Here is a 72,089-nt window from a genome sequence, read left to right on the forward strand (position 1 = left end):
CTAACATATTTTTTATTACTAAAATTGGTTATTTTCTTGTAGTGGTACTTTTAGGATGACAATGATTTATATTTTTTATGTTGACAACTTTAGTATATATAGTTTTAATTTGGATTCACAAATTATATATTTATTATGTTTTTAAGAATTATTATACATTTTTCAATATTTACATATCACGTATCGTATCCTACTATTTTCATAAATAAACATATTGACATATTAGATACGTGCCGTATCCGATACACGTATTTAAGACGCAAAGTTGAATTCTATTTAAAATCTACACTATATATATATATATATATATATATATATATATATATATATATATATATATATATATATATATATATATATTAACATTATTTACGTGTCTCCGAAATGACATTTCTTATAGCATTCGGTGTATCATACGTTGTTGAATTGATATATATTTAAGTTCTCTCTTCATATTTATGTCTTTTTTCACACATCAAATTATTTTCTTATAATTATTTTTACAATTAATTCTTCAGTTTTAAAAGTGTATCACTTTAATTGATTTAAAATACTTAATGGTAATATTTTATCATATTTCATTAATTGTTTGACAATAATATTAATATATTTTTCTTTATGTGTAATGAACAAGAGAAAACGAAGCAATAGATATTAAATAATATGATAGCACAGAATTTTGTTTTAATTTTAAATTTATCTCGAGTACTTTAAGTATATACAGTTTAAATTAAATACAATTCAGAAATTAAAGGAATATAGTATCTAAAGTCAACATAATATTTAATATTAATTTATATATGATAATTGGAATTAAAAGTCATCTTTCAATTGCCAAAACAATATAAATAATAATTGAAATTGTGAATCATTTTTCAAATTGCATCAGAAGGCGAGGATATATTTTGTTCAATGAGATATGAATTAAATCATACGAAAACGTAATATAAAACCAAAAAGACTAAGTAACGTGTTAAACTCATCGATGAGAACTCAACTTATAACTAAATTCCGAATTAGGTTTTGTCACTAACATGCATGTGGCCAGAATTTCATATTCTAGATGGTGCCCATTATACTTATTCCATACAATGTGCTGGAAGAATTCCAAAAGAACTTCTGAACTTATGACGTAGAGAATCAAACTTACTTTAACTTTTTAGTTATTCCCTCGAATAATTGTATATTGGTAAAATCTTGAACAGAGAAATCCTATTATAAAATTCTCAGTGCATAATGTGAAAAATTCAAGTAATATTTTTACACCTACCTAAAAGATTGTTAAATATCGATTACTATTTTAAGTATTTTTAATTGTTAAGTAAACTTTAAGTCTAACCTAATACTATAAAACTAGCTCGTAAAATTAAATTTGTACTTATTTTATACATTGTAAAATCATATTATTTCTAATTTATATGTGATTTTTAACACACTCTGACATGTCATGCCAAAACATGTACATATTTAGCATGCATAATAAGTTTAACAAATAACAAATCTCACTAGAATAAGTTTTGCATGACTCCGATATCATCTTAAGAAGTAAATTTTAAACCTTATTCAATCCTACAAAACTTATTTGTAAAATTAAGCCAACAGACAACAAATCTTGCTAAAATATGTTTTGTATGACTCTGATATCATCTTAAGAAGTATACTTTAAACGTTATTTAATTCTATGAAATTGGTTTGTAAGATAAAATTTGTACATATTTTATATATTGTAAAATCGTCTTACTTCTGGTTGATAAATAATCTATAAACATGTTCCTTGAGACTTAATCACCACCATTTTTCAAAAAACTAGGTGCGAGTGTGAATCATTGGGCTCATAACTTAAAAAGAACGATGAACTTAGGACGAATCTATTGTTTTGGATTTGACAGAAGAACTAGGAATTAGATTCCACTTTTGTGACTTTGAATATTGAGAATAAATTATAGATGCATATGCATTTGTCTTTCCTATATATAGTTATCAATTCTGAGCTACAAAATTTCAACCTTGTGGCATTTACTTGTGAGTGTATCCGAAAACACATAGAGAAAAAAAATGATGAGATCAGGGGAATACTACACCCATGTTTCAGAAGTTGAGAGGGAATCTAGGACTGTTGAATACCCTAATGATGGTGCTCTTTCCTTCAAGAAGGTTGTTTACGAGGAAAATAAGGTTGAGGAACCCCACCACCACCACCACCTCTTCCATAGGCACCACCACCAGCCGGAGACTCGTGAGACGGTGAAAGTTGTTGAGTATGAGCAAGTTCCTGAAAGGCGTGTTGGTGAAGTTGTCTACGAAGAGAATAGGACAGTGTGGCCTTGAATTGCATTCTAGGGTTCAACTTCAACTTCTTATTACCATGTGCCTATTTTGCTAAGGAGACTATTTCTAGTATAAAAATCACCACTGTGTGATTAATTTAAATAAATTGCTCCTTAGTTACCACTTACGTTTATAAATCTTGTATAATTTCAATAAAATTATGTTACTATATCTTTGGTGTGTACAAAGTACGTGTGATAGCATGCATGCATGATGATTTGTTGTTTTTTTCTAACTTTTCTGTGAGGAACGGGTTCTTAAAATAACTGAATAAACCAATCATGGTTCAAGTGTAACCTAATTAATGGGTATATATACCCACATAAACTGCATTAATCATTTCTTAAAAACTTCTAAACAGCACGTTTTGGAAGATATCACACGATCACGTTGTTTTGATATTCATAAAATTTTTACATTTATTTGAGATTGACTATTTTACTCTTTAAATCCTTTTGTTTCTAAATAAAAAAAAAAAAGTATTTTTTTAATGATTATTTTACTCCTAAAAATAGATTGTCAATGACTTTTTAAATTGTTAAATAAACTTTTATATTTGTAAAAGAATTGAAAAATAATATAGTAAATATAAATAAGTGTCAAATATTTATAGATATCAAAGTAACATGCTCACATATAATCATCGATTTGCCTTATGAGCCTAAATAAGTTTTTTTTTTCATATTCAATAAAATATCTCCCAAAATCTTTCATAAGATGAGTTGGGGTTACAGACAAAATGTGTTTGATCCATAAAAGTATTAAATTATTTTTCGTTATATATATATATATATATATATATATATATATATATATATATATATATATATATATATATATATATATATATATATGTGTGTGTGTGTGTGTTTTTTTATAAGTATGACTAGTGTAATCTAACTAATCTTTCTTACATACCCTTTGTTCCATTATATAATAATTATCAAGTATTCAAATTGTTAGTAATTGAAATAAAGTTAATTTTAGAAGATGACAATATGTATATAAAGATTACAAGAAAATGTCTTATTAGTAACCAATTTTAGTGACTAAAAGTTGTTAGTCACTATAGTGACCAATTTATATACCAATTTACAAAATTAAAATTTATTGCTTACTAAAATAGTCACTAATATAAATAAAAAATTATAATTGGTCACTAAATTTGTCACTAATTAATTAGAGAGTAATTTAGTAACTAAGTTATTTTAGTAGCCAAAACTTAGGTAGCTAATTTTTAGTGACTAGTTTTCTTTGGTAGCCAAAACTATAGTAGCTAATTTAAAAATCAATTTAGTGACCAATTATATTTTTTTATTCATAATAGTAACTATTTTAGTAACCAATGATTTTTTTACTTTGTAAACTTGTATCTAAATTAGTAATTATAGTAACTAACAACTTTTGGTCACTAAAATTGGTTACTAATGAAGCATTTTCTTGTAGTATAAAACCGCTAGGCAAATTTGATGGCATAAAAATTCCACTTGGTGAGAAGTTGTAATGGTTGTTAATGTCAGAAAGTTGAACAATTTTATTGATAGAACTTCCACAGCTTTGCATGTGATTTTCAATAACTGCATTTGCATTGAATTGACGGTTGAAAATTATAATCAAATTGCATATGTATTTGTGAAAAACAAACAAAGAACACTTACCATGACTTATTCCACATATTCCATTTACATCGTCAAAGTTATTGGCTTCATTGTCGACATTTGCAAATAATTTTCAATAACTTGTGACAATAAATAAGACAACTTATTTACATAACAAATTTTGTTTAAGAAAAATAATTACTTACTCAAAACCAACTTAGTTAATGGTTTTGTCTATAGAATCTTCTTCACGAATCTGCCAAAAAATATAAAACATATATTATTATGGATATTGAGGTTCACTCTTGTAAAACGAACAACTACTTAAAAGATAAGATAAATGTTGCATAGCAACATTTTTAAAGAATACTAGTTCATCATTTGCACTATGTAATTTCAATAACACCATGAGAACCATTAGTATAACTTATAATAAAACATTTCATATATATTTTAATAGGTATTTACGCTATGTATAATCAATGTTGCATACTATAACCTACATTTCAAGAAGCTCATCATTGTCACTCTATAATTTCAAGAAGGAAATGAGACGTGACCTGCATTTATTATAACTTCAGTTAATGAACACCATTACCATTGAACAATTGAATAAATTAGGAGAAGAGTGTGAAATAAATACTGACATACCTATAGTTTGGTCTTTGTTAAAGAGTTTCGAAAAATTTCTTGTACACAATATTTTTAGTTGTGTTTGTGATATTTCCATCTTCGTCTAGAATAAGTATTTTGAGTCCTTTCTTTTTTTTTTACTCTAGAGATAGGAACATATAGCTTCCATGTGTGAAAAATGGACGTGGAAGATAAATTCCAACTCTAGAAAGAGATTGACCTTGACTTTTGTTGATTGTCATTGCAAAGCAAAGTGATATTGGAAATTGTCTTCTCTGGAATTTAAATGGCAAACCTGAATCTGAAGGAACTAAATCCATTCTTGGGATAAAAATTTTGTCACCAACGTTTTTCCCTATAATAATAGTTGTTGAGATGACATTTTTTCCTAAATGATTGACTTGCAATCTTGTTCCATTGCATAGACCTTTTTGCTTGATCTATACTTCTAACAAGCATGATTGGTACCCCTATTTTCAACTTCAATCTGTGATTTGGAATACCTAAACATTTGATTTCATTCAAAAATTCGGATGTAAACCATTCAGATTGCATTTCTTCATCTTAATCAGATTGGCAAGTTGTATCTAAACTTAGATACGTAATTTCCTCACCACTTAATAAAGACAACATGAAATCATTAACTTTCTCTACACAATCATTTGTTGGGCAAAGTATTGCTCCATCATCAAAATAACCAGGATTCCTCATATGTAAAACAAAATCAGGGTACACAAATTGAACCGAAGACATTAAAGGTGATTTTGTATTTAGAATCAATAATTGTTGTAGAATTTCAACCATGCTTTCCCCATTTTCATTTAAATCCATCTCTCCATCTCCAATTTTAAAGATCCAATCAGCAAATTCTTTTATCTTCTCTATTGTCTGCCTATTTTGGGTTGTATTTAATCTCATATTTTTTGTTAGCTTTAACACTTTACAATACTGCCATAAGTCAGAATAATGTATTGAAGATTTAATAATATCATACCTAGATGCTTTCTTTATGATGGGTAGAATTTGTCTAAAGTCACCTCCCAAGACAACCACTTTACCACCAAATAGTTTGCCATTGTTGCACTCATCAACATTTTTCATTATAACTCTTAAAGTTCTATCAAATGCTTCAAAACACATTATGTTCATCATAGGTGTTTCATCCCATATAATCAAACTGGTTGTCGTTAAAAGCTTAGCACGTAGACTACCTTGAGCAATGTTGATTCCTTATTAATTAGTAGTGGGATGCAAAAAGTTGAGTGTGCAGTTTTTCCACCAGGAAGAAGTAACAAAGCAATGTCACTTGATGATACATTTAAAACAACCATCCCCTTGCTTCTTATTGCAGCTAACAATGTCTTCCACATAAAAGTTTTTCACGTACCATCGTAACCATACAAAAATCCTCCTTGTTTTGAAAGTATTGCATTCGGCTTAATTACCATTTTGGTCCCCTAATTTGTTGTTTGGTTCATTTTGGTCCCTTTATTATTTTTTGGTTCAATTTAGTCCTCTAATTATTTAAAAAGGTTCAATTTGGTTGCTTCTTTAATAGCATCAATAAATTCTTTGTCATCAGCCAATAGTTCTAAATAATGGCAAGCCTCCTGGAATGTTTTAAACATTTGTCCATCAATTGTCCTTATGCTCTCATAATCAACACACCCTTTTTGAATAGTCAATAATATTCTCATATAATAGATTTCTCTATAGCCAAGAGGAATATAAGTAAGCCTACCAATGTTGTAGCCTTTCTTTCATAGTTTTCATTCTTTTTCTTTTGTCATCCACACAAATTTGCTTAGGAATTTCCTATAAGTCAAATCTTTTCCTTTTGTATAATTACGATTAGCCTCAAACCAACCTAGAAACATTGTGTTACTGTTTTCGCATCTGTTGAATACAACATTAATATCATCATCATCATCATCTTTAAACAAAGTTCATTGCACGCTTGGAAGATGGAATGTTAATCTTTGAACAGCAGGCCATCTATGGTGAATATCAAAAACAAATGTTCTTCAAACTGCTTCGCATGGTAAGAGGTATTTATAGTCATAATACCTTTTTATTTCATCAATAATTGTTTATTTGTTCAAATCTATAGCAACATTAGTTATTTTAAATGTACCTCTATCCGGACCCTTGTTGACATACTTGAACAAATACTTGATTGCATTTGTCTAGTTACAATACTCTATATTGACATGAGATTGATACCTCATTAAAAGAGGTGGATTGTAAGGAACCACACTGGAATTATCAAGCTAAATTCCATTTTTTTAGCAAAACTATCATCATCACGTCTTTTATATGACAAATATCCTTCTTCATCAATGTTAGAACAACTTGTAAAATTCTTTGGATAATATTTTAAACATCTACCTTCTTTCATGCAAGGATAATTGAATTGTACAGGTCCACACAGCTCATGTATCATGTAATTGGAAACAACTCTATGCAATTTTGGGTACAAATATTGATTAGGCAATTGAACTGAAATTACCTTATCAATATTTGTTGGAGTCTTCAGTTTGTTTTCTCCATCTAACCATAAAAGTATATGAGTGTGCGGTAATCTCTTTTTTGAAATTCTACTGTGTACATACCTGATTGTGTAAAAAGAACAAATATAGTGACACACAGTTTTTTTAATTTAATAATTAAATATATAATATAAAATTGCATACAAAACATACCTATAATAGTCTTTCTGAAAAAGTCATTTTTTTAAATATCTGTCATCATTTGATCAAGTTTCATTTTGAAGACTCTATACACAATGTCAGGTATGTCTGATGCAAATAAACCACTTGGAAAAACAAAATCACATATTTCACTCCAATTTCATTGCATGTTATAGTTATGAACAAATCAGGATATCCAAATTTCTTACAAATTGCCATAACATCTTGACAATTGTTAAACATATACCTTGTATCATCGGTGAATGAAGCAAGCAAGACTATACGTCTTCCAATTGAAAATGGATTTGTCTCTCCTCTATTAACAGCCTCTTGTAATCCATTAAGAATATCACAACGTATTAACTTCTTATTTGCTCTAATGAAAGACAAACGTTGTGCTTCAATCATTGTGTAGCAGTCGACCAAGAATTGTTGGAATAATCGACACGCATTAATAATGTTACCAAACTCCCAAGAACTTTGTTGGATTCTAAAGGCTATAAATTCACTCAAAGAAATACGAACTCTTACCCTTGCTTTACCTTTTGAATGAGTTTCTCTAATTGGAATATCTTCTTGATAACCATCTTTGCCAAAAGGAAACATTAGAGGATATTGCAACGGAATAAAGGCAGTGTGAGTTTCATGCAATCTTGTCAATTCACCATAACATTTCTTCACAATGATATCTCTTCCTACATCCAGATTACCAAAATCACCAACTATTAGTGCAGTTATCTTGTCACATGAAGGTGTGTTGTAGACTCTTTGATCTTTTGATCTGCCTCTAAATAATCTTAGTGTGGAGTCAGATTTCGAATTGTCTATTGACAAATCTCTAACTCTTCTAAATGATTTTGCAAGAACATAGTGATCACCAATCATTTTCATCAAGTCAGCAACCAATGATTGATCTACCAAAGATTGATCTGAATTTGACCTAAAACACATTTGAACAAACTTAAGTTAATAAACAATTTGGAAGACTTTTTATAAAAGCATAAAACATATGTGGCAACAAACTTCCAAAGCGGTGGTAGTTTTGTCCATTAAGAATGAATTGAGGTGGTGTAGAACCATTATTCATCGAAGTATCTATCTTACCTCCAATTGAAGTGAATGAGAACATATTGTTGTATATTTTTATATTTTGTAAAAAAAATTGCTTTTATTGTCATAACCATTTAGCAAATTTTGAAGCAAGGAGGTGGTTGTTGTAAGAGTGGAAGTTGAACTTTTCCCTTTTGGCAACACAATGAGAAATCAACTTAGTTTGATGTTTTAGTTTTTTTTGCTCTTTCTTCATACCATAATTCAACTTGACAGTATTCGCATTCCAAGCAAGGTTGTCCAAAGTGGACTATTTCTGAACCAAATAAAATGGTATTAGATAAATCAAAATAGATCCATGTATGAACATATAAAGTTCTATACTTACCCTAGATCTCTGCTCTAGAATAAAGCTTTGTTGTAAATGTGTAGTTTGTTAACAGTGACATAAAAATAATTAAATTCATGGTTCAAATTTTGGACCAAGTCCACATCAAATGGTCTAAGTGAGTCTCAAATTATCATCATTCGGTTTTGTTCCTCTTGAATGATTTATTGTTTCTAAACTTCTTCAGTTTGTTCTTCTTCGATCATCATAATTGAATTTCTTTTGAAGTGATTGAATCACTTTAAAATGATTGAATTTAAACGTTCAGAACTTCCACCTTGCAAAGTAGGTTTTAGTATAACCTTATAATAGATATATAATAATTATAAAACAATAAATAATATAGGTTTGTTAAACTTGACTAACTTGCATAATATGTTATTATTTGGTTAGTATCACGCTTACCATTGTCATTAGAACTTTCATTACTTTGTAGTATAGTACTCTAGACAATTGTATTTCAATACACAAAATGTTAGTAATTGAAAATAAGTTAACTTTCATAAATTAAAATATGTAAATAAACATACAACTGGTTGGCATAATTGATGGATTAAAAATTGAACTTTGTGAGTAGTTGCATTGGTTGTTGCTCTAAAAAATATTAACATTGTTAGTTACAGCAATTCCACAACTTTCTATGTGATTTTTAACAACTGCATTTGCATTCAAGTCAAGTGGTCATTTTATAAATCAAATTTGATGTCTATTCTTGAAGAAAAGAAAAAACACTTACAATCACTTGTTCCACATATTGCATTTATTTTTCTCAAAGTTGTTTACTTGATTATCCATATCTACAAATTAGTTTCCATAATGTATGACAATAAATAAAACAACTTCATTTACATAACAAAAAATGTTTAAGAAAAATAATAACTTACTCAAATCCAACTCAGTTTATGGCTTCCTCCGTAGAATATTATTCATGAATTGGTGGTTGTGAATGGTTTTTTCTACCAAAAAAGATAAAACTTATATTAATATGAATATTTAGGTTCAATCTTTCAGTTTATTAAAATTTAAATAACAATGTATACATATATCAAACCTGATTTGTTGCTACATTGATCATCATTGTCTGTAGATTTCCTTTTTCTTATTGTCTTCTCTTTTGGGTTGTCTGAAAGCAAACTCACATTTGAGCAAGTGAAAAATTAAAACTTCATAGTTGAACTATTATGCAAAACTATGTATGTTAACGAAGAATGCAAATCTCAAGTAATCTTACCTGAATGTTTCTTGTTCATTGCATTCAAACTTACATCTAGAAACATCTTCGTTGGACTTTGTCTTTTGGTTTCCTTCATTTCAGCCTTTCCTTACTATTATGTTTAACCTAGTGCTACAAAATATTAGTTGTTGACTATTGTGAAGCTTTTACTGATTATTGCTATATCCATGAATGTATTTGTTTACCTTTTGTGTTGACATGCTTTGTTGTACAGAGTGGACCTATTGTGGAAATAGATACATTTCATAGTTGATATTTTCTGCACAATGTTTCTTTTAGAAATATATCCTGCAAATAGAAAGCACAAAAATTGTACATAGATAATATGTAAGAAAATATAACATAAATATAAAATGTTTCATAGTTATTTCCTTTTTGCACTAAGAGAATAACAAAACTTTTTTTCATGCAAGTAGTACACATACTATATAAGATATGCAAATATTAACTATTTTTTTGTGGATTGTAGTATATGTTGTTGAAACATGCTAATATGACTTGTTTCTTTATTTCACAACATAGTGCTCTATTAAAAAAAAAAGTTACAATATCTTCTCCACTCGACATTACAACTTTAGTAAGTGAAATAATTTTCTTAAAAATATTTAAATCAAATGTTCTTTCCTAAACTAACCTCAAACTCAAACCTAATTCAAGCATTAAAATTGAAATTTTCATGTACATATTATAGAAAATTAAAACCACTAACATTTTCACTAAACAAATTAGATAACAATAACAACGGATGTATTGAAAGGTGTAACAGTTATAAAATAAATGTAATGTATTCATTTAAATTTGAAGTATGTTAAAAATAGTCAAATAGAATGGACACCAACAATTATTATTCAACATATATATATATATAGGCATTGATGTCAATATTAAAAGTAGAAGTTCCAAAAGTACATATATAGTAGCATATAATTCAAAAATTATTATTGCTACATTTTGAAGTTCAAAAACAAAAAAACAAAAACTAACATCTGATTAATAATTAGAATAAGTCAACACTTTGACATGTTGATTGCACTTCATCTCGTCAACTTCAAAGACCAGGTCCAGAGTTTCATCAAGTCCATGAATAGTACAAAATTGATTTCAACCACTTCCAATTTTGTTGGACTTCTTTGGAGTATTCCTCAAAAGAAGTTTGCATTTCACAGTCTTTTGAAGTCCATGAAGCACAATATTCTTGAAGTTTCCTTGTTGCAGATAATCACCAAAATCAGCAGACAAATCCTAAAAAAAAATTGTTAGATGACTATATGTAAAATTTAAGATTAAATATTAAAAATAAAAATAAAAAATATCATTACAAATTGAAATACTTGATTAAATATAAATATGTAAATATAAATATAAATATAAAAAAAAACTAATAATAATCACTAGATGGCTAGCGCAAACTTGCAATGGGGTTAGACCTATGGTAAAATGCATCTTTGAACCTCTAGAAAGAGGTTCATCTTTCACAATTTTGCTATAAAATCTACCAATAGACAAAGTTTCGCACTTCCTTGGAAAAACAGGGATCTAGAAGCACGAATTTCCCACATATCCAAAATAGATACAAGATCATGTTGTATTTTGTAAAAACTCCTTAAATCATACCACCCTTCAATTAGTAATGGTTTCTCTAATTTTTTTTTTTTTGTAAATGACAACATGCGTGTTGTTGTCAACATCAGTTAGACTTCACTGGTTTTCAAGATTTTCATCATGAAGAATTGCGAAAGCACGATCAACAAAACCAACAGCCTTGAAGAACCAACAATTAGTTCAAAATAATATTTTTTTAACAAAGATGTACTTACATAAAAAAAAGGACTTGAAATAACGTACCTCATCTTTCAAATCAATAATGGAAACATGGTACCTAGTCATTGTGTTATAGATGTAACAATGTCATCAACATCACTGAAGTTGTTCTCCATTTTTTTATGAAGATCGACAACAAAGAAACACAAAGAAGAAGAAAACGGGTTAGAAAGGTCAAGGTTTGGGTGCAAAATGAACTTATGTCATTTTATCTGATCGAATCACATTTTTATAGGAAAAGATATATCACGTGAAAAAATTGTCCAAGATATATGTTCAGAATACTCAAACTAGTGACATTATTACTTTCTTGGAAAAGGAAAAGTTAAAAAAAACAAAATAAAAACATATGTCCAATTATATATGTAATATTTAACCAAAATATAATAAAATATATTATATATAATATATAATATGTAATATACAATAGATATTATATAATATATATATATATATATATGATATAATGTATAATATTAATAAATAAACTACGTAAATCAATTATATCACAAATTTATTATTAAAATGACCTAAATAACCAATATAAGTGAATAAAAATATTTATCAAAGTTCAAAATGAGAAATGAGAAATCGAATTGAATAATTTAAAACGACTTTACAAATTCCAAGTTAAAAAACATAGTAACAGAAATTAAGTTACTTATGTTAACAAATAATTTTTTTACAATTAAACATCAATCTTTATTGTAGTTATATTAACGGTGTCTTAAATTTCACGAGAGAAGAATATGAAAAATAATAACTTATATGTTAAACATAATTTAGTCCAAAATATTTGCTATTGCATACACTGAAATAAAACAATATACTAATGATTACAAATAATTGAATTATTCTAAATATAATATAAAAAAAACAAAAAATAAAGCAGTACAATTACATATAAAAATTCTTTAAATATAAGTATAAATTTAAAATTGAACCAATTATTTTGATAAAAAAATTGATGAAAAAATATTAATTTTAAAATTACATTTATAATAAATGGTAACCACATATAAAGGTTACGAAAAAATAACCTCAAAATAGTTTTATTGTAGTTGGAACCATTTCTGTTTAGACAATAATCATTTTTATTGTCAACAATATTTTGGTTACTTAGCAAACGAAGAAATTTGACAATCATTTAAATATAATAATGTATAATAAATAAGACGTCATAAATAATTCATTAAAACAATTAAGTTATCTGAAATGAAAAACGCATAAAATAATTAAATAAAAGTTGCATATTATCTAGAATTTAAAGCAAAGGAAGTCTTAAAACATTACAATACCAAAGTCTCTAGTCGGAAAGAGTAAATAAATTTAATAAAGACAAACATATATCTTGATATTATCATTTTTGTTCACTTTTCCCTTTTAATATTTCGCTTTAGAACCTTCAATGAAATATGGTCTTCTTCAATATAGACCACACGATTATATGCAAATTCTATATGGAGAAGATACTCATCCTAAGATTTATGATTCCCTCTAAGCACAACCCTTAACAAAGTGGACAGGGAACTATTGACTACTTCCGTTTGTCCATCAGTTTGTGGGTGACAAGTAGTAGAAAAAGATAACTTGGTTCCTAGCCTAGACCACAAGGTCCTCCAAAAATGGCTAAGGAATTTAGTATCCCTATCAGACACAATTGTTTTGGGTAAGCCATGAAGACGAACCACTTCTTTGAAGAATAGTTTTGCTATATTTCTAGCACCATCCACTTTGCGACATGGTATAAAATGTGCCATTTTTGAAAAACTATCCACTACCACAAAGATGGAATCAACACCCCTAGAAGTCCTTGGAAGCCTTAGGACAAAGTCCATGCTTATGTCCTCCCAAGGGGTGGTAGCAATTGGCAGAGGAGTATATAAACCCGCTAGACTTAGCATGTAAACAAGTAAGACAACTAGCACAATATTTTTGGATTTCCTTCCTCATATTAGGCCAGAAAAAAATTTCTTTAAGCATTGCTAATGTTTTGGCAACCCCTTCATGCATTTCCTTGACTAGGAGTTTCCTATGTGAACCAAGAGGGATACAAAGACGCCCTTCTTTAAAAAGATACCCACTTGACACATAAAGACTTCCTTGGGACTTGGTTTGACAAGCATCATAAATAGAAGCAAAGTATGGATCTTGAAGATACAATTCATAAATGTTTTAAAATCAAAGAATTTGAGAACCCAAGGTGGCTAGAAGAGTGTATCTTCTTGAAAGTGCATCAACCGCTACATTGGATTTTTCTTTCTTGTACTTAATTACATATGGGAATTGTTCTAAAAACTTCATCCATTTGGCATGCCTCTTATTGAGTTTATGCTGCCTCTTCAAATACTTGAGAGATTCATGATCATTGTGAATAATGAACTCTTTGGAAACAAGATAATGCTCCCAAGTATGAAGTGCACGCACAAAGGCATATAACTCTTTGTCATAAGTAGGGTAATTACAAGAAAGTCCATTGAGTTTTTCATTAAAATATGCAATTGGATTACCTTCTTGTAATAAAATCGCGCCTATGCCAACTCCCGAGGCATCACACTCAAGCTCAAAAGTTTTGTCAAAATTTGGTAGAGCAAGAATGGGTGCTTGGGTGAGTTTTGCCTTAATCTCATCAAAGGCAGCTTGTTGCTTTTCACCTCACACAAAAGGTATATCTTTTTTAACAAGTTCATTTAAGGGTGAGGCTAAAGTAGAGAAGTTGGGTACAAACCTTCTATAAAAGCTAGCAAGCCCATGAAAACTACAGATGTCCCTAACACTCTTTGGAATGGGCCATTCTTGGATGGCTTTGATTTTCTCAAGGTCAACATGGACCCCATTTTTATTGACTACAAATCCTAAGAAAAAAACATTATCTACACAAAAAGTACACTTATCTATGTTGGCATACAATTGATTAGTCCTAAGAAGAGAAAGAACTACCCTAAGGTGAGTTATATGACCACTAAGACTAGTACTATAAACCAAAATATCATCAAAATAAACAACAACAAATCTACCTATACAATCACGCAAGACATGATTCATTAAGTGCATGAATGTACTTGGAGCATTGGTTAAGCCAAAAGGCATGAATAACCATTCATAAAGACCAAATTTGGTTTTGAAGGCGGTTTTCCATTCATCTCCTTTTTGAATTCGGATTTGATGGTAACCACACTTGAGGTCTATTTTAGAAAAGATTTGGGCTCAATGTAACTCATCTAGCATATCATCAAGAATTGGGATTGGGTGCCTATAATTGATGGTTATGTTGTTGATGGCCCTACAATCACAACATATGCGCCATTTACCATCTTTTTTGGGCACCAACAACACAGGTACAACACAAGGACTCAAGCTTTTTTGTACCCACCCTTTTTTTAGAAGCTCGTTCACTTGGGATTCATCTTCTTTTTTCAATTGGATTTGTCATATAGGCAGGTCTATTGGGAAGACTAGCGCCTAAGACAAAATCAATTTGATGCTTAATCCCTCTAAAAGGAGGAAGTCCATTTGGGAAGACTAGCGCCTAAGACAAAATCAATTTGATGCTTAATCCCTCTAAAAGGAGGAAGTCCATGAGGACCATCTTTTGGAAAAAGATCTTCAAATTCTTGAAGGAGAGCAACAATAGGAGAAGGAAGATTCTTAAGTGAAGAGCTAGAGAGACAAGTGAGAATAACTTGACACAAAAGAAGGTAGGAAGGTTGTTCCTCGTGAAGAGTATGGAAAAGAGATTTTTTAGTGAGAAGCACTTCATGATAAATGACCTTAGGATTAGAATCCTCTACCTTAGGCTTTGACACCTCTTTAGAGTTTTTAGAACTCTCTTCCTCTATCCTAGCTCGCATTTGAGCTTAATCACTAGCAACTTGGCTAGGAGTGAGAGGGTGAAGGACAAAAGTCTTAGAATGATGGAGGAGAGAGATCTCATTGGTATGGCTATTGTGTATGGTTTTGCGATCAAATTGCCACGGCCTTCCCAGGAGAATATGGCAAGCTTCCATTGGTATCACATCACACAAAACTTTGACTTTAAATTTGCCAATGGAAAACTTGATTTCAACTTGATGCCTAACATTGATATCCCCATCTTCATTAAGTCAATGAAGTTTGTAAGGTGTAAGATGGGATAGCAAAGCTAGGTTCAACTTCGCAACCAACCTAGTGCTACAACAATTGTAGCACGACCCACTATTAATGATAAGAGAACAAGTGTTATTTAAAACATCACACCTTGGGTGGAAAAAGTTTTCTCTTTGATCATTGAGAGGAAGGCTAGGTTGATTGTTAAGTAACCTCCTAATCATAAGAAGATTGCCTTCTTTGGCAAAAGAATATTCTTTGGAAGCACTGGAATGAGAACTCTCAGAGTCACTTGAAGAAGGAGACTCCTCTTGACTGTTATAGAGGTCATTGCCCTTTAGCACAATGGTGCGCTTTGTAGGACATTGGGTAGCTACATGACCTCTACCTAGACATTTGAAACATTTGATTTCACTAGCCTTTTTGGTGGAGGACTCACTTTTTTCACTAACCTTTGCAGGGGTTTTATGAATGGTTTCTTTTTCCTTTGAAAAATCTTTCTTAGACTCTTTGGAAAACACATTTGGAGGAAACAAGATAGAAGAATCCTTGCGAGAAGGTCTTCTTGAAAGTTGACGCTCCACCTTGATGCACATTTGTAGTAGGTCATTCAAACCTTGGTAAGGGAGCAATTCAACTCTATCTCTTATATTGAAATTGAGACCATTTAAGAACCTAGCAACAATTAATTCCTCTTCTTCTTCAATTCTCGCCCTTAGAATATACAATTCTATCCTTTGCCTATATTCCTCTATTATCATTGATCTTTGTTGGAGCCTTTGGAGTTTATCCATAAGCCCCCTTTTGTAATATGAAGGAACATGGCGACCATGTAGGGCTGCTTTGAGATCAAACCAATAGGTAATCTCGAGTTACCCATTTCTTTTCTTTAGAAGGACTAAGGAAGTCCACCAATTAAGGGCATGGCCTTGAAAGCTAAAGATAGCCAAAGAAACACGTCTATCTTCTTCTATCATGTGGCTATCAAAAAGTTTATCAACCTTTGCCACCCAATTAAGATATGTTTCAACATTATCTTTGCCATGAAAGTGAGGCAAGTCTATCCTAACTTCCTTGGGAGGAAGAGGGTGCCTTTGCCTTCTTTGATGAGGCGATTGTCTCTCATGAGGGCACTCAAAATCCTTCTCATAATCAACATGTTCATGCTCATGCCTTGAGGGAGGACGAGAAGGTCTAGGAGAACCATGTTGATTATTTGTGGATGCCTTAAATTGCTCAGTTAAGAAATGTAGATTGACTTGTATCGCATCTATTTGAGATTTGAGGTCATGAACCTCTTTGGAGAGTGTACGAAGTGCACAAGGGTTAACTTCACCCTTATCATCAGCACTAGTGTGAGGACTAGGGGGTTTTGTTGTTGTTGTTGATGGAGCACACTAGCACGAGTGGCTCTTCTAGTGCTCATGATTGAAAGAACTTAGAAACTTTGACAAAGTGTGTGAAAAGGATATAAACACAAGTGAACCCCCAAGTAGGCGAGGTGAGTCTATGAATACCACTTAAAAACCAAGGCCAATCCTTGCAAGGTACACTTGTGAGTATTTTTGAAAGAATTTCACACTATGTCCAAGTGCTAAGTAGTTAAAACCACTAGACACTAGGTGCAAAACAAACAAGACTCAAAAGGAAACACTAACACACTAAATGCGGACCCCTAAATGGCAAAAATATGAGAGACTTTGGTCTCACAACTTAAGCCTCTAAAACGTATTGCAAGAAAACATGAATATAAGCTATGCGGCCTAATGTAGGGTGAGAAAGCACTTACAACTTTCAACACTTACAACTAAAGCGACTCACTATGTAGTATGCAAAGGTTCTACTTAGGAGATGAGATTGAACACCTTGTGATTCCCTAAGACACCTAAGTAGGCAAAGAATTACAAATAAAAGCAACCAAATTTGGAACACAAAATTTGGCACTTTGAGGAGCAACCGAGAGCACTCTGATTTTAGTGAACTTTGGGTAAAAATTAGGCAACTGAGGAAGCTCCAAATATACCAAAAGAAGTGACCAAATTATAGAGAAAGAAGTAAACTATGAAGATGCAACCATTACAAGCCACAATGGCCAAACAAAAGTCTTCAAAATGACGGTTCAATGAGCTCTCGTGACCACTAAGCCTTGTGCCAAAATTGTGGACAGCAAAAGAACAAGTTCTTGAGAACGTCAAGAAGGAAAGAAAGCCTTAGTTGATGGCTAATGTGCACACACCAAATTGGACACCTTTGGGCACTTTGTGGATGTGAAAATTGCAGCACCAAATACCCAAACAGCAGCAAGAAACTGCACCAAAATCAGCAAATAAAAACCAAAGAAAACTTTGCCAAATTCAAATGGTTAGTACTCAACACTCTCAAAAAATTTGTACCTCAAATCGGACTAGGTGTGGGAGGAAAAGGAATTGCCAATTGAAAGCATTAGGCTAAAGCATTGAATCACATCCACCACCTAAAATGCTACCACTATCTATCAATAAGAAGAAAGCATTGCATCACCAAATCAAACCACAAAACTCGAGAGCATTGCAATTGGAAGGAAACAACAAATAAAGCAAGAAAGGCCAATTAGAAATGCTAAACCAAAGTGGAATTCATGAAACAAGACTTAAATGAAAAGCCAAAAAGGACAATCAAAAAATTAAGGCTTGAAAGACAGGAAAGCACATCAAATAGAATCCTAGAATGGAACTAGAATGGATTAAAAAAACGAAAAGCAGAAAATGCAGTGCTCATAAGATGCTTATGGTATTCATTGCATTTGTGCCAATATGAGGGAATTAATCCACTACAAATGAAAGCAAATGATGGCAATATGGAATACACACATAAACAAGCAAATGTATAGAGCAAGAGCACTGAAATTCTGAAGCAAAACACACAAAAAATGCACTAAACAATGATTTTCCCAAAAACATAGCACCAGTAAACGTTAACATATGCCTTAACTTTGAAGATTTATCATATTTTTTATACTGGACATATTTGAATTATTATTTTTGCTAATTTTTCATCCGGATGTTAAGAAAATTAGGCAAAAATCATAAGGTGATTCAGTGCTATGAATCGTTCCAGTTAAATCAAATAAGAAAAGTGTATGTCAGGACACAAGTGAAAACAGCAGCAGATTTGCACTGAAAAACGTAGAAAGTTGCCTTTACTTCAAAAATTTGTCTAAAATTTAATTGTCAACATAATTGAATGATTCTTGTTGGAGAATTTTTGTCTAAGAATTAGCTTTTCGAAGCAACAATTAGATTAAAAAGTCGTGCACTGAGTCACTCATGACACTTCTGAAACAGAAGGTGTGCAATAGAAAAAAATTGAAAATTGAAGCAAAAGCATATTAAAAGTGGAAGATGTTCAATGGACAAATCAAATCGCTTTGGAGCTTGATTATGATCTAAAATCAAGCATAGATCAAGATGAAAATCTAGGACACTCTAAAGCCCAAACTAATCGGTGAAATAACATTAAAACGGTGAGGAAAACTGCCTCAAACATCCACACGCATAACATGAAGCTTCATTGCATTTTGGAGTGGAGTTTGGCACGGTTTCACTCAAGCAAGTGCAGAAATTGATTTTAAACAGTGGAAAATGGAAGAAACATGTAAAATAAAGCATTAACAAGACTTAGAACACAACTTGAATGGTGGAAATGTAAAATGAAGAAGAATCACCAAATGAAAATGAGAGAAACTCAAAGAAAAGCAAGTAAAGGTTGCTAAAAATGAAATGGAAAGCTAGTAAACATATGAACCAAAACAAATACTGAAATCTACAATTAGAGTGCAAAGCATTCTTGTAGTCTCATTGTTGTTTGGTCACAATGAAGGAAACAAGATGAAGAACACAAAATGGCAAGCATAATGGAAGAACTCACATTAAACACAAAACAAACGGTAGAAGGAGAAGAAAATGGAAGAACAAGACGAAAATAGAAAGGAAAACAAGAAAAACTATGGAAAGAAACCATTACCAAATCGACACAAGATGCAACTCCACGGTTTGATGGCTCTAGATACCATTATGGTGGAACCCTTGGATGAAGGTGAAGAAGAGAGCTCCATGGATGGGTGAGGATTGGCGGAAGCAAGGTGAAGGATGAAGGTTGTTCTCGGAATTGGAGTGAAAGGTGAGTAATGAATTCTATCTTAGAGAAGATAGACGAAGGTGGCTAGAGGAGATGATTCAATCCTCTAGCTCAAGTGACTCTCAAAAGGCAATAGGAGTGGAATACTCTCAACACTAGGCATCTATTACTTAAAATTCAAGAGTGATTACAATAGCCTAAACTTTAGGCTTTTATATGAAAGCAAATACACATAAGCACTCTTAGCCCTTGGATGAAAATGACCTTCAATCTTGGCCGTGGAAGATGGCTTGGAGAAGGAGTAAAGCTCACAACCATTGGATGATGTCTTGGAAAAGATGGAAGCATTCCTAACCCTTGGATGCATTGGATCTGTGAGATATAAGAAGGAGTGTTGACTTCCACTTAGTCCACCTTGGACCCTTGATAGCTCACGGCCAAACCTCCCATTGACTCAGGCAAGCCCAATTTTAGCAATTCAACTACACATTGTTTTACTTATTATTCTAGAAAGCAAGGCCTAAACAATGAGCCAATCTTATTGCTATTTTATTGCTCTTTGATACAGCTCTTCAAATCTCCACATCTTCTTTGGCCCATGTGAAGAGTGTGAGAAGCCCATGTGGGTTTGGACCATCTTGGATGAAGCCCAATAGGATCTTTTTTAGCATGCCCCTTGTTATTGGGCCTCTTAATGGACTTGGGCTTGAAGGTATACCTTGGCTTGATGTTGGGCTTGTTGGGGTCACATCAACATTTGAAGCTGAGCATCAAAGGAAAACCTTCATGGCAGGTAAAACCACTATTGTTGATCACCAAGGTGGTTGCCTAAGCTTGGAAGAAAACTCATTCATGAAGGAAACCTTAATGTAAGGGTTCCTCCACCTCCATGGGGACATCCTACGCCTGACACTCTTAGGTTCTAACTCTCAAACATGAGGTTATATCTACAAGTGAAGCGTACTTCCAAGAACACTAAAATAAAGAACACAATTTATAGATAATTAAGGTCAATACAGTTGATTTAAGAAGCCAAGTTCAATCTCAACACCTTAATAAGCATCACCTTTTTCAAACGTAGTTTTAATATACTTTTAACAATACCAAACCAAACCTTTGATACTATTTTATTGCCAAACTTGGGTTAGATTATAGATTACTAATTTAGTTACTAAATCCTTGTAGATACAACCTTGTTGTACTACAACTGACCCAATGCACTTGCCGGATAAAAGCTAGACCATCAACTAGGCCACAACAAGTTTTTGGAGTTGTTATCATGAATTTGCGCTAAGTTAGATTAATAGTTTGTAATCACCTTGAATTTTGTTGTATATTTGTGTAAATTTGTGCAGTAGTAGTTATTTAATTCTGTTTGAAAATCCATTTTTTTCTACTCATTTGATCTTGAGTTGTTATGCATGCCAGGAGGAGAAAAAGGAACTTTGTTGTATGATCCAGAAATTGAGAAAATTATAAGGAGAAATAATAGCATAAATAGGAAAAATAGGTTGTAGGCACGACTCAACTACAATGGAACCAGATTGGAGAAAACTCAACTTTTAAAAGCTCAAATCTGCAAACATGCCCTATTGTCACTCATAACCTTCTATTAATCCCACAAACCAACTTGTGGGATTAGACAATGAAGACCCCTACAATCATCCAACAACCTTCTATTAATTGTGTGGCACCATGGGATTATCATGAGAGGATAAGGAGGAAGCTTATCTAGATTGTTTCCTTTTTCCTTAATTGGAAAAGCAAAAATTTGGCTGCAATCTCAACCAAATCAAAGTTTGGTGAATTAGGAGGATGTGGAAAGAAAGTTCTTGACTAGATTTTTCCCACCTAGGTGCTAAGTCAACAATTGTAAATTTTGCACAAGGAATAGATGAGCTTGTATGTGAAGCATGGGAGAGATACAAATCTCTTCTAAAAAAATGTCCAAACCATAGATTTGATGACTAAAGATGTGGCTAAATCAACTACAATCATAGAGTCCTTGTCAGCTAGTGACCACCAAGTGCAGCATGATAGCAGCCAACCAAATAGAAGAGGAATTTTGGAATTAGATACACAATGTGCAATCTTAGCCCAAAACAAGCTAATTTCACAGTAGATCGAGGAAATTAAAAAGCAAATGACTAAAATGCAAGTTTGAGCAACAATAATTGACACATCTTAACAAGTTCTGAGGTGTTATTTCAACCCTAACGTCAATGTTCAACAATAGAATTGATCCAAGAAGAGCAGGCCAATTTCATGAGTGGCTTAAGAAATCTAGAGAATTTCAACTTCCATTAGAATTCAAATTGGAGGAATAATCAATACCACAGTTCTAGATGGAGGCAAGAGGCTAGAAATCCACAAAGGCATAATCACCTAGCACCTTATCAATTCCAACAACCATTCCAGCAGAAAAAAGTAAACAAATTAGAGGATGCTCTAGCTCAATTCATTCAAGTTTTAGCAACCAATCAAAAGAACACAAAGGCCTCCATCAGAAATCTAGAAGTGCAACTTGGACAAATAGCTAAGCAACTTTGTGACCAACAAGAAAGTTAATTTTCAGCCAACACTCAAGTAAATCCTGAGGAATATTGCAAATCTATCATAACCAGACAAGTGATAGGGAAGGGAATTTGAGATCACTTGAATGGAGAAAATGAAAAAGAAATAAGGGAAAGAATAAGTCTGGATGAAAGAAAATGAGGAAATATAGTTTAGTGAAAAAAGATAGTTGAGTAATGAATATGAAGAAAAAAATATAAAAAAAGAAAAAAAGGGGAAAGAAAAGAAAGAAGAAAGAAAGACATTGAGATGAAAAACTCCCCTGTAACAAGTTTTCCTTATCCTTATGGACCAACTAGAAAAGATAAAGAAAGGCAAATCACTATATTTCTGGATATGATCAAAAGGTTGTAGATCAATATACCTTTCACAGAGGCAATGGAGTAAATGCCTACCTATGCCAAATTCATGAAGGATATGCTCACAAAGAAAAGGAGAATCTAAGAGGAGGAGATTGTGGAATTGAAAACTGACTGTAGTGCCATTATTCAAAAGTCCCAACCTCTAAAATCTAGTGGTCCAGGAAGTTCCACATTGCCAGTAATTATTGGTAGCTTAATAGTGGACAAAGCATTACTAGACCTTGGAGTAAGTATCAATTTAATGCCTTTGTCCATGTTAAAAAGAATTGTAGATGTAGAGGTTCAGTCAACCAAAATGGCACTTCAATTGGTTGATAGATCCATCAAGTATCCATATGAAATTGTAGAAGACTTGTTGGTCAAGGTAGATAGATTCTACTTTGCAGCAAATTTTGTAGTCATGGATATAGAGGAAGATTCAAAAGTGTCTCTCATCTTAGGAAGGCCCTTCATGAAAATAGCTAAGGCCATCATTGATGTTGACAATGGCAAATTAAAAGTGAGAATGCAGGATGAGGAGGTCATATTCAATGTGTTTGAAGTCGTAAAGCATCCTAATAACAAAAATGATTGCTTTAGAATGGATGCACTTTATGATGTATGCTTAGAATTCAAAGAGACAATTGTAGTAACATACCCTCGAGAAGGTTTTGACAAATCAACTACAAGAGTGGAGTGCTAAGCAGGAGGAGGAAGTTCAAAAGTGATTGGAGGATCTGAGTCAAACCAAAGAAGTTTCCTCTTTTGCAGCCCCAATATTGGAGTTCAAGCCTAAAAATGAAGAACAAGAGCAACAACCAAAATTGAAGCTGAAGCAACTTCCAGGCCATCTTAAATATGTTTTCCTTGGAAAAATGATGTTCAACTAGTGATTCTGAGTAATTGACAACGTCCATTTTTACCTCTTTTTATATGTGTATTGTCATGAATAAATCAACTTTTTTCTAGCTTTTAACTTGTTATATTCTCAAGTTTTGGGTTTTAGTTAGTTTATGCTTGTTTTACCTCTAATCTCTATTTTGAGTGTGTTAAATAAGTCAATAGGAAGCATGTGTGGTGGAGGAAAACAAACAAGAACTCAAGGGAGCGTGATTGGATAAGAAAAGATTGATTTTAAGGTAAATACCTGCGTCAAACCCCACTAGAATCGTGTTCAGCGCCACAAAGACATAAAGTAACAAGTATTGTTGGAGAGTCTAGGGTCGAGCACCAGTAAACAAGGTTAGGCTAAATAGCGTCCAAGAGGCTAAGGTTAGGCGCCAAATTGTCTAGAAAGCCAGGGTCGAGTGCCAGTACACAAGGTCGAGCACCATCTACAGAAAAAAGTTGTTTCACATTTTTACTGATAACGTCGGGTGGTGGAACCTGGGGTCGAGCGACAACGGCACTGGTGTGTCAAAAATTGGTATCTAAACATATTTCTCATGAGGGTAAAGGGGATTCCTCTTTTTTCACGATAGAGAAAAACTTTTTGGTGCTTGGAGAGCCTATTGGTGGTTGTTAGGGGTGTTGGGAAGCTCTCCCACTCCTTATTGGGTCTTTCCTCCATTCATGGTGGTTTTCCCCCTATTAGGGTTGGAGAGGAAGATGGGTTGAGAATTGGAGATGGAGACATGAATTGGAGGCGCAATTGGAGCATGGAGCAGTTGCCAAGAACATTGGGAGAGGGCTTGCATCTTCTCTCTAGTTTCCATCTCTTGCATATCTCTTCTATTTCCTAGGTTCTCCACCATGGAGAGGTAGACCTTTTGTTGAGATTAAATGTAATGAACTAAATTCAAGTTAGTGTTTGATTTATGTGTTTAATGCTTGTTGTGGCTTGATCACCCATGACTTGTTTACGGTTCTTGAGGTGTTGGAAAATGTGTTTTGAACTTATAACTGAAACTGAATACCTAATGGAGTTTGTATATAGGGATAAAACATGTGATTTTACGTTATCTGGTAATACAAATAAGTTGGATATATTGATTGGAACGTATCTTGTTAGATAAAGAATGTCATTTGAGTGAGTTTGGTACTTTTTTGTGTTTCTGCATAATTTCCCAGAATATCAGTTGATTGATTTTATCTTTTAATCTATTGAATCATATTACATGAACATATTAATTTGTAGTTTTTGTTTTTAATCGACTGAAAAATGTTACTCTACAACAATACATCTCTAATTTACTAGTCAATTGAATTCATTTTAAAAGGGTTTTCATAAGTTTTAATTGGACACATTTTTTAATACTGAGCCAATTCAACCCCACTTCTTGGCTTAGAAAAATCTTTTAAACCTACAAAATCTACATAGCATATCAATCATATGAGTTCAAGAGTTTTTAATTTTAATTGAGAATGTGCTTTGATAAAATTTAGAAATTTTCATGTGATTGAATGAGTTTTTGCCAATGATTGAGAATGTACTTTGATTAAAGGTAAAAACTTTAATAAGAATTAATCAATAATGTACTTTGGTTAATTAGCTTTTTACTTAATATAAGAGGGAAAAGGATAGACATGATTAAACATAGTAATATTTAATTGAGAATGCACTTTGGTTAAATTTACGATGATTTATCTACAAAGTTTTTTTTTTCTTTTAATTGAGAATATACTTTGGTTAAAGTGAGAATGTCAACAAATTAATTGAGAATTTACATTAATTAATTTGAAAATCTAAGACAATAATTAATTGAATCATAATCCTAATGAAGAATCTATTTTGAAAGCAGTGGAATAAATTTATTTTCTTTATCATTATTTTACATCTTTTTATCTTTTTCCAAATTTATTCTTTATTTCTTACATTCGCGCACAAATACCTCAATATGAATAAAAGAGACTCTTGCTGATCCATCTCCTCTAATAGTATTTCTCTCCATGTGAACAAAGTGTAAATGATATTATTTTTACCCAAATTGAAGTAGTGCTATTTTAATATCATTCTAAAATGAAGTGTTGTTATAATTTAGATACCTTGTTCAATACATACATGCATTATTGATAGCTTGAAGTGAGTAAATTTGAATAAAAAAGACTTAGTTAGTGATTTAGTCATTTAATTTGTTGGTTTGGTTCATTTTTCTTCTTCTTATTATTCTTGGATTCAATTTAGTCCTCAATTTTTTAAAAAAAGTTCAATTTGGTCATTCAATTGTTTAAAACGGTTCAATTTGGTCCTCCAATTATTTAAAAAGGTTCAATTTTTTTTCAATTTAGTCTCTCTATTTAAAATTTTGATTCAATTTAATCATACTATTTCTTAAAATGATCCAATTTTGTTCTCTTTAGTTTGAGACCAAATTAGTAATTAAGCTTAATTACAACTTATATATACATGTTAAAATAATTTTTTATAATTTATACCTCAAATCACTCCACCTAAATACTTATTTTTTTTACTCCATTTAAATACTCATTTTTTTTTTACATTTAGATGAAGTGATTGGATGTATAAATTCTAAAGAAAAAATAAATTTAACATGTATGTATTAGTTGTAATTGAGCTTAATTATTAATTTGGTCTCAAATTGAAAAGGACAAAATTGGATCATTTTAAAGAATAGGGGACTAAATTGAATCAAAATTTTAAATAAAGACTAAATTGAATTAAAATTTCAAAGAGAGGAACTAAATTATTTTTTTCTTAAAAAATAACCTTTTTAAACAATTGAAGGATCAAATTGAACATTTTTAAAATATTGGAGAACTAAATTGAACCCAAAAATAATAAGGAATACAAAGTAAACCAAACTAGTAAATTAGAAAACTAAATCACCGATTAAACCACTAAAAAAAGATAATAGTTTCAAAAACCGAAATTATATTTTTAACTTCAACATATTTATGATTTTTACCTAAATTATTCTTAAACACCGATTTTAGTGTAAGAAACAAAATTTAAAGGTTTAAATACTATTTTGGTCCATGTTTTGGTCTAGTTTGTTCAATTTGGTCCCTTTTGTTTCTTGCATCCAATTTGGTCCCTGAATTGCTAAATTATGTTCAATTTCGTCCATTTCGTTGACGTTGTTTAAATTGATAATGATAGAGTGTACACGTTGGTATTGTTGACATGATGTGGCACTGTTCACGTTATGATTGGTTGTGTTTTGTTCAAATAAGTCCCTCTTTTAGTCACCACCACCACCACCACGTCAAGGTTTTTGGACTATAATTGCAATCACAACAATCGTATTTCTGCATAATATTTAACAAAAATAGAGACTAAATTGAACAAATTTAACTAAAATAAGAATTTATTTGAACAAAATATAACCAGCCATAACGTGAATAATACTACGTCACGTCACGTCACGTCACTAGTGTCAACGTGTACACTCTGTTATTATCAATTTAAACCACAACAATAAAAAGACAAAATTAAACATAATTTAACAAATCAGAAACCAAATTGAACATGAAAAAAAAAAAACCAAATTCAACAAATTGAATGCAGGACCAAAATAATATTTAAACCAAATTTAAATGAAACACAACCATGGATAATTTGAAACCGATTTGTGAAGTTGATTTTGGAAAAGTGTGCTAGAGCTCATATTGGGCTTTTCCCGCTCATTTTTGAAAGAAAACCCTTGTCTTCATCCTTCACAACTTCAGATTGGAGCGACAACATGAGTGCTCCCATGGACACAGAGCTCACAACCTACGAAAATGGCGCTGGTTCCCAACACTTACTTCCCGAGGACAAAGTTCTTGTCCCTGGTACTTCCCCTCTCACTCTCTCTACTTTACAAATTCTTATATCTTTTCTTGCTCTTTCTATAATCACTCTTACTTTGCTCCTAGTCGAGGTAACCCTAAAACCTTCCAGCACCGCTAAAATCGAAGATGTTCGTTCCGCGGTTGAAGGGTAACCCCTTTCCCTTCTTTGCCAAATTGCAAATTAAAGTTTTTTTTTTCCAAATTGTGATTATTGCTCTCCTCGATTTAGCAGGATGCTTGAAAAGAGGAGTTTGAGCTATATCGATGGACCCATTCCGGTGCCTCTTGATGAGGCGTTTCTCGCAGATAACGTGCAAAGAATTTGCGTCTGCGGATGTGATTCTGGTGTGCGATTTTTGTTTTGTTTTAGTGTTTAGAAACAATCAGAAATGATTGGACCTTTATTGATTTTATTTCTCTTACTTTTTTTAAATCAGAAATTGCATAAAAGGACTTCTGGTTCCTTCGTCAGTTGGATTGAGTGTTTTAGCAATTAGCACAATAACATAGCAAATTATGTTGAATAATTCCCTGAATGGAGAGTGAGGGACACTTTCATTCTGCGGCTGCTTTTCTGATTCTGATTCTGTAAAATGTAACTCTTTTGTAGATGAAGGGAGGCATAATGATAATGTTCTTTTGTTCTGGCAAGTCAAGCCTATTGTACATGTTTTTCAGGTGATACTGCTGACTTTATTTCATTACCTATGTGTTGATCTCAGTCTCTTTTCCTTGGTTGTCATGTCCTTATGAGTATGAAGAGGGATAGATATAGCTCCTCTAAAGCGAGAAGGGTTCACTTTGAAATTTAAAGCACAGTTATACTATTCTTTTGGAAGTGCCTTTTGAAGTCAGTAGTTCTTGGTCTGAATTTTGCATTGTCAGCTTAGCGAGGAAGGTCCATGTGAAGATATAAGCTCTGATGGCCAGTCTTCCAGCTTCAATGAATGGATTCTTCCTGCAAAAGAATTTGATGGCATGTGGGAAAGGTTATTACTTTTTAGTAGTTTATGCATTTCTTGTTGTAATTGTATACTGTTATTTTTTTATGATTGACAAGTTCTAAATCAGTTACCTTGCAATGTCAACCATTGTGTTTGCAGCTTAATATACGAATCTGGTCTAAAGCAACGGTTATTACGTTATGCAGCAAGTGCTTTGCTCTTTACTGAAAAAGGGGTTGACCCATTCCTTGTTTCATGGAACCGGTAAGAAATGGAAATATTTATTTAGTTACGATCTTCAATTCTGAAACTTTGGTTTACGATCCCATGCATGACCTTATATCTTCATGTCCGGTGTCTTCCCTGGCTGACAGTAAGCAGCATAATGGTGCTTCATGATATACTGAGGAAACTCTGATTTCTGAACACCTGAAAAGCAACTCAGTAGAACTGCTGATTGAGCTTGACATTTGTTGAGAAAAAGTTTGCAGCATACGCAACTATGATAAACAAAACCTTTTTGTCATAATATTGATTGAATTCTTTGCAAATATAAGAAACTATCAAATGGACTGAAAAATTACAACAAAGGAAGATGAACAAGAACATTGTGATGGCGGGCCTATAATTTGTCTTGATCTTTTTTTAGACTCTGACTGCTGAAAGTGAACTATTTAGAACTAAATAATATCATGTAGGCTATTTTCCTTGAAGAAAAATTGAAGAAAAACCTTTTCCTTTTTTATTTAATTTTGATGCTATTTAAGTAAAACTGTTCTTTGTAGCAATAATGGGAAGTTGAACTGTAATATGTACATATCTTAATATTTTAGAGACTTTTATATATTTGCAGCATAATTCTGTTACATGGACCTCCTGGGACAGGAAAGACATCTTTATGTAAAGCATTAGCTCAGAAATTAGCAATTCGATTCAATTCAAGGTGCACTGATCTAATATCAGTACTTTTTTTGAATATTCTACCAATATTTCCCAATGAAAACAAGTAAATAAGGGGAACATAAATTAACTTGCCTGTTTTTTCCCAACACAGATACCCTCAGTCGCAGCTTATTGAAGTGAATGCACATTCTTTGTTCAGTAAATGGTTCTCTGAAAGTGGCAAGCTGGTATGCATTTCTAGAACTTGCTGTCTGTCATAGATTTGCGTATTGTCTTCTCTATAACTCATATTTCATACTCTTATTACATAATACATATTGACCGCAATTTTTGTTGGAGGGTTTAACAGTCAAGATTTCTTCCTACTAAATAACATGCTCAAGGCATAAAACTTCACGTATTTATTGTTATTGCCTTCAAGTTGATATCAAGTAAGATCAAAGCATTTAGTTGACTCAAGCTAGGAACACCCCACTATTTGGTAGCAGAGAATTGCATTAGGGAAAAGGGAACGAGAGTCTTGAATATTTTTCTGAGTATGTGTAGTGTTCAAGATCTTTTCCTATATCGCTGGACATAATTATTTGTATATCATTATACCTTCACATGATGGATATGGATTTTGTACTTGATAAATTGGCTGGAAGAGTATGAATCTGGGAACAAAACTTCATCAGAAGTATCTTTTTCTCATTTTTCACCTGGACTTCGTAGTTTTGTTTGTGTTATAATGAGTAATAGTTCTGTTTTGGAGGGTATCTAGCATAAATTAATTCATTTTAGGATCACCTCAGGACAAAGTGGAGTTCTTAGTTATAGTGCAGTAGGAGAAGAAAAGTAAAATGGTACTATTATGTCTAGCAAAAACGGAAAGACTTGCAACCATCATCTTTTTGTTGTTTTGTCTCTTTGGAATTGAAGCATGTAATTGCAGTTATGGAGCACAAATCTGGATAATAGTATTGGGTAGGTGTGCAAAATTTTTACAGATCAGGGTACAAGTATGATAAGAAACAAATAAATAAAAATATAGACCAATAAGTAATTAAAGCCGAATGTAACATGCGATGCCTAACCTAGAGCAACCAAATGTATACAACAAATTTAAAAAGTTAAAAGAAGTCTGTCCAATGCTTACCTATATTGGAATAAATAGTGGTCCTGCAACCATTTAGAAATAGATGGTTTGCAGTTATGATGGAACCTCAGAGTATGGAAGGGTGATCTTCTGCATAAGTGACTCCTAACCTACAATTCATCAAATGCAGTTGGCAATGAAAGTGAATCAATTAGCTCGATGCTCACAAATAAAAGATTTGAATCTCCTCTGCCTTTACATGAGAATGCTCTTGCTTTGCTTCAAATTATGGATTCAGAACATAAGAACATAGTATCTAAAGCAATGCCAAAATTAAAAGAAACAAGTGAAAAGATGGAATAGGAGAAGAAATGTAGAAACATAATCACAGTTTCTCGAAGAAATTTTAATTCATAGCGTGAAACAATGATACAAGAGGGCTATGTATAGCCGTAAATTTTGTCCAAGCTTGGCACCAATAGGAGGCAAGTTCAATATTTGAAAATGGTTCTAGAATATTTATGGAATGAGAGTACCATATACACACTATCCTCGTCATCTTGGTGCTTTCCTTGTGTGTGGAGGATGCCTTATGCATGCTATCAAGGTGTGCTTCTCTTGATTGTCTTAGAATCCTCACTACAACTACAATTAAAAAGAAATACAATTAAAAAAGTAAACGATACCTAAAATCCGAGTCCATGAACTACTAAAGAAAGTAAACAGAGCAGTATTTTTGTAATTAAAAAGGTTATTGTTTCTTATCCTGTTTCTTGTAATTCTCCTAAACCCTTGCTACTTGTTAATTTATGCACTAATCAAGTTGACTAGTCTCTGTTTTAAAAGCAGAGAAGAAAAACTACTAGTTGCTCTTTAACGGAACTGAATGATGTTGTCTAATCTATGTTGTCAACCTCATCAAGTGGGATAATACTTTGCTGTTGTATGTAGATAAACTGAGAAACTATTGTGCAATATTAAGCCACTTAGACTGTCTATGTCCTTTTGGTTTGATAATGCTTAAGTGAGTTTATAAACTAAAGAAGTTCTTCCCTTAACTATAATCCAAGAGTCTTACATATTGAGTATCACTATAATCCAAGAGATTGATAAGTCCAATTGTGAAATTGCCAAATTTAACGATGCTGTATTCTTACCAAGTTACTACACATGAACTATTTTTGTATGGTTATCGAGTGTGTAATTATGTTTCTTTGTTTCCTACAAGGTAGCAAAACTTTTCCAGAAGATTCAAGAAATGGTAGAGGAAGAAAGCAATCTCGTATTTGTATTGATTGGTGAGACATAAGATAACAGGAAAAATTCCAGCTAACTGCTCTTGTATTTTTCTCCAATGTCTGCTGAAGTATGTGCTTATGATCCTGCAGATGAAGTCGAAAGCCTTGCTGCTGCTAGAAAAGCTGCCCTATCGGGTTCTGAACCTTCTGATTCTATTCGGGTAAAATCCTCCACCCCATCCTATCAATAGGAATAAACTCACTCCCCCGTCTCCACTATTTTGTGAAACTGTCTTAGATTGTTTAAAAATGTAATTCAGAGGTGTTGGCTTTTATTCTTGGGTATTTGTGTCTAACGTAAGTTCAATCTGAATACGGAATTTCAGGTTGTCAATGCATTACTAACTCAGATGGACAAGTTAAAATCATCTCCTAATGTGATAATTCTTACAACTTCCAACATAACTGCAGCTATTGGTAAGCCTTAGTTTCTCATTTATTCAATTTTATGGCTTTTTTCCTTGTGAGTTACAGTCGGCTCTCCCATAAATTTGAATATTCAGATCTGATTAGCTTATAATGTCAGTCTACTTACAAGTGAAGTGTAGAGTAGCTTTACAATATCTGGAGTTAGTGCATTTCTTTATTTTATCATGATTCACGGTGGGAATTGGTATCCAGTACCGTGTATAAAACTTTTTCCTCACCAAGCACCTTTTTGGGGCACCCGGGTCAAGTTTTTATAAAATAAAACACTGACTTTCGTTACCACCACAGTAAAAAAAATACTATTTCTAGATCTGAAATTAGCATCACCCCAATGTAACACATCACAACAGCATCCTTTTCCCCCTTGGTGGGAGCATCAATCCTCAAATTTCTTGTTAAGTAGTTTATTCAGTATGCACTTCCTCCATAGACTTCATGAAAAGGCATTTCACATGTCGTAAATCATTCAGATTTATGAATTTTATTGCAGACATTGCTTTTGTTGATCGAGCTGATATCAAAGCATACGTTGGTCCCCCAACTCTTCAAGCTCGGTATGAAATATTAAGGTCCTGCTTGCAGGAACTGATACGTACAGGGATCTTGACTACTTTCCAGGTGCAGAGAGTGCTCAATCTTTTCCAGCTATCTTTACAAACGAGTCATTAATATTGGAATCATTAATCCGATCCAGACAAAAAAATAATCTTACTCAGATTCCCTCATTTTGGCATCTTAGTCTTTTGGCTAATCATACTGACTTTTAGGATTGCAAGAATATCATGCTTCCAAATTACGCTTGTGCAAAGGAGAGGTTGAACGCTCCAGATTTGCGCGAGGGTGCTGCATTCATGCAACTGTGCAAGCACCTGTTGGAAACCGCAGAGGCATGTGAGGTAGGGAAAAATATTTCTTGTGGGTGTTGAACAACATTAATCTTTTGTTTGACCTTTAATCATAATTGATGAGTTTGATCTGTTTACAGGGAATGAGTGGAAGGTCTTTGAGAAAGCTTCCATTTTTGGCACATGCTGCACTCTCAAATCCTTTTGATTGCAACGCTATTAAGTTCTTATGTACAATGGTAGAAACAGCAAAGAGGGAGCGTTCTGAGCTTCCTGATTAAAATAACTAAAATTTCAATTCAAAATGTGTAAATCAAAAGTGTAACTATTGCATCTATGCATTTTAGTTCGATAAATGTTTGATGCATCAGCTATGCTTATTTATTATTACAAGCAATTATAAGGGCTTAGTATATAATGGCTAATCCATGAAAGCGTAACTTCAAAGTATCATTGGCTAAGGGAACGGAGGACGTTTGGGTATCTCCAATTAGATTTACTTTCATTCTTACGGTTCATAAAGTACGATGAGTGTTTGAAATATTCTTCCTTCTGTTATTGAATAACCATGAGTTCAATATTAGGCTTTTTGATATAAGTAAATCTTATTAGTTGTTAACGATTATAAACTAATGTGTCTTTCAACAAATATTGTTAGTGTAATATCAACCATTATAAACATTAGAAATAAAAATATGAAATAGTTATGGATGTTCTTAGATATTACTTTTCATTTATTACCCGATTCACTCATAATTAATTGGATAGTAAAACAAAGCAAAACAGTTTCAAATTAGAATGAAGTGAGTCTTGCGAGTATTAAAAAGGTTAGTCTATAAATCAATGAGAAATTATGGTATTTTTCTTGCATATTACTAGTAATTCTATTTTAAAGTTATCGAAACAAGTAGATTTTAGACAAATTGCTAAGAATGGATAAACCATACATTAAATATTCGCATAACTTTTTATTAAGAATTTGTATTTTAAAATACTATTTTGATTCTTTTTAAATATAAAAACTTAGTTTTATTTGAATGGATGACTTATTTATATTCTTTAACTTATTTCAAACTTATATATTTCACTATATTTTAGAAGAAATAACCTTCAAGGAAAATATTCTAATTTTAGTATTTTTGTAAGAGAAATAACCTCCAAGGAAAATATTCTAATTTGAATGCAGTGTACAGATGTTTTGAAGGATAAACTATTCTCTCTTTTTATAAATATATTTATTTTTTTCGTACAAATATTAAACAAATGATTAAAAATATTCAACAAATGATTAAGTTCTCAAACTTGTATACTCTATACTTGTCTTCTTGATATTAATAATCTAATTATATAACATTCATGTTGGAGAAAAAACGAACTGTTAAAAATCAAAAAAAAAATAAAGAAATAAAATCAATAATACGTAAAAAAAAAGTTATGAATTTATTATCTTAAAATTTTGAATTGATGATAGTATTTTAATATTATATGTAAACTTGATTATGCATTATTAGTATCTAATTTTCTTAACACGTGGCTGACTTGGCTTCTTGTGTGTGAATTTGTATGTACATATTGAGCCTGGAACTAAAATTGTCTTTCACGCCAAGTTTTTATATAATAACCATTCCCAAGAAACAAACGGACACTTAGTTGTGGTAACTAGGACCGTACTAACCCTAGTTTTACTGAAATTAATATTTGGTAAGTAAATACAATGAAAACATTCTCTTTTACAAGTATACATGTCAAAGAAAGGGAATCTAACCTTTAGAAAAGATTATAGATGAATACAAACAACTTAGTCACAATTAACCCAAAACCTTGATGAGTGCATACTTCTTTTCTGAAACCTTCTTTCAGTACAAAAACACAACCACCTCAATAAGTAGGTCCTTAAAGAGAGTTTTTACATATCAATTTGCCACTTGCTAATAGCTTCCAACACCATAAAAAAATCTGATAAATTCATGTCCCCAAGGAAGTAGAACACAACTTTATCTGAATCTTGAATAATACATATGTCATCATATGAACCTTGTAGATAAATACTAATAATTGGATCCCACACATACTGCAAAGTAATCATTGTGGCACATGAAGATCCATGTTATTGATACAGTATTTTATATGCTTTCACCTTCATTCTTAATTCAAAAAGAACATTCTTTGGTTTGATGAATCAAGCTGAATTAATCTACGTGCAGATACGTGCTTAAATATAATTGGAATTTGGCCACCTTAAGTTGTAAAGAGTTGAAAACAAAGAATATGGTTGGCACAGATCACTAAACCAGAATTATTTAACTGCAAGAGTATGCTTAAAAAATGATCTGGTTATTAATTATGAAGTTGATCCATGTGCGGGTATTTCCCTTTTCCAGTCGTTGGTGTGTTTTTTTTTTTTACAATTGCAGAAGAGGGCTATCACTGACATGTGCAGAGACATCATTCTCCCCCACAAAGTATTCACCAATTCCATATACAGGAGCAGGTAGGTGAAGATCACTATGCGCAAAAATCTCTTTAAAAAGTTTTCAGACAAGCCCCACATGGTGCAGGAAGCACTTATAAGCAAAGAGGTTTGAAAAATTATAATACTTTTTTGGACAGTTCCGACCAAAAGAAAAAGGAAAGAAAAGCCAAAACTTGAAGCACCATAGACAAAGACCCATTCGGGGAGGGGTGCAGGCTTTGACACAACTTGTTAACTTTGCCAACAAAAAGAATGCTTGAATCTTGAACACCCTTCACTGTCTAACACCCCTTTCTGCTTTCCTTTTTCTCCCTTGTGGAAACGTGCCCCCACTGTACATTAAAGAGAGAAACGTTTGCATGCGGGAATATAACATAGGCTCTCTCTACACTATGCGTGCATCACAATGTTTCAGTACACTGCTTCACACAGCCGCTTTTCTGCATCTACATATACACAAACATGTTATCTCCTGTCTTCTTATATATTCACACTTTCACACAGATCAAACATGTCTCTCTATTCTATTTCTTTCTACCACATCACTCTTTCTCTTCTCCTCTCTTTTCTTAACCATTTTGTTTGGTTAAAGTTCAACAATGTCTTCTATCTACTCCCTCAACATCTTCACCTTCACCTTCATTTTCACCTCTCTCATCATGGGAAGAATCCCCAGCAGAGGTTTCTTTAACCTAGGTCTCTGTTAGCTATCAGCAACCATCAATGGGGAATTATGCACTCCTGGTCCGAATGGTTATTGCTTCTTTTTTCCCTTTTTATAGTGTTTTGAAGACTGTGCAATCATGCACACAACTGCTAGATGCCATGCATGTTGTGAAGTTCATTCAGAATTTTTTTTCTCTCTCTACCTAATAGCTTAGCTTGCAGATGAGTGAATAGATTACTACTTCTGAATAATGAGTGTGTTGAGTTGAAGTGTCACAGTACCTTGAGTAAGGTATGAGAATGTAAAAGCATGCTTGCTACTGATTTTTCTTTAATAAAATCTTCATATTTGCTGTATTTCTTCTTTTTCTCTTGCTTTTGATCTTGTACGTGTTCAATTATTCCACAATGTGTGAATATTTCGATGGGTTTTCACTAAATTACAACTGCAACCATCATGCAGTTATGTAGGAATAAAATACTCATACACGACTGAGCAAAATGACATGGCTGTGATTATCCTTTCCTTTAGTAGCAATAAAGAAAGTTTGTACACATTATATCCATATCGATGACAACAAAATGATATGTTACAAATTAAAATGAAAAGTTCAATTTTCTTTTGTGATGCAGTTACTGTATCCAGGAGAGGAGAATATGATTTCAACTAAAAGAGCTATATATTTTTCACCTTTTGGTGTGTTTGTTTTAACTGAAAATTAATATGCATGGGAAGTGAGACAATGATCAATCCTCTTTCAGTGTTTATTGGGTAAAGAAACGAAATGGATATGTTTACAATTTTCTCCACATGTAGTGAGAAAAAAAGATCTTTAAATTAATATGCTAAGCTTGAGGAAAAAAAGCAGAGAAAAACAGTAAGTTGCAGCAGTGTGAAAGCAGTTTGACATAGAAGTGAGGGACTGTGCCAGATTCCTAGCTGCTTAATTTCCCTTAGGTATTGATCCCAATATTAGACATGCATGATGATCTGTGTTGACTCTGGCGTTCTAATAGACTTAGAAACAGTTAATTTGAACATGGCTTTTCAGTGTTGATCTGTGGCAATCACACATATAATGAGTTCAAAGGAACATTCACTTTCCTTTTGCTTTTTCTTTAATCATGAAACGTTTTGGTTGACTATATGGTTATGTGTGTGGAATGTGCCTACTGAATCCTGGGCAGGCTCCACCTACAAGATGATGCATAATATCCTATACTCAAAACATGATAAAGCTCATTTTTAACATCGTAATCATTTGTGTCTTTGGTTTTTCTTTCTTTATGCTTTTCTATTACCTTAATCATAACTAGAAACTATAAAGTGTCAATTTCGACACGCTGTTCAAAATAAATGGGAGATCTGTCTCTATATTTGTCAATATATCGTCAATGCTTTTGAGAAATGGAATTTGTATGAAAGAACTAAGCTCATAGGAATGCTTACCTTATTAAGTTGCACTTTGTCAAGATGTTGCATGCCATGATCAATTTGAATAGTGTTGGATACTTGACCAAGATAACCCATATAGATCTTAAAATTAATTAATAATCTTAATTAACACCAACAATTAGATTTATAACATCATTATCCCAACTCTTCATAATCACTTTGTTGATTAAAACTTCATTTATGTATAATATATAATTTAAAATTAATTCTTGCAATTTTTCATAATTATCAGTTTATATGAATACAATAGTATATTCAAATCTAAATTTGTTAAAAGCATATATCAAGATCATCATATTGATATCTCTGTAACCTATAAGTTCCTGGATTGGAAATATGTTCTAATATTTATAACCCATAGGCCTATGTGAGAATTTAGATATGATATCAATTGTTATATAAATATTTTCTTGATGATATATGTTCTTTTATCAAGTCTTTTGTTTTTGTTGTAAAAAGATAAATTTTCTTCACAAAAAATCATAAATCTTATGAAGAATGTAACTTCTTGGTAACTCCCTCAAATGTGCTTAACAAATTTATTAAAAGATCATGATACTTTAATGAAGTGAAAAGATAGAAAATTAATTTTAATATTTCTAAAATAATTCTCATAATTTTAATATATTTATATAGTCCAATAAATATTTATGAGTCAATAGTAAATCAAAATAATCTAACACATGTTTCATCATTCTCATGCATTGGGATCTTTTCATGTTGATTCTCCGCAATCTCATTATTGATCAACTTCACTTTGTTTGATGCTTCCTCTAAGGAGTTATAGTTTGCACATTCAATATTGATGGAGTAGAAAGGACTTGATAGATTCTGTGATGGATCATGCTGTTGTTCTTGTAAGAAAAATTTTAACTAAGAAAAAAAAGAATACCGTAAAGGAAGAAAAAAAAAATCAGGAAGTGTAGTAGAACATAATTTTAAAATATGGTATAATATGAAAACTACCGTCACAAAGAAAAGAAAAAACACAAATAGATGATAAACAATGTAATAAGTATAAAATGAACAAGGTAATATCTTTTTTTTTTTTCACACACTCCTACTTAATGTGTAAAACTTACAATATAAAAAACTAAAACCAACATAAAGAAGGAATGATCCAAAGAAAACATAACCCAATAACAAAATCTCAAAATAAAACATTCAAAATATATACTATCTTTTTTAAAAAAGAAATTAAAAATTAAAACAAATGGACTAAGAGACTACTTTCAAATTCAAAATCTTATAAATGGTTTATATATATATATATATATATATATATATATATATATATATATATATATATATATATATATATATATATATATTATCTTACTTATTTCTATGTAAAGTTAATTTTTTTTATTAGTTATAAATCTCTTACATGCTAATAGATTCATATATAGAATAGAAACATTTCGGGAATACTGTCACTAACCCTTACTTTTCAAAATCACTCTTATTTTTTAAAAGTTTATATAAACAGTCTTGAAACATGCTGAAATAACAATTAATTATTTTTATTTTGAATAGTAAAAGCAGACGTGTGGGCATGTTCAATAGTTTATAATAAAATATAATTTTATTTTACAATTTTATTTTATTATAGTTGGTTTCTTTAATTTTGTAGATAATTAATTTATTATAGATAATTATTCTAATTTAAAAAAAAATAATTAAATAAAATAGAAAATAAAATATGAATAAAAATAATCTTCTTTATATGATAATAATAACTAATGAAAACATCACATATCACATTCATTACATAAACCTGTGTTTAATTTTTGTTATAATAATAAAAAATTATAAAAATATAATTATAAAAATATATAAATAATTTTTATAATTTCATTATAAATCATTTTTATTTATTTAATTTAAAAAACATAAAAATTAAATAAAAAATAGTTAAATTTAGAAAATGTCATTTGAAATAAAATATATATAAATAAAAAAATAATCTCTTAATATAAGATTATAGAAATATGGATTATACTTCTAAAATTATATTTTTGTTCACTTTATTGTCACCCGTCTACCAACAAGGATGTTGCTGGGTTGTTTCATGCCGCTTCCCTTCCCTTCCTTCATCCGGAAGTCGAGAACGATGTCAGTTGCGCGTAATCTTCCCTCTGCATTTTTGTGTTGGCAGTTCCACTTCAATTACTTGAAACACACCACTAAACTCAGAAGTTCTTTTTAGAATTCAGTTTTCCGCCATTTTTCTTTCTAAGCGTAGATCTGAATTTTAATCTTAATCTTTTACTTTTTTTTTTTTTTTAAATGCTAATTAGGTTGTGATCTGTTTCTTAGTGTTGTGGTGCGCTCCTTGCAAATTCCCAGAAGAAGAGATTCACGCTTAGCCTGAAAAAGCATACCGTTGTGGTTTTTAATTAGTTGCTGACTCCAAAGATTCTCTGCTCAATTGAATCCAATTGTTCTTTTGGCCAATGATTCTGATCTTTTTGTTTTATGTTTTGGATTTTTAGGTTGTAGCGTAGGAGTTTCAGGTTGCACTTAGACCGTCTCACTCAAGGTTGTCGTATTAGCAGGGTCACCATCGCCCTCCAAAGCTCCGCTCCGTTCTCACACTAAATCTTTTTCACCTTCCAATAGTTTTTTTTTTCTTTCATCACATTGCCTTTGGTGTTTCTGGAGGTTTTTGAGCAACATCACAATTTGCTTTTTCCTACCTCTCTGTTTTTTCTCCTGTACGATTATACCTCTTAAATTATCTTTCATTAAAAATATTTAATAAAAAATTTTACACCTATTTTTAATGTTTTTATTAGATATTCCAAAATTTATTTCAGAATTCAAAAAATACCCTGGAACATTTAATCCAGAATATAAGAAAGAAAATTTCAAAATAAATGTTGTTGAATATATTTTCGGATACAAAAATGACTTTCCAGAACACCGGACATATTTTTATATTTTGAAATAGTCAATTAAAAAATATAAAAGAAATATTTCGAAATGGGTTTTCCAAAAGTTTTCTTTTATATTATGAATGACTATTTCAGAAGTTATTTTAAAAATATCTTTTAGAACAGTTTTTCAGAATAAAAAAATTTCTAAAATAGGTGTTTCTAAAGATATTTTCAGATTTGAAAATAACATCCTATACATTTATTCTAAAACATTTTTTTTTCATTTTGAAATATATTTTCGAGATTTAGAATGTATTTTTGAATCTGAAAATACTTTTGGAACACCTGTCCAAAATATAAATAATATCTAAAACAAGCATTCAGTAAGACATATTTCATTATTCAGAAATATTTTTTGGAACACTTGTTCCATTTTTATTTACATTTTAAATCTGAAAATACCATCCAAAACACCTAATCCAAAATATAAAAGTGAAATGTTTGTTTGAAAGAAATGGAAGTGTCTTTGCGTGGAGGTATCTCCAATGGTTATGTTAAAGGAGAAAGGTTGTGAGGTGTGGCATGTGACATGTCGTTTGGGACTCCTTCATTACCTCTTGCATAGGTTGAAGAGGAGTTGCTACAAAACATGGTAAGGTGTTTACAAAAAGAAGATGGACATCTTCTTTTAATAAGGAGTTTTAATGATGCTGATGACTTATGAAGAAGTATGGAAGACTTAATGATGATGCATGAAAAAAATGTTTAAGACTTAGGAGTTTAGTTGTTTAGGTCTTGTAATCTGTATATGTTGTTTAAAATAGTTAAATTAGTATGTCAAGAGTTCAAAGGCAAAACCCAAGCATTAGAGCATTAAGAAAATTTTATTTATTAGCAAAACTTACTAGAATAATCAATTATTCTTAATGATAATCGATCATCTAAGTTAAAAGTGATTTTTGAGAAAAACTCTGTGATAATCAATTATCACTGCTATAATCAATTATCACTGCTATAATCGATTATCACCTGCTAATAATAGATTATCCTGGCTGATAATAGATTATCACAGCGAGAAAAATGTTTTCAGAAAAGTTGCAGGATAATTGATTATCTATGACAGTTGTGACTTAAATTTTCGTATTCTTAACCTAATCTCTAGATATACTTCTATAAATAAAGTGGTAGACTTTCATTTGGAAAATAGAGAAGTTTGAGTACTTCAAAACTCTCTATGAGAAGACTTTGAAAAACCTAGTATTGGTAGAGCAATAACTTTCACAAGTGGGATCTTGAGTGATTGAGTGTTGTTGTTGTTAGGAAAAGTTGACCATCCTTTGTGTGATTCAAAAGAGGTGTTCATTCCTTGTGTGATTCAAGGAAGGTGTTTCTTCATCTCTTGTTGATTCAAGATAGGTGTTCATCCCTTGTGGATTTCAACGGAGGTGTCTTCATTTCTTGTGACTTCAAGAAAGGTGTTTTATAAACCAAAAGCTTTCTTATCTATGATTGTATTTGTGGTTTACGGTAGTGATTAAGTTAATCTCATTTTTTAGAGATTAATAACTTGATATAAGGTCTTTTGATCTGAACTAATATAAATACATTGAATTTTGATATTAAAAGAAAAAAATTTAAAAGCATAATTTTCATTAAGAACTCAATTCACATTCCTCTTTATTTTTTGTCCATTAACAAATTATTCCACTACTTAATTACAACATAAGGGAGAAGGATAATGAAGTGTTAGGTATGATGGAGGTGCAACACTGTTGATGGTAGGTGCAGGGATGGAGAGGGTGAGGGGGGGAGCTACAACACAAAGTTGGGGGAGGAAAAAAATAGAATTCACTTTACAATTGACTCATGGGTAAAATGTGTATTGTATAAGTTAGGAGGTGCAAGAAGAGAAAAAGAAGTGCAGGAAGTAACAGCCTCATGGCAGACCCGCCTATGGAAAATAACGCACCAATCTTTCGTGGACCAGTCAACCTGTTTTTTTTACGGACAACATGTGGGCCGAGAAAAACAACACAAACCAGTCCACATTGTATTCAAGTATCCCAAACATGTATTACACAAAGAAATGACAACGTGCGGATTGAACTTTTACTAAATAGAAGCCCAAATACCTTGTAGAAAATGGCAAAAGAGCAGCCTCAAGGTCTTGCTTTAAGGAGGAACCTGGAGAGTCTGCGGTTGGAGTTAAGCACCAGGGAATTAATGCAAATTGGGGGGTTCCTAGATATGGTGTTGGAGAGGAACTTCATCATCAAACACAAGAAGATGGAACAGTTTTTGATAAAGCTGATCTTTTTTCTTCCATTGGTATCCATCATGGTGAAGGTTGCTCCAGCAATGCCTCAGACATTTCCATGGCAAAAGGGTACGATCCTCTTCTTTCCATGACACTCATTAATATGTTCTCCTGAGAACCGAATCTATCTTACTCTTCTTGTTGAATTTGGTTAGTTAATATTTGTCATTAATAGCAATATTTGAAGTAAATACTATCATTTTTCCATTAATACATTCCAAAAATTTACGAATTAAAATTATTTAATGCGATTAACTGTGAGAACTTTTTCACATCATAAAATCCTGCATAAACTTTGCAGCTTAGGAACAGATACGGGTGATGAGAAGGACATTGAAAACAAAAGTGTGAGAGCATCTTTCGTTGAAGAGGTGGTATTATCAACTTTAATTTATGAAATTTTCATCTTAGAATTCATAGAAACAGTCATGCATTGCTTTCTGCAGGCTTGTAATATTCAACATTTGTGCTTATTTATGGTATATTTACATCGATATAGGATTGAACGGCCTATGGGGTGGAAGCGGGTGAAAGAAGAAGATAATCAGATGAATTTTCATATTTTTTCTGTGTAAAAGTACAAATACATGTCTCGATTTTATTTAAAGAATGTATTATCACAATTGTCTTCTGTACGCTTGTCTGATCTAAAACAGGCGACCAAAACTTTTTAAGAAAATTCCTTTATTTTAATCTTTTATAGAACTATTTGAAATCCCCGTATCAAAAGTTGATGAACAATCTGTTAATACTTTATGCTTGGTTTTAGAACTATCAATCAATCAAGACAAATCAAAAAAGATATAAAAACTAAATAAAATGATTTTGAAAGATAAAAGTCGAGGACAATTTCACTACAAAAAAACATAATTTTACTTAGGGTTTTTTAGTTAGGGGTATAACAACCTCCGATAAAAAATGATATACTTGAGGTTTTAAAAACCCTTGATAAGTGCTAGAGGTTTTTAAACAACCTCCGTTGAGTACTCGGGGTTTTTCCAAAAAACCCCCCGTAGAGTTTAAATCTTAATTTTAATGTTTATCATTTTAATAGACAAACCTCTTCCTTTTTTTTCTTTCGCGTTGCATATTAATCCAGAAGAAATCGAAACAGAGTAATACATTTGCCACCACCGTTTGTCTCCACCATTATCTTCTCCACTGTTCGTCTCCACCGTTCGTCTCCACCATTATCTTCTCCACCGTTCTTAAGGTAACAAATATCAATCTTCGTCCTTCCAATATCGTCTCCCTATTTCGTCTCCATCAATCTCCCTATTTCGATTTCGATTTCATCTTCATATTTCTTCAATTTCGATTTCGATTTCAGTTTCGTTTCGATTTTGTTTTCCTTCGTCACTAATTGCGATTCTCTTTTCCTAACTCTGTGGAAAGTGAAGTTATAACCACTTGGATATGATTATTATGAGCAAGAACAAGTGAATTTGGGGTTCAGAGCTGTTAGAAATTTTGGCAATAGAAATTAAATGAGCTTTGCTTTAGTGTTCTTTTTAGGTATAGCTTTTCATTCTTCTTAATTATGGTAACCCAAATATCATGAGGTTTAAAGTTATAGTACTGATTAGCATCATGATTAAAAACTAAATTTTGCTAATAAAGATTGTAGTTTATTATTGTTCCTAATTATTACGTACCCCGATGGCAATAAATAGATCCGAAAATAGTTTAGTTTCATTGAATTGAACATCGAAGTGGAGTTGGTGATATGTGGTGAGGCTACTGCACAACAAACTCCTTGATTTGAGGTTTTAGAAATTAAGATTAGGATAAAAAAACACTTGATTGTTTGTTCGTTAGGAATAATAATGATTTTGCATATGTTATTCCTACGACAGAAAGGAAGTATACATTGCAATATCAATGAACTTACTAAAAAACTACGACCAAACAAACTCTGGTATGGTTTTAACAGATAGAAACTTCCAAGTTCCAATGTTATATCTAGCACTAAATGGAAATTACTTAATTTGATAGGTCACAACTAGCATCAACTAACGTATCATTGAGAAAAAAAGTAATATAAAGAGAATGAAAAATAGAATCTTGCTACATATGCTTTTGGCTTGAAGAATTATGTTTCTTCAGAACTAGAAGTATTTCGTTTTCTGGATGCGATGACCCAATTTTCAAAGTCTTCTTGATTTTGTTTCACTATACAATTCCCACATTTATTGTTTGACGTGATGATTGCTTCAGTCTTTTTCTCCAAGTTCTTTTAACTTACATAAAATTATTATATAGAATCATGTTCACATAAAATAGTATAAACATAATTTACACTCTTGGATTGAGTTTCTTGGTTGATTGGTTGAGCTTGATACTTGTAATATTTTTTAAGAGTTGTTTTTCTGCTTTTCCCTTTTGAAATGAGAACAAAAGGTGATTAGTCCTCTGAAGCAAAATTATGAATGCATAAGTTCAGTAGTTTCAATCACCTTATAAATTGGTCTGAAACCTCCCTGTTAAATATTGGCTTAGTTATGGAAACAAATTACTTGATGGCTTCAATTTCTGGGATTTAGACATGGAAGGAAAATATTTATATTATTTGAGAGATTTATATATACAAGAGGTTGTACTTATTTATAATTCTAATGATGTTGATAACTCTAAATATGTAACTGCATTAATTATCATTAAAATAAACATAATATCTATTTGTTGACAAATATTTGTAGACAACATTTTCACCCTGAGGCAATGGTGTTCGAACAATTTCCCCGAGGCTAAGGAACAACTTGAAAATTTGTACAAGGAGGTTAGTCATTTCAGTTAAATGCCTCAATAATCAACTAAAGTGTCATTTGCCAGGACTGCTTTTAGCTATGAAATAGATACACGAAAGGAATGAATGTAACTTGGAAAACATGGCCTTAATTTAGGTCATTAAATTTGACTATCCTCGTCTCTTTGTTTCTTTGTTTCATATATGGCTTGCTCCTTTTGTCTCCGTGCAGGTTGGTCTAAAAGATGAATTTGACTATTTGGAGTTAGTACCACATGTCCCACTCAAAGTAGTTGCTGAATAATTACTTAGCCTATCAATGGCCAATTGCTTGTTGTCGTGCTGCTCTCAAATACTAACAATAAAATGCAAAGTTGAGCATTATCAATGACATCCTCTAAGATGGTAGGTTATTTTCTATTCCTCTCTTTCTGTATTGATCATGAAGTTTGAGAAGCACTTTGCTTCCTGTGGCAAAATATATTGCATTACAGATTATGTATTCTGCCTCTATCCAAGTATTTTGGTCCCCATTTTGAGTTAGGTTGGCGTTACTTGCCTTAAGGAGGCTACAATCCTCAGTATGATAGATATATAGATCCTTTCATTTTTTATGTTTGTTTTTATGGATAGAGGAAAAAGAGGTTGGTGTATGACATAAACTAAGAACTGCTTTATTTATTAGGGAACCATTTTAAATCCTCGAGCCACAAGAACTTCGTTGCTTGATATTATTCTTTTTTAATCCTCTCAGTTCACTTATATTATCATGGAACAGAGTTCTTTTAGCCTTTAAAGGTCAAATACTAAAAAAGCTTAATCCCTTGAAGTGACCTATCAAAATATATAAGTAAAGGGTTGAGTTTTGTTCCTAAATGTAACTTAACAATTACATTTTATGATGGCTCTGTGAAACCAAGTAAATGTAGTAGCTATGGGGACCACATCATGAATGGCATTTCTTTCCTTCTCTTCTCTTTTGTCAAAGTACATCTTGCTTAAGTCCTCTTTTGTCAGGTGTTGAAGAACTGGAGCAGCAAGGGGACCCTGCTACAAAAGAAATATTGGTTATTTGTAAATTTTTAAGTGAAGAATAGTTCACTAATTCAAAACACTGACATAAAACAGACTAAGATTTTCTTAGACTAGATAACATGTATAATCTATAGTTTTTCTGTCAAACATTGTAGAAGAAAATTGAGGGTATTTATATGTGTGTGTGGTGTATGATGAAATAAAAGAAATGATTGATTTTATGATTTGTTGATACGAAGGAAATGATTCTGCTATAATTGATAGATAGAAGTCAACTATAATTGGTATTGTAAGAAGCATTATAAAATGTAGAATATATGTGTATGTATGACTAGAAATGAGAACAAAATGCAGACATTATATGCAGATAATAAGGTAATTATTAAAAGAGATAGCAACTTTGTCTTTCGGCATATTATTATCACTCAGTAGCTTGCTTCGTTTCAAGTTGCATTTTATATTAGCAAAAAATATGTATTTTAGGAGATTTTCTATCATTACTAGAAATAATTTTGCACTAATTGTCTTACATCATATTCTAATGCATTCATTGTAAATTCTTAGTAGCTATGGCAGCAAGCTCTATGTAATAATAGCACCAACGAAACAAAGTTCTGCATACAAACATTTTGGATATTTAGCTTCTCAAAAAGTCATTTGCCACCATGCTGTGATTTAGTTCATGATACTTAAAATAACTTTTTGCAACATGATCAACATTTGTGATAGAGTTAAGAGAGCTAAACATTGTCCAATATTGCAACAGAGCTTATCCATACAAATAAGCCATGCCCGAATGCAGAAAAATCTACTTTTCATCTTTTGCATTCATTACAACTACTCTTGTTTATTAATGAGTTTACTATTCATGTATACTTTTCTTTGAGTCATTTTATTTAATCATAAACAAAATCTATGTAATTTCATTCTTCAAATACCGATTTTTGAGTTGTGAAAGAGAGATCACATTTAGTAATTTTGGAACCCCGGCCATTAACGGGGTTTTTGAAACCCAGGCATTACCGGGGGTTTTTGGAACCTCAGGCATTACCGGGGGTTTTCGAAACCCCATGCATTACTGGGGGTTTTCAGAACCCCATGCATTACTGGGGGTTTTCAGAACCCCAGGCATTAACGGGGGTTTTCAGAACCCCAAGCATTAACGGGGGTTTTCGAAACCTCCGGTAAGTTGCGCTACTTCCAGGGGTTGCTAAAAACCCCCAGTAATCCGTTAGCCACGCTTGCTTTTCTGGGGGAATTTCAAACCCCTGGTAAAACCATTAGTGGGGGTTAAAACCCCCAGAAACGCCAAATATAACCCCTATTAAAAACAATTATTTTTGTAGTGTTTGTATTATTAGTTCTATGCTACTTCAATTATATTATGTGATTTTCCTCTAATTCAAGTACAACTTCAATTATATCATGTGATTTTCCTCTAATTCTAAGTACAAGTATCAAATATAATTTAATACATAAAAAAATTAATATTATTGAGTTAAGATAACTATATTTATTTATTTTTAAAGTTTAGGGTAAAAATATATCCAAATTTCGGAACTACAAATATATTCGACCCTAAAATAATTACTATAAACAGAAGTAAATGCTAAAATATTTGTTAAAAATAATATACAACCTTATTTTATTGAAAAGTTAATCCAAAATTACTACTTTAACCTCTCTTTTTTTCTTCAATAAGAAATGAAATGAACGAAGAACTTGGTTTGAATATCAACCAAGTGTAAATTAGTGACACTCGAAACTGTTGCAACCGGAATCGCGACGGGACGACGAACCGTCGAGTAAAACGGGTTTGAAAATGAGATTTGAAGCCGCCACCATAGTTATTTATGGAAAACTATGGAAAACCATAAAAATAAAGCAAGTCTCCGAAAAACCAGATTTTTGGATCCGGGAATCGGTTACGCGTAGGGAAGTGTTAGCACCCTACAGCGCCCGCCCGAAGGCGGTACCTTTAATTAAAAATGCAAAGTTGATGTGGTTTTCGAAATATTAATTTCCCCCAAAAAGAAATAATAAGACAAAAATGCTAAAAAGAAACAAAAATATTTTTTTAATTTTTTAGGCCCGACAAGGATTGACCTTGGTCCTATGTATTCTCATTAAAGATGAGAAATCAGGGTTACGTAGTTCTTTAAAAGATACTTGAAAAACAATTTAGAAAAAGATTTGATTTTTTTAGAGGTGAACCTGACAAGGATTGGCCTTGCTCCTATGTATCTCACGGTGGAGAATCAAGGATCACGTAGTTCTTAAAAAGATATCTTGTTTAAAAACGTTGATGTTTTTATATGTATGCACGCTTCTTCAATCGCAACTTCACTTCCAAACACAAGGTGACGACAGCGCTAGCTTCCCGGCCCGCCAGATTCACCGGTGACAGCTCCAAACGCTACCAGGTTGTCGACCACCACGGCACCCCAAACGTCCCACTTCCTTTTCCCGCGAGCCACACAAGGTCTAGAACCCGCGCCGCTATGCTTTACTATTGTGCCCTCAACTATGTTGCGCCCCTATCACCCAGCCCGTTCGAACTCCGACTCACCGGCGGCATTGTCGCCGACAATTTTTTGTTCCTCTCTGCCTTACCGTTCTGTGTTAAAAGCATGTGATTGTGGCAACTGTTAGAAGTGGCAGATGATAGTGAAGATGATGGTGAAAGGAATGGAGGGTGAAGGATGATGGTATGAATCTGTTATGTTGGTTTTGTGCAGGTTCAAGATGAAAGTGATAATGGAGGAATTGGGAGGAGGTGAATCTGTTGATTGAATCAAGGGGCAACAATGAGTTATGGTGTTTTAGTTGGAATCCTGAGGATGAAGGTGTTTTTTTTTTTTTGCAGAGAACAGAAAGAGAAAAAGCCCCCATGAGTGAAGAAGGTGAATCCTTTGAATGGAGGGACTCTGATGATATTTGTTGTGCCTCTGCTCTGTTCCCTTCCCACCTCGAGACGTGGGATAAGACTGAAAGCAGATGTTGCTTCCTGCTCCTTTCTTCTTCAGCCATCATAACCATGGCCAACTAGCTACCACCCCTAACTATCAGAGACCTTACGTTAACCTCTTGGTCTTCTCTTTTTTTTTTCATTTCATTTTTTTATATACATATTTTTTGAAAAAGGAATAAAATAAAATAATAATAAAAAAGTCAACAAAATATGATTAAAATCAAAATTAAAAAATTAAAAACAAAAAATTAAAAACAAAAATTTAAAATTAAAATAAAATAAAAAAGATAAAATAACATAAAATAAACAAGTTAGAGAAACCAAGATTAAATAAAATAAAATAAGATTAAACTAAATTTAAAATGAGATGAAAATAAAGTAGGAATATCCATCAATGTTCACTACTCTTTTTTTTATTTCCTCCTTTTCCTAATTATTTTCCGAAAATAAAATTATTATTTTTTACCCGGACGAAATTGGGTGTTGACAGAAGCATAGTAAGTTGGATAGGTCTAGAGTGAGTATTTATGTGACGATGTTTACAGTAGTGCAACAAAGGCTTTCTACCCTAGTTAGAAAAGACTTTTTATGCTGGTTATAGATCTGTCACAGATACAGACGACATAGAAAATTTTGACTTTCTATGCCGGTTCTAAACCCGCTATAGAAAGTCCACTTTCTATGTCAGGTGTAAATAATCAATATAGAAGAGTTTGTCATGTCTGTATTAGAAAGTCACTTTTACGACCGACATAGAAAGTGTAACTTTATTTAACTCTCTACATTCAAACATAGACAAATTCTCACAAATTCAATAATCTAAATTAATTATACATAATCTTTATTTTCTTCTTAGCATAACAAAAAAGAGAACAAAGTCCCTCCACAAGAACTATGTCATCATTGATTTTAAAGTTCTACTCTCCCATACGAATAATGCATTTGATGGACTCCCCTTACAACATGTAATCAAAAGCTTTGTTAATTTTCGAGAATAGAACAATATGAGTAATGAATTTCTCCCGTTCCAATTCCTACCAATAAAGACCATATTGCCATATAAGACATCAAGTTGAATGACCTTATACACCACACAAATTACAGTACACCATTTTTTACTTTAGACCACACTAAACTAACCCACATGTATAAAAGTGTTGTCTAAACATAAAAATGAACATACATATATATATATATATATATATATATATATATATATATGTGTGTGTGTGTGTGTGTGTGTGTGTGTGTGTGTGGCTTAAAACTACTAAAAGCCACATTTTATAAATTGTTGATTATTTAGACAACAATTTTTAAAAGTTGCCCATAGAAAATTTGGGCAAAACAATAAAATTGTGACATCTTCCTTGTGTTGTTTCCTTATCAGTTATACTATACACTATTAATCTTCTTCATACCTATAGATTAGACACCACTGACATGATAATAACTAGAAAACCATTGCATAAAATAAGAATAAGCCATAATTTTTTTTATTGTTGCTTATATAGTGAGTTTTATTTACCTTAAAGATGGAGAGCATACAAAAAAAATGTTCTCTATTTGTTTTAAGCAATATGGTAGAAAATGTTGATAGTTATAAGCAAAAATTGTTAAAATGTGGATAGTTTAGACCACATTTTTAAAATTGGAATAATTTAACTTTAAGTATTTTTAATTACCATCATGTGGCCTAATTAAGTTATTGTAAGATGGATCAATTGTCTTGTGGTGGAGAGTAGCTGGACCAAGTCACAATCAAATCATGAGACTTTGGATGCTACAATCTTAAGAAGAAATAGTTGTACTTTAACAATTAGCTATAACTTTTGGCTTAATGGTAAGGGCTCAATCTAACAATTGCTATCAGAGTCAAGGTCACAAGTTTGATTCCTAATGAGACAATTGTTCAGGGAGAGATTAAATAACTATGTTCTAAACATAAACGCAATAATAATTATTGCCTAAAAGAATACACCATGGTTGGAAAATCATGGTAAAATTGTTGCCTAAACTTAAGACAATGGTTGTAAGATTCAGAAAATTTAAATAAATAATAAATATTTAATTAGCAATAATTATGGATTGGAAGTACCTCTAAGAGAATTAAATTGTCAAGTATTAACAAGGAGCAATGGTAGCTTCAGTGGTTAAGCGTGTGGACTGGTGTTGAGAGTACTTGGGTTCGAGTTCTATGTATGTCTTTGGTGTGTTATGTAATTGTTTTGCATGGGTGCATGACTGTGGAGTGTGATATTATAATCATAAATGTGCATGAAATGCCATGAAACATGGAATGGCTAGTTGGTTGTGCATATGCTTGGTGATTGTGTGGTTGAGAGTTTGAAACTTGACTAGCGCTAAATAGTTCCTTGGAAGTAGCCCTTTTAATTTGCGTTTTTATTGTTTATTATTTAATTTTATGCCTGAAAAATGAATTAAGAGAGAGTCTACTAAGTGGAAAATGGAGATACTCATGTAGGCCCATGAGACGGGTTGTGACAACATTAGGTTCTTGACCTAAGAAGATCAAAGAGGGTTAGGGAGAGTTCTTTTGCTAAAGGCAAGGGTTGGACCAATTTCTGGGCAAAGAGGAACGCTAGGAATGCAATTGGAGCGGAAATTCTAGGTAAAGGGAGATGTTTTATGTGTTTAATTTCTTAATTGCATGTTTTCATGGTTTGTTGAATGAACGAAAGCCCTTTTCCCTTCGTTTTCGTGTTGAACATCATGTTAAGAGTTTTTGCCCTAGAAACCGCTTGGCGGTGTTCATGGCCCGCCAGGCGACTCATACAACGCAAGCTAAATTTATGGGTTTTGCTACAAACCGCCTAGCGGCATGCAAGGCCCGCCAGGTGATGCGAAGCTTGTTGATCTACTTTTGTATTTTGCCTGGATTTTGTGATTCTGTGGGCTTTTTGTACATTTCCTAATTCGTGTTTAATTGTATGAAGGTGTGAATTATTGATATTTGCCCTTGTTTGATGTTACTTGGATGATTTTATGATTACACAGTGATGAAGGATCGTCTTGGATTTGGGGGAATATTGGGTCTTGAACAAATTTGGGTATGAACCTTAGAATGAAAAAGAGGAAAATGGATGACGTCGATTGGATTTTTTGCAGAACGGGAGGAAATGATGCCACTTGGATGAGGTTCCAAGATAAGTGAGGAAGATAAGCCACTTTGAATCGAAGATTCAACGATAAGGATTAGTGGTTCGAAGGAGAACCTCAAGACTTGAGAGAAAAACTCAAAATTTCATTTACTCAAATCTGAATACAAAGTGTTTCACAAGGGCTTATATACTATGGGCCAAAACACCAAAAAGCCGACAACAACTAAAGGTCCGATAAAGCACAAACAAAAACATTACAAAAATTATAAAAAGAGTCCCTATTCTACGATTTGAAGCTAATCCGAGATCTCTTTGAAAGTCTTGGGCATGATTCCATCTAGGGATGGCAACAGGGCGGGGTGGGGACGGGTTTCGCTATCCCATAGCCATCCTTGTAGAAAAAATTCATCCTCATCCCCATACCCAAATTCAACTAGTATCAAACTTTTATCCCATCCCCATCGAGTAACAGGTATAATCTCGTTTTTATACCCGTATTCTTACTACTTCAATATTAATTTTAATTATTTTTTCTAAAATAATAAAAAATTATGGTAAAGAAAACACAATATTATCAAATATTCAATATTAGGAGGATGATTGTTTCTTCGATATCAAATACTTTGAAATAAATTATAGTTGTTTACATTTTAGAAAAGAACACAAAATAAAATTTCATGAGAACCAACACATTTATTAAATTTGCAAATAAAATGTAAAAATAAATATTCAAATTTAAAAATTTAAAAATATTTTTAAAAAAATATAAAAGGAAAACAAATATTCAAATTAAAATATACTTTAAATGTTGGTATAATTACTGATTTGGTACCCAAATTTTTTGGTTAAGTTCAATTTGGTCCCCATACTTTTGGTTTGTTCAGTTTAGTACCCCAATTGTCTAAAAAGATTCAATTTGGTCATCTCCGTTAAGTTGGAGTTAACACCGTGTTCATACAGGACACATGTTAAGCTATGAAATTTTTAATTTTTTAAAAACTGCCACGTGTTGGTTTACCATTGTGCCACGTAGCAGCTTACAATCATGACATGTGGCAATGGTAATAATTGTTTTCAATTTAGTCTTCTATTTAAATTTTTGGTTCAATTTAGTACTCCAATTTTTTAAAATGATCCAATTTCGTTCTTTCTAATTTGAGACCAAATTAGTAACTAAGTTTAATTATAACTTATATATACATGTTAAAATAATTGTTTTGAATTTATACATCAAATCACTACACCTAAATATTCAAATTATTTTAATTTTTACAAGTGTAAAAAATTTCATGGGTAAAAAATTACAAAGGTAAAAAATGTAAAAAATAAAATAATTTAAGTATTTAGGTGAAATGATTTGATGTATATATTAGAAAAAGTTAGTGTAACATATATATATATATATATATATATATATATATATATATATATATATATATATATATATATATATATAAGTTGTAATTCAGCTTATTTACTAATTTGGTCTCAAATTGGAAAGGACGAAAATGGATCATTTTAAAAAATTGGGGTACTAAATTGAACCAAAAATTTAAATAGAGGACTAAATTGAAAACCACTATTATCACTGCCACGTGTTATGATTGTAAGATGCCACGTGGCACGACGGTAATCTGACACGTGACAGTTTATAAATTTTTACAAAAAAAAATTAAAAAATTAAAAAAATGAAAAAAAAATTAAAAATTTCATGGCTTGACACGTCTCCTGTATGGACACGGTGTTAACTTCAACTTAACGGAGAGGATCAAATTGAATCTTTTTAGATAATTGGGGTACTAAATTCAAAAAACCAAAAGTATGGGGACCAAATTGAACTTAACCAAAAAATTGGGTACCAAATTAGTAATTATACCAATATTTAAAGTATATTTTAATTTGAATATTTATTTTCCTTTTATATTTTTTTAAAAATATTTTTAATTTTATCAACTAGGTTTCATTAATGTTTGTTTACTTCAATTTTTTAAATTCTAATGAATATCTTTTTTATATAGTTATAATACATCACTTGATCAAAATGAAGCAAAGAACAAATAATAAACATAATAATAAAATTTTGACATATATCTTGTATCTTTTGAACTCCAATATATGGTGGATGGTGATAAGAAAATATTCATGGAAATTACATTAAATTTTTATATTATAGTAAATAAAAGTTATTTATACAATTATAGTGAAAATATTACAGTATGAATGATAATGAGTTAGAAAATAAAAAATAATTAGATAAAATATATCGAAATAGTATTCTATATGATGAAAATAAACAACAAATAAAAATATTAAAAAATTAACAAATGTTTATCTTAGAAACAATTTGAGAGACTATTGAAAGAAATCGCACAAAGAAAAACAAATGTATAATTAAGGGTATAATAAGATGAAAAATACCTTAGAGATCTAAGAAAAAATTTCAAATATCAACATATATACTCAATGGTTGAGAAATAACGAAAATTGTTTTAACGAAAAAAAAGAATTCTTCAAATGTATAAATATATTGAGATAAACAATTTTTTCTGGAAGGAATTCTCCAAGCTTCAAACACAAGCCAAAAAGCTCCAAGAATTGATCCTAGATCAATCTTCAACAGCTACAATCTGAATGATCATGAAAGAGAGAAATTTTCAAGGTTTCCAGAACAATTTCGCGCTAAAAAATGGTTAAGTTACCTCTCTTTCGAAAATCACATCACTTATAGTCAAACTGTTACGAAATTCAACAAGTTGATTTCCTAATCAATCGGTTGATTTCACTTGACTTAAGTGAAATCAGTCGATTAAAAAATAAATCAATTGATTGAATAAGTCACAATTTAAGACTATTACATCTAACCTTTTAACCTGTTGAAAAACCATTCAAAAAATTAAAAGACACATTTTAACCTATTGAAAAATATTTCAACAGATTAAAAAATACAACAAAGACCAATTACATCAAACTAATGCTCCAAGGTCTACAAAGTGAATTACAAATATCAAATACTCTCTCCTAATGATTAATCCATGTGGAGGGCACGCGTTGAAGACTTGATCAACATGAATCCCCTCAAATCTCCTTATCTTCATCAATGCAGGCATTTTCCCAAGGTAATGGCTCCAAGTAGTTCAACAAAGCTTCATTAAATCTTCATGAGACACACTACCTTGGCTTCACATGTCAACAGATCGCACCTTGGCCTTTCTCAATGTGGGGAATAGATGTTATTGGAGCCATAGAACAGAAAATGTCAAATGGTCATCATTTTATTCTAATTGCAATTGATTATTTTACTAAATGGGTGGAAGCTGCTTCTTTTGCCAGTGTAACAAGAAAGGTGGTAGTAAAATTCATAAAGAAGTAATTGATATATATGGGCTATCGAATAAGATTATCACAAATAATGCTACTAATTTGAATAATAATATGATGATTGAGTTATGTAGAGAGTTTAAGATCCAGCATCATAATTCTTCTCCCAATCGGCCAAAAATGAATAGGGTAGTTGAAGCTGCAAACAAGAATATCAAGAAAATCATACAAAAGATGGCAGTGACATACAAGGATTGACATGAGATGCTTCATTTGCTTTGCATGGGTACCACACTTCAGTAAGAACATCAACTAGGGCAACACCATTTTCATTGGTTTATTGGATGGATGCAGTACTTCCCTTTGAAGTTGAAATTCTTTCTCTAAAAGTATTGATGGAAACTCAGTTAGAAGAGGCAGAATGGGTTCAGGCTCGATCTGATCAACTAAACCTCTTAGAAGGGAAAATATTGGCGGCAGTATGCCATGGCCAATTATATCAAAGGTGGATGAAAAAAGCATTTGATAAGAAAGTACGCCCCAAAGAATTCAATAGAGGCGACTTGGTAATGAAGAAGATTATGCCCATGCAGAAGGATCATCGAGGGAAATGGACGCTAAATTATGAAGGATCATATGTTGTGAAGAAAACATTCTCTAGAGGAGCACTAATTCTCACAAGGATGGATGGGGAAAAATTACCGCTGCCAGTCAATTCTGATGCAGTCAAAAGATTTTATGCATAATGATTCCATGATAGTAAAAACTTGTATAGGAATATTGATATTATTTAAATGACTGATTCGTTGAATGACAAATTTGTTTACTTCATAGTTTGTTTTGATTTCTTTAAAATATTTTTATGTCACACTAAGTTTAAAGGAAAAATTTTGTTCAATAAGCACTAGGGGTTCATCCACAAAATATGAAGACTGGTTCAGGGCATGCAAAGACAAAGTCTGAAGGGTGTCGTGAAAATAAATAATAATGAAAAAATGAAAAATGTGTAATAATAGAAAAAAAGTTGAAAATGCAAAGCATGTTTAATCTTTTGTTACCAAAGTCATTGAATGCATGTTTCTTCAAAAAATGGCATAAAATAAAGGTGACAGTTCTATACTTTCCCGTAGTTCATTGTTTTCATATCGGATGACAGAGTTGCCCTAGTAGACGTCAATCATTGCTCAATAAGATAAATAAGGATATGGCATTGGGGCATGTTGTGTTAGGATATATCACTTTGGTTTATGGGAATGATCATTAAATCCTAGAGGCTTAATGACAAGAATGAATGACTAAGAGCAAAATGATTTGAGCACTAGTAAATTTTGGTTAAGATTTAATCTATTTGAGAATTAGTGAATCAAGATTCAAAATGACGTGTGGCCATATTTCTGTCTTAACAAAATGGGATATCCATTGCACCTTCTTTGGGCTAGCAACAATACTTTCTTTCAAATTTGTCCCCACCATAAGGATTATCAGCATGAAGATTTCAACTAAAGATACAATGTTCAAGTAATAAAAATGTGAGAAAGCATAAGTCAAAAGGTGAAAAGTGATTCAAGATCCAATGAATGCGAAAAAAATGAAATCAAGTTGATCCAAGATAAAATGTACGATAAAAAGAGTTACAAAGTGATGACGATATGTATAAAACCCTTTTAACCTTTGACCACGTTACAAGCCTAATAAAAGCCCACATTGATTGAAAAAAATGATTTTTTTTTATTTTTCATAAAGCTTAATTCTGAGACAAAAGAATATGGTTGTTAATGTTGTTACTAAAGAGAGAAAGAGAAAAAGAAAAAAGAGAGAAAAAAAAGAAAAAGAAAAAAAAGGATAAAGGCTTCGGGTTAACATTTTTCCTATCAGCTTATTAGCAAATACCCTTGGCCAATCCTTTCCATTTTACCAACACTCAATAGAACATATTCATCAGTCATGTTTTTACACAATGAATCCAAACAAGGGTAGTTTTTGGGCCTCGTATAAAGTTTATCCTCTAACTTCACAAATCTGCTTATGTGTAGGACTGTGAGGAATAATACAATTACATTATGATTCAAGTTATACCCTTCACTTCTTGTCCACTATGTGATCACATGATGTGTCAAAAGAAAATATTAAGCATATGATATCTCGTGTTGAGATGGCGAAGTGACATCCAGATGAATTTGATGATCGAGGAAACAAAATGATTTTAAATGCTAGTTTAAAAAATAATAATAAAGAGATGAAGGAAACAAATAGAAATATAAAGAAATGGAAAAGGCAAAATTGAGCATAAGGAAGTTTTTGGAAAACAAGATTGATTGTTATTCATTTATAAATTCATACATCTATGCATTCGTTTTTCTCAAAATTCAATTTGACTATCACAAGGTGGTGATTCCATATTAGAACCCTCTTCATAGAATGGTTACCAACTGTCTTTCAATATCGGTCCTCTACTAGGAAATGGTCGAGTTCAGATTTTCTTTTGGTATATCGACCCTTTACTAGGCAATGGTTGAGTTCAAGTTTTCTTTTGGTATATCGGCCCTCTGCTAGGCAATGGTCTAGTTCATGTTTTCTTTTGGTATATCGGCCCTCTGTTAAGCAATGGTCGAGTTTAGGTTTTCTTTTGGTATATTGGCCCTCTGCTAGGCAATGGTCGAGTTCATGGTTTTCGTTTCAATATCGGCCCTCTGTTAGGCAATGGTCGAGTTCGGGTTTTCTTTTGGTATATCGACCCTCTACTAGGCAATGATCGAATTTAGGTTTTCTTTTGGTATATCGGTCCTTTACTAGGCAATGGTCAAGTTTAGGTTTTCTTTTGGTATGTCGACCCTCTACTAGGCAATGGTCAAGTTCAGGTTTTCTTTTAGTATGCCAGCCCTCTACTAGGCAATGGTCGAATTCAAGTTTCTTTTTGATATCGACCCTCTGCTAGGCAATGGTCGAGTTCAGGTTTTCTTTTGGTATATCGGCCCTCTGCTAGGCAATGGTCGAGTTCATGTTTTCTTTTGGTATATCGGTCCTCTGCTAGGCAATGGTCGACTTCATGTTTTCTTTTGGTATATCAAACCTCTACTAGGCAATAGAGTTTAGGTTTTCTTTTGGTATATCGGCCCTCTGGTAGGCAATGGTCAAGTTCATGGTTTTCGTTTCAATATCGGCCCTCTATTAGGCAATGGTCGAGTTTGGGTTTTCTTTTGGTATATCGACAATCTGTTAGGCAATGGTCGAGTTCAAATTTTATTTTGGTATATCGACCCTCTACTAGGCAATGGTCAAGTTCAGGTTTTCTTTTGGTATGTCGACCATGTTAGGCAATGGTCGAGTTTAGGGTGTTTTTTGTATGTCGGCCCTCTGCTAGGCAATGGTCGAATTCAGGTTTCTTTTTTATATCGACCCTCTACTATGCAATGGTCGAATAGATGTTCTCTTTTGGATCGGGACTCTTTACATGGTAATGGCCATCGAGTCCCTATCTTTCACTTAGGGACCCTTTTCCTGGGAATGGTCATGTTTATCATTAATTTAATTTGTTTCTTTACTTGCTTTTCTATTTAGTTTTATATTCTCTTTTGAAACCCAGACGAAATTAGTGTTTTTATCTTTACTTATCCTTTACTACGATAATATGAAAAGTTAAATTTTCCTATTATCTAGCAAAATCTAAGTAAAGAGGGACAGTTGTCAACACCTAATTTCGTCCAGACAAATAAATTTGTTCTCAAAAAATAAAAAAATATGTTTTTAGTTAATGATAGAAAAAACAAAAAAGGAAAAAAAGTGTAATATTTTTTTCTTTAGACTTTAAAGCATTAAAAGGAAAAGGAAGGAAAAGTCAATTTGTTATCACACCCCTTTTCATGAGCCTAAATGTTTTATACATAGTTTTACCCCCACTATTTGTTATTTACAATCCTTACATGACATGTCAGAAAAGGATATTTTATAATATCTGTTTTTAGAGAATGGTATAATTTTAATTATTAGAATCAATATTCTCAATAATAATTAGAATAAATATCTTGATTTTATACTTATGTGATGTGTCTCATTGAGTTTTTTGTTTTTCAGTCAGAAGATATTATTCTAGTAATTAGAAACAATATTCTTCATAATAATTAGAATTAATATTTTGATTTTATGCTTATGTGATGTGTCTCATTGCGATTTCTTCAGTCAAATAAGATATTATTTAATTAGTAGAAGCAATATTCTTCATAATAATTAGAATAAATATCTTGATTTTTATGCTTATTGATGTGTCTCATTAAGATTTTGTGAATCAGAGAAGATAGTATTCTAATAATCAGAGATAATATTTGTGATAATAATTATAATTAATACCCTGAATATTATTTTATGATCTGATTCATATAATATGTTTCATGAGGACCAATTCTTTCCTCATATACAATGACGAATCTTTGTCAAAAAGTTTGAAGGGGCCAAAATAATATACTCAAATTTTATATATTTAATTATTATTATTGATGTAACAAAAATATATATAATTTAGTATTGAAATTCTTGTATGTTTTTCCTTACAAAAATTATAGTTTTTAAATTGTATTTGATATCAAACTCATTTTAAATTAGTTTTTCTAATTTCATCTCATTCCCTAAATATTCTCATATTTGAGCACATTTTCTTATAATAAGTTCTAAAGAATTAATATGAAACATTCTGCATATAATTCAAAAGAATTAATATGAAACTTCCCACTTATAATTCTTTTAATTTTAAGAAATGGTTCTCTAATTCAACAATTGAATTCTTAGTATCATGCTTGAAAATAGGTAAAAAAGTATATTTGTATTGTTTTTATCTTTAAGGGTATCTTTCCTTTTATCACTTTATAAAAACTGAATCTATTATTTTATTTTTCATCAATATACATATTTAAACAAAAATTAAGACTAAAAAATAATTTATTAAAATCTAATCAAAAATTGAGAAACGTAATTACTTACAAAAAATGATAATCGAGTCAATCTAAGAAATGGTTATGAAAAAACATATTGTGCATAACTTTTCTTTTTATATTCATAAAAAAAAAATATACAAAAGAAATCATAAGATGAAAAAAAAAGAGTTAAATATCAAACTAATATTTTTCTATCAAGAGAAGAGAGAAAGTTATTTTTTTTTATCTTAAAAGAGGACGGATGAGAACTAAGAGCTAGAGAATGAATTTATATCTAACTTTCTATTTCTTTTTAAAAAAATAAAATAAAAAAAGATATGCAAGAGTAATAAATAAATAAACTTAAAATGGAAGAGTATAACCAAAATATCTCAATAAATTTTATTATTCTTTATTATGTTTAATTCTTAATTTTATTATTTATTAATATTAGATATTATATTTAATAAAAAATAAAAATCAATTTTAAAAGATTTTAAAAAATATTTTAAAAACATTTTTTTTAAATTAGAAAATCTTGGAAGGGCCATGGCCCTACAGACCTTCTAAGCAGTGGCAGAACTTGGACAAAAACTTTAGGGGTGCCAAATTAGATTTTTTATATATAAATTATTTTTTCTAATTAAATAAAAAATTTCCTTTTCTTTGTTTCAAAGTGATTCTCGTATGTATTTTCCAATTATAATATTTCTAATTCATTAAATTAACATAATAAGGGTATTCTAATTTCTAATCCAATTCAAGGTTATTCAACTAATTCATTATGTGCAGTGAAATTTGTAGTTCAACCCAAGATACATCTATAAAATCTTACAAATTTTACCATATGTAATGGAAAACACAAAATTTCTAAATTTCATAATCTATGTTATACTAATTTCAGGACAAATATTATTAGGGTTAATGCCAATTTTAGAAAAGAATCCTTACCATCATAATTAAGCAAACTAATTTGAAAAAAAAAACTTAATTTAAGAAAATCATGGTAATATGAGAATCATAAATACATAAATTATAATAAGATAGTAACCTTGATTCATGAGAGATATTGTGCATTTTTTAATCTTTTGTTTCCTAATCTATCTCTTTACCTTTCTTTCTATTCTCTTATTTCTTAATGATTTACAGTAAAAGAACCTCATCACTAGTGATAAAACCTATTACCTTTCATTAATCAATGCCCATCAAATTGGTTTTTATTTTATTTTTTATACAATAAATATATATTAATTTTAATATATAAATAAGATAGGTGATAAAATAAAATATTTTATTAAATTTAATATAAATAAAATAATAATATATAAATAAAATTTTAAAAAATATATAACATATATAAAAAATAGAATTAAAAATTTTTTTGTGGAGCCATGGCTCCCCCTTGTGACAACAATGGTCCACCATTGCTTCTAAGGTCTGCCACTACTCATATTTCATTATAATTAAAAATTAAGATTTAAATGATATCCCAAGGTGTCTATATAAACACAAAATCTCTCCTATGTAAGACACTGAAAAAATCAACACTTCTCTTTTTTTATTTTATTACTAGAGCACACACACAAAGTTATTTTTTGCATCTAATGTTATTCATGTATTGGTGAGAATAATAAAATCAATGGGTTGTGAATCTTGACTTTGTTACTCTGTTATAATCTTGTATGATTGATTAACCGGTTACATGGTAAATGCATTTCGGGTTCGGATGTTAGGTGCATTGGGTTTGGATTCATGATTGATATGTGTCGATTGAAGTTTAATGTTCGATTGTGGCAACAACTCTGATTGTGAATGAACGTCTCTATTTGAGTTATTAATACATGTGAAACTCAATTTATATGCGCAACCTTTCTCTTTTGTTTTCTTTGGGATGCCATTATTTTTATCTTGGTAATTAGAAATATCTTGCACAGGCTTTTAATTCTCTTATTTAAAAAAAATAAAAATTATAAATTATATTTCTTTATTGAATATCATGTCAAGTCTTATATTTGCTTGATAATTAAAATACTCCTTTATAGGCTTTTAATTATAATATTTTAAAAAAATAAAATAAAAAATATTTCTTTTATATAATTATTGAACTATCATGTCAAGTTTCAAAGTTGTTTGATAACTAAGTTTTTTATTATGTTGAATCTCGAATTTTCTTGATAATAAAAAATATTAAAATTTAAAATAAAAAAAATTATAAATTATAAATTATACTTCTTTTTGGATATCATGAAGTCTTGTATTTGCTTTAGAATTTAATCATGTTGAGTTTCAGATTCTCTTAATAATAAAAATATTAAAATCTAAAATTAAAAAAAAATATCAAACAACAAATATTTTTACAAAGGACTACGTTATATTTGATGTTTCAAATGCAAATATGTAGGACTGAGGTACAATCTTGCCTAACAAAAAAATAAAAAAAATAATTTAAATTTTTATGTTTATTACTTTGTATATATATTTATTTTGTTTGATTTTTGGGAAACCATCAATATTTTAAAATATTTATTTTTATTTTGCATACTTAATTAAAAGAAACTATTTTAGGACGAAATTATCTTTTAAGAGGAGGAGATATGGAGTGTTAATACTTTTCCACACTCCTTTCTTTTAAGATTTTTATATAATAAATTATGTTGGTGACCCTTTTGTTTTTCTTAAATTATTTTGACCATCGATTTCGATTGCGACTATAAATTTATTAAGTAGAGCATTCAGTTGAAGGGAGGATTTGTTAGTCAATTGTGTAATACGTAAATTTAGGAGCAGTTTTGTTATACAGTTGCAATTTTGTTATGCAGTTTTATTGTTAGTAAATAAGTCTTTCGTGATATTAGAAAGTAGTGGAGTGTTTGTTTTTGTCTTCAACTTTTTTTTAAAATTATTTATTAGCCATTTTTTCATTCAATAAGAGAGAGGAATTTCTCTATCCATATCATAACATTCATGTATATTCATGAGACTCTAACAAACCAGTCTTCCTTCAATTCAAAATAGAACCTTCTCTGTATTTTCATGACGGAAAATAAAGTCCAAGTCGAGGAAGTAGCTTCGGCGTCGTCTTTCATCCCGTCTTGCATTTCTCCTTCTGTTCCGGTACCCGCGTCGTCTTCCACCTCATCTTTTAAGTCGATATTTGCGTCGTCAGCGTTGGCGTTGTTACCAGGATTAGCATCAGCATCCACGTCATCGTCAATGCCACAAACACTCAGAGACGAGTTACCGATAAAACTGGAAGGAGTGAGCAATTTAGTTCCATGGAAAGAACAAGTTGAGCGTGTCTTGATCTTAGAAAATTTAACAATGTTCATCACAAACACTGTGCCCCCTCCAAAATATGGAAGCGATGTGGCTCGTGCTGTTGATTTCACAACGATGGAGTATCGGCGATGGGTTGATAAAGATCGAACGGTGCGCATGTGGTTGTTATCATCTTTATCTGAATTCATGTGTTCTTTTGCGACGGGATGGGAACACGCATGGGAGGTTTGGAGTGGAGTGCACGAAATCTGTCGGAGTGAGTTGGTAGAGAAGATCAAGATTTCCCTTAGGAAAGAGATGAAGAACACAAAGAAAGGAGATCTAAATGTGAAAGATTACATTTGCAAGATCGGTTATTTCATTGATAAGTTGGTTGAGTTGGGAGATGATGTGCCTGAACGAGAACAAATTGACGCCATCTTGGATGGGATGCCGGAGGAGTATGAATCTTTGCGAAGCATCATTCATTCACGTGAAAATGCCACGGTTTCTGATCTTGAATCGTTGATGATAATTCAAGAAATGGTAGTTAACGATTTTAAGACTCCCCTCGATGCTTTAGGAGATCCTACCAACGACAATGTTGATGCAGAGGCGGAAAGAGGTGGAGGCGGTGCTCAACGTGGTGGCAGAGGTCGCGAGTGCAATGGTCATCGTCGAATGTGGGGTCCACGCAGTGGTGGCCTCAGAGGTAACAACTAGGTCTTCTCCTTATTTTTTTCTGTGTACTGACTCATTTATTGTTACTATTTTGACTCAATAACTCATCATGGAGTTTGTTACTTTGTTTTGAATTATAAATTATACTGTTTTTTATCTAGATAATTACTTTTTTTTTATCTATTTTTGTTTGTTTCAGTCGAATGTTCATTTTTTTTTTGAAGTTGTCTTTCCTTTTATTCTATTCATATATTTTTAAGAAAAAAAAGTTTCTATAACAAAAAACCCCATTTAATGTGTAAGTTTGATGTTATTTCTAGTTTGAATCAATGAACTGACTTAAGTTAAATAAAAATCAAATGAAAAAAAAAAAAAGGTCGTGGTCTAACAACCAAAATTAAGTTAAATAAAGTTGAAATTAAAAAGAGTTAAATGCTATTCCAAGTTGTCTAAAACTTAGATACAATTATCAATTGTTCACTCTAATTGATTTCGCAAATTACTTCTAATGTTGTGTTGTCATTTTTATATTTAAAGTGATGCTTGAATTTAGATATATATTAACTAGTGTGTTTGAATAGCTTGCAATAGTAATTCTAATTCGTGGTTATATTACTTTATTTGTCTATAAAAGTGTTTTTTATCGTTGTCTTTATAAAGTTTTGTCATATCTCTATTATTGGCCCAAGCTACATTTAGAAATAGGGGTTGAATAGATTCCTTACATTATTCTCGTAGCAAAGTATAAATGATTAATAGTAACTTATGACGTTGATGGAAAATTCTTAAGAAAAAAAAATATAGCTTCTTTCGTGAGATTATCATATTAAATAAGAAGTTATTTGTTATATTTTAATTCCAAGCACTTAATGAATTAGAACAATTATTGAATGGATATTGGATATAATTAGAGACTAATGATATTTTTCTATAATGGATCCTTACGGGGGCGGATGCTAAGAGGGATTGGGAGCGTCATGGTTTCCCAAAAATTATTACTTTTTTTTTTTTAGTAAAAAATTATAAATTTTTTAAAATTATACGTAGTAGTAAAAAAATTTTGATTTTTTTTAAATTATATGTAGCAAAATATTTTGAAATTATATGTACTATATTGGAAATTGATGATAAATAAATTAAATATAAATTAAATATCTTTTTATTTCTTTTATAAAATATAATATTTAATATTAATAAATAAAATATAAAATATAATAAAGAATGAAAAATTATTAAGATATTTTTTATTTTGTCATCTATTATCTTTTTTGTTTTTCACATACTATTTTCGTATTCCACTCACCAATTTCTTTTCCTTTCTCTTTAGAGTAAAATATTCATTATTTCTGTTTTCTCATATGTTCTCTCCTATATTTACGTTATTTTTGCTATCATCTCTGATCTGATATATCCTACCTACTCTTTAAGAAAAAAAGAAAAATGGTAACTCTCCCTTGATTCCCCTGACTCACTTGATAATAAAACATTAATTTAATAATTAACATTATTTTTTATTTCACGAGTCTTTGTATATTCATTTTTTATGAATATAGAAGAAAAATAATTATGCTATATGTTTTCTTATAACCAATTGTCGATGAGTTATTATAGATTTTTCTTTTAGTATTTACGTCTATCAATTTTTTATTAGATTATTGACGAAGAATAAAAAAAAATATAATCATTTTTTTACAAGTGATAAAAGATAAACTAGTCATCTTTTGTTAAAGTGATAAAAGATAAGCTAGTTGTGAAAATGTAAACAAGATAGACTTCAACTTATTCACACATTCAAAATCATGATTCAATCCTCGCTTAGAATAATCCTTTTTATGGTTTGAGTAATAAATATCATAAAATTTTAGTTTTGATTATTGATGAATTTAAGATATGTAAGGAACTCAAGAAACAAAAGATAATCTTGTAAATATACGTGATTTATAATTATCATATACCAAATTATATATTCATTTTTAGTATATTAGTGACAATAATTAAATATATTAATTTTAAATATATTATTTTAACTTCCAAAATATTGGTCCCACTTTCAACTCTATATAGTTAATGTTGGAAGTCTAAAATAAAAATTATCCTTGCCGATGTAAATTGAATGAAGGAAGAACAATGTTTTTCTTTTAGTAATTAATAATTAATAATAAATTAACTTATTAAAATTTGACATCAGTGTGCTAATTCAAAATTATAAATGATGAAAGAAAGTATTATATTACGAGTACGGTAGTACCATAGTTAATATGTTCATTTCATTAATATTTTATTAACTTTATTGTTAAAACAACTTATTAATTTGAATAAAATGTTATTATATTATTTTCTAGGATTTGAAATACAATTAATATAAAAGAATACTGTGATTGAGAGATTTGTTATATTTTAGTAACAATAACTAAATATTGTTATATATTTAAAAACAAAAAAAATATATTGTGATTTTTTATTGATTTATTAATAATAGAATACAGTAAATGTTATATATTTATAAATAAAATATACTATGATTTTCCTATTAGGAACCAACAATAACAAATATTGTTACAGTATTAAAAAATAACAAATGGTGTTATAATATTATAAAATATAAATACTGTTATAATATTATTTGTGATTTTTTTTATTTTAATCAAAATTAGTTTTCGTTAAGACATTATAAAAATATCTCAGGGGTCACATTTTGTAGATATATTATCACTCTCTTATCTTCCTTTCATATGTGGATACATATATACTATTTGAATTGTTGAAAGAATTTTTATAATTCAAATTCAAAGTTGATCACGTTTTATTATTTTCTTTTTCTTTTACATATTTAAAATTGGATAAATATATATTCACATTATTGAAAGAATTTTTATAATTCAAATTTTATTTTATTTTTCATATATATATATATATATATATATATATATATATATATATATATATATATATATATATATAATTGACTTTCTATTTCTCTGCATTTGTTATATTGATTGTGTTATCGTAATTTTATTTAAATTAATTTATATATATATATTAGTGGAACACATGAACTACATTGTGTTATTTTTTTTTAGTATAAGTTAATTAAATAATAAAATGGTTTTTATTGAAAATAATTATAAAAATACATAATTTTCATAACTTTTTTTTATATAAGTAGTTATTTATTATAAAAAATTATTTAAATTTAAAAAAGTAGTTATCAAAATGATAAAATTTAAAAAAATAAATTTATTATAAATAATTATTTGTATTTAAAAAAATGGTTACTAAATAAGAAAATTAAGAAAGAAATTGTGGATACCATAGAGATGAATCTCTTTATATAATATTTATATAATAGTATAAATATTGAGGACGAGGAGACCATATTTTTTAAAATTGAGAATGTAAATAGTGATTGGTATGTATTATATAATATATTTTTTATTTCATATCATGATATATTTTGAAATTTATAAAATTGTCATTTATTTATTTTGATTTAGTATTGAATAAAAAGAGGATATACATTGACGTTCAAACTTAGAATAACATTATGTTTATTTTGTTATAAATTTGTATCTTTTCAAAGAATATTTAATACGAATTATATATATATATATATATATATATATATATATATATATATATATATATGGTAGGATTATATCCATTGTTAATGAAATCTACAATGAAATAATTGATTAACTATTATATATTTTACAAAAGTTGTATACACTTGATATTATTTGTTAATAATTACGTAATCAAATTATTGTGATATGATCTCATATTTATACTGATCAAGTTGTATACGCTTGATATTATTTGTTAATAATTACGTAATCAAATTATTTGTTTATAATTACGTAATCAAATTATATGATCTCATATAATGTTAATATATGAATATTTATACTACCAAATATATTTGAGTTTAGCATATTTATTAAGTTGGGTGTGTACAATAATTTTTTATCATATTTCTGATTCACAAAAGCAATTCAATTATTGTTCCAAATAAAATCTAATTTAAATTATTTAAAGATTACCCAAACTTTAATTCCTACTAGAAAGAGTAGATATAATTAGTGAATTATCATGTGCTTGTATATTTTATATTACTTTTATTTGTTGTGTGTGCATGTTTTATAAGGTTAAATATGTTTTTTTTTTTCTTCAACTTTGGGTGAAAATTAGAATTAGTCATTTTTCAAAATTTTGATCAAATTTAGTCCCTAAACTTTAAAGCTGTGTGGATTTAATCTTTTCAACCAACTTTTATTAAATTTATTTAACGTTTCAAACATATTTATGATAACATTTAAGTTGTTTACACCATTTTGATACATTCTCGCTTCAATGTTAGCTAAAAAACTATCATGAAACACATTTGAAACATCAATAAACTTAACAAAATTTGGTTAAAATGACTAAATTCATGCAATTTTGAAGTTGAGAGACTAAATTGGGTCAAAATTTTTGAAGAGAGACTAATTTTAATTTTCATTAAAAGTTGTGTGTCCAAAAATATATTTAATCCTACCTTATATTATCATTTTTATGCATATTTTATGTTATATGTTTACTTACAATATGCCACTTTGTATTTATTCTATACCGTAAATATTTTAACTCAATCCGCGAGGATATTTCAAATTGTCACATTTATAATGTTAATATAGTTATAAGTGTAAAAAGAAGGTTAAAATACCTTTTTATTTCTATTTTCGTGAAGTTTTGTCAAATCAGTCATAATTTTATTTTTGTGCTCAAATAGATTCAAATTTTTATAAATTTTATTCAATTTGGTCCTTGTTTACTAATACTATTTAAATCATTAACCATAATGATCAGTGATTGCCACGTGTTACTTCTTTGTTTTTATTTTTTTATTTTTTTTTATTTTTAATTTTTTAAAAATTTTTTGTAATTTTAAAAAAAAAATGTCCACGTGTCAGTGTCAACAGCGACGTGTCACGTGTCAGAGTTCTTATAATTTTAAAAATGTTTTATATTTAATTTAGTTCTTATATTTGTTATTTTTTTAATTTAGTTATAATTTTGTTTAAAATTGAACAATTTTATCAGTCTCAAAATTGGGACCAAATTTAATTTTTATATTAAAGTTATAATGATGTTTTTGTTAAAATTCACATTTATATTAAATATTTTTGATTTAAGGTTATAAAAATTAAATTTGGTCTCATTTGTAGAGGAACAAAATTGTTCAATTTTAAACAAAATTGCTCAATTTTAAACAAAATTGAGACTAAATTAAACATGTGACACGTTGTTGGGTTGACATACGAACATTTAAAAAAAATTAAAAATAAATAAATAAAAACTTATAAAAACTACTAAGTGACATGTGACATTAACGGTTCATTATTGTTAATAATTTAGACGGTGTTAGTAAAGAGGAAATAAATTATCAAAACTGACAAAAATTGAAACTTATTTGAACACAAGAACAAAATTAAGACTGATTTGACAAAAATTTACGAAAATAAGAAAAAAAATATATTTTAACCTAAAAATAATCGCATACATGGTGAGTGGTTCACTTTTGGTCCCTTAGAATGTATTCCTCTGAACTTTTTATTGCATATCAAATGATCATTAACTTTTGTTTGAGTTTCACCGTATCTTTGATAACCAATAATTGTAATAACAAAAATAATTATAATAAATTAATAATATTAATAAATTTAATAATAATAATAATAATAAAATTAATAATAATAATGAAATATAAAATATTTAAAAATAAAATTATTGAAGAAATTAATACAGTATATAAATAAAATACGAATAAAATTTGTAGTGATAAAAATAATTAATTAATAATTGTATTAATTTTTTATAATTTAATATTTGACTAAAATTATTTTATAATCAATTATATTTTATTCTAAATTAATAATACTTATCATTTTCAAATTTCTCCACTTTCATCTTCCATTCTTTCAAAACAAATAACACAAATTTATTATATATTCTCTCAAATTCATTCATTCAATAAAAAAGTATAATTGTTGATTGTATTGGGATCAATATTTTCACAATGGCTTTATTGGAAACGTGGTTTTCGGAAACATACATGGATTAAGTGGCACGTGAGAGTGATCATGGTCAATTTTTTGAGTCAAAATGCAAAGAAATCAGTAAACAAAATTGCAATTGACAGGAAAGCCTGTTCTGTTCTGTTCTGCGTTTCTTTCTATTTGAATTTAGAAAAAATTGAATAAAAGCAAAAAATCCCTTTTTGCTGCTATTGACTTGGGTTGGCTCAGTGAGCAATGTTCAGTGCTGGTCAAATGGTGAAGTTTGAAACTTTTTGCTGTTTTCAATGTTTATTTTGGCATTCATGATTGACCGTAATACAACAGAACATCATTTTCCTGTAACTGTTTCGTCGGATTCTATGCAAATCACGGTTGATGAAAGGGACAGCCAAAATTTTGTGTCTTAATAGGTAGTTAGAAAGAGAAATCTTAATTTGACCACTGATGCATTGATTCACAGATTGTTCTTTATATGGCAAGTTTGAAAAACTACCCCAGATTATGATTAGTTTTCCATCTTGAAAAACTAGCCTTTTGTATATATAATAAGTACCACTTGGTTGAACCTTCAAAGCCTTGGCAAAAACAGTTTGTTTGGTGTAGTAGAAATTTGAAGATACATGGAAAATGTTAGTGATTTCCCAAAGCGACAGCGAAAATCTCTTGCAACAAGGAGGAACCTGGAGAAGCTGCGTTTGGAACTGAGCAAAATCAACGGAGAAGTTCAGTGTTTTGCACCGTGGAAGGGAATTAATGGAAATTGGGGGGTTCCTAGATATGGTATTGGAGAAGTTCATGGTCCTGCTGTTGCAAGCATTGCAGAAGCAGTGCCTGATCCACTTTTGAAACCGTTTATCAGTAATGTGTCTGCTCCAAAATCCTTTGATGTCCATCTTGGTGAAGGTTTCTGTAGCAATACGTCAAACATTTCCAATGCAAAAGGGTATGATCCTCTTTCTCTCTGTACTTTGTAATGGTGACATGTCTGTATAAAGTAAAAAACAGAAAACAAAACATGAAAAGCTTATAGTTCAAACTGTGGGTAATTAAAAATTAACTGTTTTTTCTTTTTTTCCTTTATAGTCATTGTTAATCTCTTGCACTAGAAAATGTTATAAAT

The 72,089-nt window shown here is 30.7% G+C and overlaps 4 protein-coding genes and 1 pseudogene across 5 annotated transcripts; all 5 read left to right on the top strand.

The window, feature by feature from the left end:
* The first annotated feature begins 1,982 nt into the window (after positions 1 to 1,982).
* On the top strand, positions 1,983 to 2,499 carry LOC114162747 (uncharacterized). The gene has a single exon (XM_028046712.1). The coding sequence runs from the start codon at positions 2,056 to 2,058 to the stop codon at positions 2,326 to 2,328; it is 273 nt and encodes a 90-aa protein (XP_027902513.1). The 5' UTR covers positions 1,983 to 2,055; the 3' UTR covers positions 2,329 to 2,499.
* A 20,676-nt stretch (positions 2,500 to 23,175) lies between these two features.
* LOC114163476 (uncharacterized) lies at positions 23,176 to 23,562 on the top strand. The gene has a single exon (XM_028047786.1). The coding sequence runs from the start codon at positions 23,176 to 23,178 to the stop codon at positions 23,560 to 23,562; it is 387 nt and encodes a 128-aa protein (XP_027903587.1).
* A 3,824-nt stretch (positions 23,563 to 27,386) lies between these two features.
* On the top strand, positions 27,387 to 33,551 carry LOC114164282 (pachytene checkpoint-like protein). The gene is made up of 14 exons (XM_028048888.2): positions 27,387 to 27,593; positions 27,678 to 27,741; positions 27,826 to 27,938; positions 28,204 to 28,271; positions 28,479 to 28,582; positions 28,697 to 28,801; positions 29,391 to 29,480; positions 29,592 to 29,667; positions 31,747 to 31,816; positions 31,907 to 31,977; positions 32,143 to 32,233; positions 32,736 to 32,863; positions 33,013 to 33,141; positions 33,231 to 33,551. Exons 1-14 carry the CDS (start codon positions 27,503 to 27,505, stop codon positions 33,369 to 33,371), a joined length of 1,341 nt encoding a protein of 446 aa, XP_027904689.1. The 5' UTR covers positions 27,387 to 27,502; the 3' UTR covers positions 33,372 to 33,551.
* Positions 33,552 to 42,706: 9,155 nt separating this feature from the next.
* Positions 42,707 to 43,519, top strand: LOC146883577 (uncharacterized; annotated as a pseudogene). Its single transcript, XR_014984410.1, has 3 exons — positions 42,707 to 42,950; positions 43,183 to 43,252; positions 43,381 to 43,519. The product of XR_014984410.1 is annotated as an uncharacterized LOC146883577 (transcript).
* Positions 43,520 to 56,414: 12,895 nt separating this feature from the next.
* On the top strand, positions 56,415 to 56,816 carry LOC146883578 (uncharacterized). The gene has a single exon (XM_085666629.1). The coding sequence runs from the start codon at positions 56,415 to 56,417 to the stop codon at positions 56,814 to 56,816; it is 402 nt and encodes a 133-aa protein (XP_085522755.1).
* The last annotated feature ends 15,273 nt before the right edge of the window (positions 56,817 to 72,089 follow it).

This window comes from Vigna unguiculata, chromosome 9 (genome assembly GCF_037176805.1).
Source record: "Vigna unguiculata cultivar grain cowpea cultivar isolate G323 ecotype 2 chromosome 9, ASM3717680v1, whole genome shotgun sequence".
Lineage (NCBI taxonomy): Eukaryota > Viridiplantae > Streptophyta > Magnoliopsida > Fabales > Fabaceae > Vigna > Vigna unguiculata.

Excerpts from the sequence above, each read along its gene's own strand:
- LOC114163476 (XM_028047786.1), top strand. The coding sequence starts at position 23,176 with ATGGCACTTCAATTGGTTGATAGATCCATCAAGTATCCATATGAAATT.
- LOC146883578 (XM_085666629.1), top strand. The coding sequence starts at position 56,415 with ATGGATGCAGTACTTCCCTTTGAAGTTGAAATTCTTTCTCTAAAAGTA.
- LOC114164282 (XM_028048888.2), top strand. The coding sequence starts at position 27,503 with ATGAGTGCTCCCATGGACACAGAGCTCACAACCTACGAAAATGGCGCT. Across the intron at positions 28,802-29,390 it reads TTCCTTGTTTCATGGAACCG|CATAATTCTGTTACATGGAC; the intron begins GTAAGAAATGGA and ends ATATATTTGCAG. Across the intron at positions 29,668-31,746 it reads TCTCTGAAAGTGGCAAGCTG|GTAGCAAAACTTTTCCAGAA; the intron begins GTATGCATTTCT and ends GTTTCCTACAAG.
- LOC114162747 (XM_028046712.1), top strand. The coding sequence starts at position 2,056 with ATGATGAGATCAGGGGAATACTACACCCATGTTTCAGAAGTTGAGAGG.